Raw genomic sequence first — 72,089 nt, forward strand, 5'->3', positions numbered from 1 at the left:
AAACAGGAAACAATATATTAACAATTCAAATAATTAATTAATAAACTTGATTGTTTCCTGGATTAAAATGAAGGCATTAGAAGATACAAACAGGAAGATGGAATTGACTTAGTGCATTAAAATATTTCTTTGCTCAAAAAATAATTACAATTTATTTTAAATGTGGGTCAAGATAGGCCAAACTTACATCGCCCACACGTCAATTTTTAACATCTGGGGCCAAATAATACATTTGATAACTGGCCAATCTCTTGTGTGCTGTCTTAAAGATGGTGCCACCTCTGCAAAACCCAGGCCATGTTTGGCCTACATGCTGTATGCCAGTGCCGGATGAATGCCTGCTGTGCCAGCTTTATGCCAAATCTGGGCCAGAATTGTTTGCTACCTGGGTACCATCTAATATCAGACACAAGGATTCTTCAAAATATCTTCTTTTACATTCCACAGATGAAAGAACATCATACAAGTTTGTGATGAGAGGGGGATGATAAATGATGACAGAATTTTCATATTTGGGAGTACTGTGCCTTTAATTTAGTCATTTTGTTACTTTTGGTTAGCTACTCCCCAACACACATTCTAGCCACATACAGAGAGAGGGAGAGTGAGAGAGAGACACAGAGAGAGAGAGACAAACACAAAGACACAAAGAGCCACAGGCAGCGTAATCCTTATCCTTGAGGGCTGGAGACATTCAGCAGATTTTCCAGCTAACTACAATCAGGTTGGCACCCCTGGAGCTTTTAGGTAAAGCAGTGGTTTAATTGATCGCAACGAAACAGTCATTAGTTTGCATCCCGGAGAGACGCCCTGCAGTGTGTGCACTGGACAACAACACCACAGTCTATTCGGTGGAAGAAACTCAAACTAATTTATCCCGATTTAGCTCACTCATTACTGCTCCAAATGAAAAGAGGGAACATGGCTGTACCTTTGAAAAAGCAAACAGTTGCTGTGTGTGTGTGTGTGTGTGTGTGTGTGTGTGTGTGTGTGTGTGTGTGTGTGTGTGTGTGTGTGTGTGTGTGTGTGTCAAAATGTTTCTTTTGTCTTTCTGCTGAATGAAGGACATCTTTTGATGGCTGTGGTGGTGAGAATAAGCAGATGGTGGCAAGACAGATGATGAAATTAGTACTGGGGTATGTTTGTTGGCCTTGTTAAATGGGGGTGTTGGTTTCAGGTGTTTAAGTGGGCGGTGCTCAAGTAGGTGGTACTCAGGTGTTCGGGTGATACTCAGGTGTTCGGGTGGTACTCAGATGTTTTGGTGGGCAATGCTCGAGTATGCTGTACTTGGGTGTTTGCGTAGGTGGTTCTCGAGTAGGTGGTACTCAGGTGTTTGGGTGCTACTCAGGTGTTAAGTGGTACTCGGATGTTTTGGTGAGTGGTGATCAAGTAGAAGGGACTCGGGTGTTTGGGTGAGTGGTGCTCGAGCACTTGGTACTATGAGGAACCTGGGTGTTTGTGTGGATGGTGCTTGAGCAGGGTGGTACTCAGATGTTTTGATGGGTGGGGCTCGAGTATGAGATACTTAGGGGTTTGTGTGGATGGTGTTTAAGTGGGTGGTACTTATGTTCTTGGGTGGTACTCAGGTGTTCAGGCAGTACTCAGATGTTTTGGTGGGCAGTGCGTGAGTATGAGGTACTCGGGTGTTTGTGTAGATGGTTTTTGAGTGGGTGGTAGTCAGGTATGTAGGTGCTACTCATGTACTTAAGTGGTACTCAGATGTTTTGGTGGGCGGTGATCAAGTATGAAGTACTTGGGTGTTTGGGTGGGTAGTGCTTGAGTTAGTGGTACTCAGGTGTTTGGGTGGTACCCAGTTGTTTGGGTGGTTCTCAGATGTTTTGGTGGGTGGTGCTCGAGTAGGTGGTACTCGGCCATTTGGGTGGTACTCAGGTGTTTGGGTGGGCTGCTTCCCAGTAGGGGGTACTCGGGTGTTTGGGTGGGTAGTGCTCGAGCAGGAGGTACTTGGGTGTTTGGGTAGGTGGTGCTCAAGTACTTGGTACTCAGGTGTTTGGTGGGTGGTGCTCAAGTAAGAATTTCTTGGCTGTTTGGGTTGGCAGTGCTTGAGTAGGTGGTACTCAGGTGTTTGGGTAAGTGGTGCTTGAGTAGCAGGAACTCAGGTGTTTGAGTGAATGGTGTTTGAGTAGGTGGTACTCAGAGATTTGGGTGGTACTCAGATGTTTCGGTGGGTGATGCTCGAGTAGGAGGTACTCGTGGGTTTGGGTGGGTAATGCTTGAGTAGGTGGTACTGAGGTGTTTTGGTGGGTGGTGCTCGTGTAGGAGGTACTCAGGTGTTTTGGTGGGCGGTGCTCAAGGAGGAGGTACTTGGCTATTTAGTGGGTGGTACTTGAGTAGGTTGTACTCAGGTGTTTGGGAAGTACTCAGGTGTTTGGGTGGTGCTCAGATGTTTGGGTGGGGGGTGCTCAAATAGGGGGTAATCAGCAGTTTGGGGGGGGTGCTCGAGTAGGTAGATGTTTGAGTGGTTCTCAGGTCTTTGGCTGGTACTCAGGTGTTTGGGTGGTACTCAGATATCTTGAAGGGCGGTGCTCAAGTAGGAGGTATTCGGCTGTTTGTGTGGGTGTTGCTTGAATAGGTTGTACTCAGGCGTTTGGGTGGTCAACAGATGTTTGGGTGGGTGGTGCTCAAGTAGGAGGTACTCGGGGGTTTGGGTGTGTCATGCTTGAGTATGTGGTACTCAGGTGTTTGGGTAATACTCAGGTGTTTTGGTGGGGGGTGCTCGAGGAGGAGGTACTTGGCTATTTGAGTGGGTGGTACTTGAGTAGGTTGTACTCAGCTGTTTGGGTGTTACTCAGATGTTTGGGTGGGTGGTGCTCAAATAGGGGGTACTCAGCAGTTTGGGCGGGTGGTGCTTGAGTAGGTGGGACTCAGATATTTGAGTAGTACTGAGGTGTTTGGATGGTACTCAGGTGTTTGGGTGGTACTCAGATATCTTGGTGGGCGGTGCTCAAGTAGGAGGTACTCGTCTGTTTGGGTGGCTGGTGCTTGAATAGGTTGTACTTAGGCATTTGGGTGGTCCTTAAATGTTTGGGTTGGTGGTGCTCGAGTAGGAGGTATTTAGGGGTTTGAGTGGGTGGTGCTTGAGTTGGTGGCACTAGTACTCAGGTGTTTTGGTGAGCGGTGCTCGAGTTGGAGTTACTTGGCTCTTTGGGTGGGTGGTGCTTGAGTAGGTTGTACTCAGGTGTTTGGGTGGTACTCAGGTGTTTGGGTGGTACGCAAATGTTTGGGTGGGACATGCTCGAGTATGCGGTACTCGTCTGTTTGTGTGGGCTATGCTCCAGTAGGTGGTAGTCAGATGTTTGAGTGGTACTCAAATGTTTTGGTGGGCAGTGCTTGTGCAAAGTGTGCTAGTTGTTTGTCAGTTTTTTATGGCAATATCTTTCTTACTGACCTGCTATTAAGGTTGGTGTGATTTAAAACACCTCTCCAGGATTGTAATGTTTGGATGTTTAGTGTTGCCACAGTTGATAAACCTGTTTATAAATGATGAAGGACATATTTTTGGTAGCAGTTGATGGGACATTTATCTTTTAGGATTTTGTATTTATATTCAATCATGGACAACGATATAAAGTACACCTTGCCACTTTTAGTTACCTTAATTCTTTGTGGCACAGATTCAAAAAAGTACTCTGTACTCCTAAATGATTTCAGTTTCACATCTACATCTACATCTACATCTACATCTACGATGTGATACTTAGGTTCCAGCCCATCCCAAAGGTGCTCTATTAAACTGGGATCTGGTGACTGTGGAGGCCATTTATGTACAGTGAACTCACTGTCATATTCAAGAAACCAGCTTGATCTGAGTGATGAACTGTGTGTTATCCTGCTGGAAGTAGCATCAAATGAGTAAACTATGGTCATATAAAGATGGACATGTTCAGCAACAATACTTGAGTAGGCTGTGGTGTTAAATCCATGTTCAATTTTGTACTAAAGCAGCCAAAATGTGCCAAGAAAATCTCCCCCACATTATTACACCAACAGCAACGGCATGGTTTTTTAATACAAAGCAGGATGAATTCATGCTTTCATGCTGTTTATGCTAAATTCGGACTCTTCCGTGCAAATGTTGCAGCAGAAATTGAAACATGTGCATTCAAATAAAAGCATCTTTATAGCAAATGTACAAGCAATTCTATTAGCCGAACACTGTAGCCTTCTCTTCTGACCTCTGGCAATAAAATGGTATTCTCAACATATTTCACATCCACTCTAAGTGGGATTTGAACTGGCATGTCATTCATGGGTGGTGTAAATGAAAGAAATCATTTCATATGAGGTTGATTTAAAAAAAAAAATCTTGGCATGCAGCATTCAAGTTGACATTGAGCTTAAAATAAATAAACAAGCAATCATTTATCAGATGCTCAGAAAATCCTTCATGTGTTGATGTTCCCTCCCCAGACAATTGCAATTTGTTATACTGTGGTATTAATAAGTCAGCTGTGGAATGGCTGCAGATATCAAAATGCAGAATGCTAGACCCGGACACACACACACACACAAAAAAAATGAACAGAAATATGAATAACATACAAAACTGAGATCGAAATCCTGGTAATGATATTAATGATATTTTATTAATATCTCCATTCTAGAGTATCTTGCAGATCTTTTCTTAAGACATATTTTCGCTAAATCTCTTAACTCCAGTGATCTGGCACTCTTTACAATGCCCAGAACTAAATCGAACCTTAAAGTGTCTGTGAAATCATGATTTGCAATGTTTAATTTGCTAGCGATTCCTTTGGTGAACAATGTTTTTTTTTGTGATCTTCAATCAAAATCTGATCATTTGTCCTTCTCTATTGATGTCAGTTTGAAGGTTTCAGTCACAATATTCTTAACCACATCCCTCTTACTGTTAGTTTGCTATAAGGCACAGGTGTCAGGCCGCAGCTCTGCACAGTTTAGTTCCAACCCTAATTAAACACACCTAATCAAACTAATTGAGTCCTTCAGGCTTGTTTGAAACCTACAGGTAAGTGTGTTGGAGCAGGGTTGGAACTAAACTGTGCAGGGCTTCGGCCCTCCAGGAACTGAGTTTGACACCCCTGCTATACGGCACAGATGTGCAAAAAGAAAGCCCCGCCCCCTATTCAATATTCAGTTTTAGTTAGAAGTACATCAACAAACTGAAATAAAAGTCAAGCTACTTCCGGTTCTCGTTGACTTTACGAAGATGCATGTGTTTGTGGTAATTGTCCGAATCTGAAAAATAAGTTGCTATTGGCTATTAGAATTGCACCAACGTGGGTCTCATCTATCAAATCTGATCTTTAATTTGTATTTTATATTGATTTAAGTCAGGTGATTGGCTGGGCCATTCAGCAGCTTGATATTCTTTCTCTGAAAGCATTCGAGAGTTTCCTTGGCTGTGTTTTGGATCATTGTCTTGCTGAAATGTCCACCCTGGTTTCATCTTCATCATTCTGCTAATGTTATATAGATGTTGGACTGAAGCAGTTTTATTAATTGTCTTTGACGAAGGGCAGAAGGTTGCTGAAGAACGACTAAGAGATTTCAGCTGCTGTCTGGTCTTTCACTGCCTTTTTACACCTCCCTTTCTTCTTGTGTTCAATGCTTGTATATGTTATATTACATATAACTTCATTCATGAATTAATTATATTTGTTTTCTTTGCATAAATTGATTTCTTTGGATGTGACCAACATCCGTGGAAAATTTCATGCCAAGCACATCTTTAGAAATATGTTTTCTGAGAAAAATGGTGACACGTTCAATACTTATTTTCCCCGCTGTGAATATCTTGTGTTGACAGCGCTCAAAAATACACTCAAATGACTTATCTTGTGTAACACTTATTTCATAACAACAACCAAATGTCCCTAACAGTCTTTCCAGAAAAGAACTCAACTGACCCCTTGATTTGAGTGACCTGAAAAATCCCCCAATAATATGGTGAACATCCAGTACAAATCGAAGACAAAATCGCTTACTTAACAGTAATCTAGTGGCTATGCCAGGAGGAATACTAAATATGTATCGGTAAAAAGCTTTCAGGATTATTGACTAAGCTAAACACAGACAAACTGGCATCTGTACAGTATATAATCAACACAAAAACACTGCAGCTACAACTCTACAGTATGTGTCACACTGGACTAAAAACACATATAAAAACATTCAACGATTTACAAAGCACTCAGTTTAATTGTTCAACGAAAATCATCATAGAAGGTCAGAAAGGGATAAACTGTTTACCTTAAATGAACTGTCCAGAACAGCATCTGCCCTCCGAAGAGCAGTTATGAACTTTGCCTCTATGTCCTAATCTCACTAGAGCTAATCCACTTTAAAAATATGCATATTGTAAGGGTTTAATATTTGTTTAGAAGGCCTCGTTTAATCCATGAACTCTCATTTAGCTGGGCATAACATCATAAACATAAAAATTATAATTAGACAAAAAAACGCAGGGTTTCACACAATTTATGTTGTCCCAACACAAATCAATTAAGTTAACATATTTAAGTGGATTGAACATAAAAGAATTTAGTTGTCCCCCCAAAAAGATCTAGAATTGTGTTGTTTCAGCTCAATTTAAATAAGTAATTTGAATAAGTAGCTAAATCTTTCTTTTTTTCAGTGTATTAAGAAATATCGCATACAGTTGAAGTCAGAATTATTAGCCACCCTGTTTATTTTTCCCTCAATTTCTGAAAGAAGATTTGTTCGACACATTTCTAAACATTATAGTTTCCATAACTCAATTCTAATAACTGATTTATTTTATTTTTGCCATGCACAGTAAATTTTGCTGTGTTGAATAAACTCTTAAAGAGTTAAATTTAACACTGCACGTGAGTGTATTTGGTCCCACTCAGAATTGGTGTTAAATTAACACTTTTCATTGTGTTATATTTTCAGAGTAAAATTAACTCAATTTTGAGTTAAAATTTAACACTGGTCAACACTGAAAATTGTTAAGGTGTTTAACTCTGAACAGAAATTAACTCTGTCTGGTGTTCCTTAATTTAACACCAAACAGAAATCAACTCCGGTCAAATGTTAATACATCACTAGTAAAGAGTTGATTTACAACCCATATGGTGTTGCTTTAACTGTCATTATTTCACTCTGGTGCAATTTTTTAATGCTACTGAACATACTAAAAAAACATTAAACAACAAATAAAACAGAAAACGAAACTCAATATCAGTTAAAACTTTTATTAAAACATTCAGGCTTACAAAAATACAGTGCAAAAATTTCAACTCTGCATAAAATGGCAATATGGTACAACATGAAGTACAGAATCGGTTGTACCATATTTTCTTTGAAGATCAAATGGTTTGAAATAACACAGCTCATTTACATTGACAACTGTTAAAACTTTGTCTGGATGCAGTCTGACTGTAAAAGCATAGTAATGCTCATCAAAACATACAGTTTCCATTAGTGTGCCACATAATAGTACATTTTCATTTTTGACAGCTATAGTCATGATCTTACAAAACACTGGCATCTCATGTGCTACTTCTGTGCAGATAATAAAGTCAGGACGATACTCTGTGCCATGATGTTTGATCCACTTTACAGCATAGACTATTTCAGATATTACCACACCTAATTTTGAAGCAATCTCTGGGCCACCTCTAATTTCCCTGAGTTCCACCATCTTTCCTGGGCCAAGAGTCAGTCTGTACTGGCTAAAAGACTCCCAATACATTGCCATACAACTCTGGTGCTTTTTGGCTAGTGTTTTGGTGATGTTTTTGAAACTTTTTAATTGTGTTTTAAAGAATTTGTGCTTAGCTTCATAACGCATACACCATGTGTGCAAAATTGGACCAATTTTCCTTATACATTGTGGGTAATGTATCATGATGTGATGTTTTGGCAGAAGATTTTTTTGGGGGAATAACATTTTAAAAAGCCGATGATGTTCAATTATCAAATGTTTAAGATAAGTGGTCATGCCATCTGTTAAGACAGGTGAAAAGACAATGTTAACAATCTGCAGAAGTAAAAGCAAAAGATGCCAGTGTTTATCATCTTTATGTATTAAATCTCCAAATATTAAAGGCAAATTGCGCAATAAGCACCAAGATTGAATAGCATTTAAACCTAAATCATTGCTTCCATCAAGCAATTTGACTTTTGGAGGACGGTTTCTCTGCTGATTGTAACCATAGTCAAAAGCATGTACTCTACCATCAAGATCATTGGCACTGAGAAAATTATGCTGAATGTACTGCAGAACAAGTTTTACCTCTAGCTGGGCAACTCCTTCTAGAATGTCGTGCATTATATCAACAGCAAAATTGGTGGCTGTGTTGAAATATTTGAGGGAATTTAATAAGCATGCCCTTTTGACACCATACACGTGAGGTAGTGTAGAATCAGACTGTAAAGTTTCACAATGCAGAGCATGCATCTCAGCAGTTCTTAGTTCAACCTCAGGACTATCTTCAGAGAACACTGACTGAAACTGATGCTTCTCAAGCAGACAAAAACGACAACAATATCGTGCCCCAAATGATTCCAGAAAGCCAAACAAGCTGTGCAGACCTAGGTTATCCCCTGTGACTTGAACGATAGTACCCTTAATGCATCTTCCAGACACTGGATTCTTAACTCCCTCAATTTCAAGCACTTTCAGATCATTGACCAGAGGCTCAATTATGGAGTTAAAACCATAGCGCTTAACATCCTGTGCATGAAAGAGGGCACATAAATGAATATTAACCAGTGAGGAGTTAAAAACTGGTGGGAAATTTCTTAATGAAAAATAGATTGCACCCAATTTATGTATACCTTTCTTTGAGCCCAGTGGATTAGCGGTCTCAAAATCATCATAAAATAACTGAATTTGTAAGGCATCTTTTTCTGTAGAAAATAAAGGACTGCTTTTAAAATGTGCTGCATCACTTAAGTCCACATAAATTCCTTCCTTTGAAATGTGCCTGGGTTTAAACAAATCGGTAAGTTGTGGATTTTTTAAAATTGTCTTTAGTGTTTCTAAAATGGGAATATAAGAAAATTTATCAGTCACAACAACTTGATCAAATGTTCCTGTAGTTTTATTTCTTCTGCTGTCAAATCTTGTGCCGAGTACTATTTCACTAGGTTCAACAATCCCCCATTTCGCTGTAAACAGTCGCTGTCGCTTGACTTCCGAATTTAACAAAGTAAATGGATTTTCTAAATTTGTAAAAGATTCCTCTATTTTCCTTTTACTAACAGTGTCCTCAGAAGATATACAGAGCAAAGCTGCATCCTGGGCTTGACTATGAATCTCAAAAACCACTTCTTCCATAGATGAAACAAAACCATTTATTGCAGACTGACTTAAACCAGCAACTTTCAGTTGTGCAACAGCAGACGCACACATATCTAAAGTGTTCTTATTAGACTTTAACATTACAGATGTTGTGGCCACATCTTCAGCACTGTCACTCTGGTGGAACATTGCAGCACTATTTTCTTCCTGTCTCACAGATGCCACTAGGGTCACAACTCTGTTCACATTGTTCAGGATGTTTTATATTCAAATGTTTTCTAAAACCTGAGAAGGTACCAAACTCAGAACCGCATCCTGCCTCTACACATTTAAGTCGAAGGCTCTTTCCAGGAACCAAACCATGAACAAATCTGAAGTGCCTAACAAGCAATTTTGAACCATTTAATTCCGTCTCACAAACAAAACACTTCATGAGTGCACTGGAACTTTAGGCACCTAGTTAAGCAGCCTTGCCCTAACCTCAGCAACACGAGGACTTTCTTTCACTTTCCCAACATCTATGTTGTACACAGTGGTTTGAATGAAAGTGTACATGTTGTGCAGCATGGTGTTGTAAGAGGTGCCAAAAACATAATGTGCCTTAAACAGTTCATCAAAGGCACCAAGAGAAGAGGTGGACTTGCATGGAATGGCATGCTGATCAAGGATGATGAAGAACTGGTGAATTGAATCCTTCTGAGGACCTACAGCCAGGAGATAGGGCTGAGCGCTAGCAGAGATGTCTTGCAGATGCTCCTCGATGTTTGTTCCACTCTAAAAAAAAAAAAAAGCAAGCAAGTAAAAAAGAAACATCACTAACAAGTTAAATAATAACAAACTATGACAGAACAATCATTAAATAAAACCAGCAAACAAACCTTCTTGAAGACAACAAGATGATTTTCTGCTTGAGAAGCAGAAACTTTCCCTGGTCTCTTCCGGCCTTGAGCAGATGGTGGAATCAGATGCAACAGTAGTAGTACTGAAGCAAGGTCGCTGTCCCAAACTGTTTAAACAGGTAACAAACAATTGGTTAATAAAATAAATGTTAACTCGCAGCAAAACAATGTTGAAAACTAGAAGTTAACTACATAAAAAAGCCAAAAATATATACAAAGTGACTAAAGCTACATTAGCAATCTTAGTTTGAATCCAATTATTTGTAAATCTGATAAAACTTTGATCCAAACTACCAACATGTAAAAAAATTGATGAATATGATTTGCAATAATACACACACATATATATGAATGAATTCCAATTGAATATGAACAATTAAAAATTAAACTGACAGTGTGTAACTATGGCTAACTTCATTCATGCTTGGGTTCCTTTAAAAATTATAATAACCATGGTATGAAACATTACATAAACATTAATCAAAATTCTTACCAATATGAACATCTTCTTCAGTGTCATCACGAAGAGATTCTGCTGCTAGCAAAAGTTCCTGTAAATCGCTGTTTGCAGGAAGTCTTGCACTGCTGAATGACTTTTTTCTTGAACGCTGTTGTCCACTTCTCTAGCAGCTTGCCTGACACTCCTTCTCCAAACATCAGAACAAAGTCTTGCTCAATCTAATAAGCATAACATTTTAATTATTGTAATGCTTAGGGCAAATCTTTAAACTCATGTCACCACTGACTATTTGATTTTTATACAACAAACCATTTATCAAATATGATTATAAACACTTACCAAGCCTTTAATGTCCTTGAAACGAGGAAAAATTGTCAATAGATCACTGGACTGCATGGGATCAAGAACCATCTTACGACGATAGTCAAATGTCAGTTTCATTTTCTTCTTGATGGCATCCTCATCAGCAGAATGGTTCATGAATGCAATTGCTTCCTTGCATTCATCCTCACTAAGGACAATCTCTGGAGTAAACTTCGAATGCCTTGCTACAGTTGGTCCACCGGATCCCCGCTCAGCATACGACACTTGACCTAACAAACAACAAAACTAATTTTAACTGTTTGTTTATACAAAATAAAAAAATAATAATCCAAGCACAAAGAAAATTAGATTGCTACATTTCTGAAGTTCATTTTGTACCTTCAAATGATCCTCGTCGTTCTTTAGCCAGGTTTCTCTGAATAGTTTTGATTCTCCATGCCAAATATCCGGTGCCACTCTCACCATCATAGTAATGCTCCTAAAGAGATAAAAATGGGTAAAAAGGGGGACACAGGAGCAAAATATACCATCTGTAGTATAGGTGTGTAAAAAAAAAAAAAAAAACGTGACAACACAAATGTACAATTTTAAAAAGGTGCAAGACTTACAAAGCCATTTTTGGAATAGGGGTCACTGAGGTAAGGGAACAAAGCCACGATTCCTCTGGCATATTTTTCTTTGACCAGCCTTGGTGGGGACCCTCTGCAAAATAATGATTAATTATAAAAAAAATAAATAAATAAATAAATCCACAACTATATCAAGTAGCTATGTGTACACACAAATCAGTACTTTGCAGATTACCCATTTTTTTCGGTCATATCAGCTGCCAGGATATTAACCATTTTTCTCCTCGTTTCATCCTTCAAAGCCTTTGTTCTGTTATACTCATTTATTATACTCTCGCCTCCAGGTTTCTTGACAAGAACAGATTGCACCAGCTTTAAAATAAGAGGGGAAAAGGCAGGTTATAAACAAATTAAACAAACACACCTAACAAAAAGCAAAAAATGAATTTTTAAATTAAATGTAAATTATATATTTTTTCAATTTAAATCATTTTTATGCAGAAAAAAAGTCCACCTTTTTTGCTTCATCATCCAGCTTCATTCGCTTACTGTCAGGGCCTTCTTCAATAATGACTGTATCCTGAGAGTCAAGGGAGTCAATGGATGAAGACAGAGACTGATCTAAATGCATAGAAGATGATTGTGGAGAGGCCGGTTCCAAATCTGTTTGCATAAACAATATAAGGAGGGGGGGGGGGGGGGGGTGAGGAAGTCTCTATGACAAAAAATGTGAAACATTACAGTCAAATAATGTGATAAAATACAAACCTGCACCATGTTTTATGCTGAGAACGCCAACGGAGGGATCTTTGATTAACTCCTCAAAAACATCACCATCCACCTCAGTCCCGGATTCATCCACAACCTTCACGTTCTCAGGTACATTTGGAACCCCAAACTTCAAAAAGGCTAAACAATACATAAATAATATATTGCATAATAATAATAAAATGTGAAAGCTGATCAGTTATATACTGGTAACTCTGAATATCATCTGGAAACATAACACAGCAGCATATACATCAGTATTTAAATTGACCACATACCAAATAAGAAATCTGAATAACAAAAGTGTAATTGTTTCTTACCTGCAGACAAAAAGTCCTCCAGGTTCAGATGGGCTATTTTAACAAACTTTTGTGCATCCCCAAATTTCACCTTTACCAGCATGCTCTGTAAGAAAAATGAGAATATTTCATACAGGTGCCAATGGGGGGGGGGGGGGGGGGGGGGGGGGGCTTTAATCATACATAAATTTATAAATGACACAAAAATGGCACATAGGTTTATAAATTGTTGCAAGATTTTATAACCATTAACATATATTTATTATTTAAGAATTGGTCATCCCAGTTAGTAAAGTAATTACACAAGTACTTAAAGGTTTTACTCACGATGTGATCTGTAGAGCCTTATATGCACAGAAACTTGGGGGAAAAGAAAACACCAATATGTCAACAATCATTTTCCTGTTATGTCAAAGTATAACACACATTCACCATAGAAAAAAATTATTCTAATCCACTTAATTTTGAAATAATGTCTGTGCTGAATCGTTGTCATGATACTGAATTTTGGTACCAATTGGTACTGGAATTAAAAGCATCCATTTCCGCTAATATTTAAGTGTTTTTGAGCAGCCAAAATATTATTAAAATGTAATAAGTTGTTTCCAAACTCATCTACAACTAGCACAGACGTTGCCACATTACACAAACAAGTCATAACTTGGAATGCTGTAAGAGTAAATCATCATTTATTGTTTACCTGGTCTTTTGTCTATGATTATCAGCTTCAGGTCTTCAAACGTCAGTGGTTCGTTCACGTCACACAGACCCACATTAATTAAGCTGCCAAAAGGAGCCATGATTTTTAGTTTACCTCTCGAGTCTTCTGGTTTTTGAGTCGTTCGTTTATCATGTGGCAGCACGTGAAGAGAGATGAATCAAATCCGAAGACTCGATAAATGAACGAATCAAAACTTTTTCCGGCTCTAAATGCATGACTGGCTTCTGTCTTTCACGCGATGAACGAACGACTCAAAGCACATAGAAGACTCGAAAAGGAACGAATCTTCTGCTCCACCAGCACAATTGTGCAATTAAACGAATCACTCCGAAAGGACTCAACGTTTTCGAGTCATACAAAAGATTCATTCAAAATGAATGAATCGTTTATGAACGACCCATCACTACATGTCACCGCTGTTTACCGGGCACAAACACAGATGCACACCACTTGATCGTTTTAAAAGCCTCGAAGATGAGCTGGCGTGTCTATGGAATGACATTTAAGAGATCCGCTGATGATTCACAGTTTTAAAATGATCCGCTGTCTCTGTATCGGTGTTTGCACTCGGTAAACAGCGGTTAACGTTAAGTGCGGTGAACTGATGACCTTCACGGCCAAACGGCGGGGTTTAGGACCGCGCTCAACAGCGAATTTCAGTAACGTTAATTGCTACCGAAAAACAGTATTATGACAACACTAACAAGCTGTTAAAATGCAACCTCTTAACAGAGAAACGTTAATTAGGAAGTAACTTAATTTGAAATTGACTGAAAATATTTAACCAGCAGTGAGCTCGACAGCCATACAGAGACAGTTAATTTTACACTACATATGTTTATATCATATAACTTTCTCTGTAAGTTACCATCTTAATATGTTGAAACAACAAAATACTGACCTAACAGTTACCTGGAACATTGCAGAGTTGCTCTTGAAAGCAAAACTTCGAGGCTAAATGTAGCCTAACGTTAACGTCTTCTTCAGAGAGTTCACAGTACAAAACTAAATTAATATAAAAGTAAGATTAGAAATCGCAAAAACAATTTAAGTAAGATCATTGGCATCGTTTAAGCTTCATCTTTAACGTTAAGGTGACCACACTGTGATAAAATCGATCGAATTACATGGTCACAAAGTGACTCATAATCAATGTTTAAACAAACAAAACTCATCAAAGTACAACATATACCGTTGTATTAGCACATTTACTCATATAAATCGATAAAATGATGTTTTAAGACGTTAAACAAGAGAGCTTACCTATACGCACGAGGGAGCAGAAAATGGCGCCGACAAAACTCCAACACGTTATCTGCAGTGGGTAGATTGAGGGGCGGAGCTTAACAGAGCAAAGTTAACGACGTAGAATACAACTCTGATCATTTTCACCAACACAAGGGGGTGTCTTTCACCGTTTCTTGTAAAATTAACTCATTTTGAGTAAATGCAGATTAACACAGCTTAATTAACACAGCGGATTTTACTGTGTGGTGGCAGTAAATAATATTTTTCAAGACATTTCTATACAGCTTAAAAGGGACATTTAAAGGCTTAACAAGGTTAACTAGGCAGGTTAGGGTAATTAGGCAAATTATTGTACTGTATAACGATGTTTGTTCTGTAGACAATCCAAAATATACATATAAAGTTTAAAGGGGTTAATATTATTGACCTTAAAATTGTTTTAAAAAAATTGAAAGCTGCTTTTATTATAGCTGAAATAAAGCAAATAAGACTTTTTTTTCTGAAAGAATAAATATTATCAGACATACTGTGAAAATTTCCATGCTTTGTTCAACCTCATTTGAGAAATATCTTTAAAAAAAGACAACAACAAAAATCAAAGGGGGGCTAATAATTTTGACTTCAACTGTATATGGGTTATGAATGACCTTGGTAATGATGAGATATATGTACAACTGAATATGGAATATATAGGAAACCAATACATGAAGAGTCATCCGTCTGTCAATAAAGAAAATCCTATGTGGAATTCCTGATTATGGTAATGCTTTTGAGAAAAAATGGATTAGTTCCAACATAATACCAAATGGCAGACAGAAAGTGGAGGAGAAAACAGGAAAGGATTATTAAAGAAAATGTTTGAGGCTAAACAGATGAAAAAAAATGTATAGATTATCATAATGTAAACCTCTAATGATGACATTAAAAGTATCTATCACTGTCTGGTGGTCACTTTTGTTCTTTGGTTAGTTCATTTATAAAAAATAATAATAATAATAAATAAATAAATAAATCTCTATTTATAATGTATACATTTCATTCATTCATTCGTTTTCCTTTGGGGCAGTCCCTTTATTTAACAGGGGTCGCCAAAGTGGAGCACCCAGAGGAAACCTATGCAAACACAGGGATAAATTTTAAACTCCACACATAAATGCCAATTGACCCAGGCCAGGCTCGAACCAGCAGCCTTCTTGCTGTGAGGCGACATTGCTAACCACTGAGCCATCATGCGACCCATTTATACATTTAATATATGCTTTTAAAGCATTAATAATGTGCCATATTTGAATGAAACACTATGACGGGAGTCACAAAATCTACACTACAAATCACTTTTGTTGCTGGTTCAAGCTATTTTTTTTTTCGTATGTTTTTTGGGGGGATAACTTCATAGTTTTATGTTCGATCCACTTAAATTTGTAAAAATGATTAGGTTTAGTTCATTGATTTGTGTTTTTGACAACATGAAGGAATTGTGTGTAAAGCAGCTTTTTTACACTGTAGAAATATGTCTCAGCATGTGTATGAGGATGGCCCGAAAGAAAGAAAAACATTTGATAATGGAGTGAAAAAGGAATATGAAAATGTTGGTGATTTGTAAAATTACCCCTCCAGGGCAAGTCCAATTATATCCAAAGTCTGGAAAACTATCTGCCATACATTGCTTTTAGACAGAAAATCCAACATACTGTGAGATCACTTGTTGATCTTTCACAAATTAGTTTTTACTGTTTTACTTTATATCGTAAGTGTGAAAAAAAGAAATAATGTAAGAGTACTGCACTGTAAAGCTCAACAGTCTAATTAAATGAGTGTAGTTAACTCAAAATTGACTGAAAGTTAAATCTACTCATTTGAAAAGAGTTTTGAACTCAGTGATGAATGTAATGAGTTAATTAAATACCTCATTACTTCAACTTAAATGGAGTAAGTTCACAGTACTCATATAGATTAGTTTTTTTATTTTAAATGGTTTGTAGCAATCGGTTTCCTCAATAGGTTTGAGTTGCCTTAACTCATTTGGTTTTACAGTACTCAGTTGATTTGAGTTCTCTTCATTTATTGGGGTTTACTGTGCTTAAATTGCTTCGTTTACTCAAATGGATTAAGTTCACAGTACTCATTAATTTTTTTTTTAACTTAAATGGTTTGTTGCAGTCAATTTCCTAAAATGGTTTGAGTTACCTTAAGTTATTAGGTTTTACAGTGTGGGTTTGTTGTTGCCATTTAATGTACACCTAATGTTGCAGGCAACCCTACATGCCCTATAGATCCTCATAAAGAGGTTTGACTGCAGTTCAGAGCAGTCATGGCATTTTTGACTTCAGTAATTGTAATCATCTTTTGCCCAGATTATAAACACTAGTCTCATGTACTAGATTTACAGTAATCTGGGATTTTAGGATCATTGTTGTCTGCCTGAATTAACTGAAATCTGCTCATAGCTACAGTTTTACAAATATTTCTTTACACTCTCTCTAAAAAAAAAATTAAAACTGCTTTTATTCTAACCAAAATAAAACAAATAAGACTTTCTCCAGAAAAAAAAGTTTAAGTAAAAACTGTGATAATGTCCTTAATCCGTTAAGTATTGCTTAAATATTTTGAAAAGTATAAATATTGCACAGCAGGATATAATTGTGATAATAATTGTGGTGTGTTTTAAAATATTAAGATAAAAATATCATGTAAAGATAACAGATGTTTAAAATAATTTAAAAAATGTGCAGCTTTTAGAAAATATACAGTACAGTAAACATAAGTCAAGTGATTGTGGTTTAGCTTAAAATAGCTTGAAGAGAGATTCAAGTCTTAAACTACCGTATTCTGTTGCCTCAGTCTGTTATGACATATTTAGTAGAAACTACATTTGCATCAAAACTTACGTCTTTCACTCATTCACTTGTAACTTTATGTTGAAAAAAATTGCATGTTTTATACGAGGGAACACTAAACTTGTTTCTGGAGGTCCAGTGTCCTAGCTCCAACCCTACTCAAACCACCTGAACAAGCTTATCAAGGTCTTATAGGTGTACTTGAAACACCCAGGCAGGTGTGTTGAGACAAGTTGGAGCTAAACCCTGCAGGGCACCAGACCTCCAGAAACAAGATTGGTGACCCCCGTTTTATACAGTGTGACTGAATATGCGTAACTTTCTCCTTACTTTAACTGATCACTATACAAATCAGGAACTTTAATTTTAATCTAGTGTTTTCAAGGTTTGAAAAGTGATTACATTTTTGGATAAACTGTTTGGAACATTTTGAAAATGTAATTGTGTTGTATTCATAATCATGTTTCTTACTAAATAGGTCATCATTAACTATTCAAATAAAATAAGTATTTTTGCTTTAGGGTTAAATTTAAAGGCATGGAGAGTACTTCTTCATGAGTGAACGATATATGAAAGTAAAATAAATATGCATTTAAGAAGAAAGATGACACATTTAAGATCGGATTAAATGACATTCAATTAGGGTTGTACAATATTGGAAAAATCAAACATTGTGATATTTTTTTGCTGCGATTTATATTGCAATATGAATACAATTTCGGCATATGACTTGCATATCTCTATTTAGAATGAAATCCTTAACTTTGATTGGAATTATTGTGCAGAGGACTGAATCAAAGACAATGCAAGAATAAATAAGATAGAGCATAGATAAAATTGAAAAAAGCAGTCAGATATTCAGGTACAGTAATACAATGCAATACGATATGATATTGTCAGGAAATTCTGCCCCCGATAATGATAGATACCAATATCAGCGATATATCACAAGAAAAACTTTCACAGTATATCATAATATTTGTAAATGAAGAGAAAAAAAAGCATCAAAAAGTTATAAGACGTATTTAATTTATTAACAGCACATATTTCTTAGATTTGCACCAATAATATATGTTCGAGTGCCACCATGATTATAGGTATTTTGTCATGCCCCTGTTATTGAATAATTAAATGTAATGTAAAATGTAAACACTGTACATTCGTCATTGCTGATCAACAATAATAATCCCAAATCTACATTGCAGATGGTGCGATGGGATTCTTGTGAATGCACACATTGCAATATCGATGCTGAAACTATATATTTTGCAGCCCTATGTTCAATGTTGAGCTTGGGGATATTGTCATCAGAACATTTCCTGAAAATTATATACTATACTATACTATACTATACTATACTATACTATACTATGTTATACTATACTATACTATACTATAGTATGCTATGCTATGCTATGCTATGCTATGCTATACTATACTATACTATGCTATACTATACTATACTACACTACACTACACTACACTACACTATACTATGCTATACCTAATAGCATCTGATAGAATGTGCAGTAAGCATATATACTGTATGTAAATTTGTAATTTGCCACACTTACAACGGCTAGAAATGTTTGAAAATGAACTTGGACAGTACTTGAAAGTGCTTACATTTGACTTTGAGGTAAAAGAAAGTTGACAACATGCTCTCTCCTGTCAGCTCAGGTCAATGAGTGATTGGCAGTGGCTTGTTTGCCTCTCATCAAGTGAAAAAGTAATTTTCCAGCACTTTCACCCTCTCTGTTCCACTCTAGCTGAATGAACTGCTGAGAGCGTCAGATCTGTCAAGCAGCAGCTGAAGACACAGCTGACACACCTCGACACTTAACTAACCCAACCTGCTAAACCAATGTGCGTGCACACATACATGCACACACACGCACCGACACACAGAGTCATGGATATATAGACTAAATCCAACCTGCATTTCTTCTCTTTTAGTGGCTAATTATTGGGTAAATAATTTGTACAATTTAAATATAAACATTGATATAAATGGCCTTGGAGGTAACAGTATTTTTTTTTATTTACATGTGTAAATTTGATCTCTCCCATAACTGTACAAGTACTGTTTTACTTGCAGTAATTGTTTTAATTGTTTGCTTGTTATGTTTTTTTTTTTTTTTTTTTAAATTTAGGGCGTGTTTTTAATCTTTAGACAGGTTTAGTGGCTAATTTGTATAACTGTTTACAAACTCATTCATACATTTTAGTATGACTTGCTCATCTCCAAATGACAGTTGGGTTTAAGGGTGTGGTTTGCACTCTTCCTCTTAAAAATCATAATAATTTAAATTAAATCGTAATAATTGGTGCAAATTAGCAAATTTATCACCGATATGTTGTCATTATTTACTCAACCTGATCATTGGTGAGAGGTTTTAGCTTTATTTAAAATATATTATTTTGTGTTAAACAGAAGAAGTAACTTGTAATCACTTGAGGGTGAATAAATAGTGAGTACATGTTCATTTGTGGGTGAACTATCCCTTTAAGCATTCATTCATTTTCCTTTGCCTTAGTCCCTTTATCCATCAGGGGTCGCCACTATTCCAGCATACGTTTTACACAGCGAATGCCCTTCCAGCTGCAACCCAGTACAGGGAAACAACCATACACTCTCACATGCACACATACACTACGGAAAATTTAGTTTATTTAATTCATCTATACCACATGTCTTTGGACTGTGGGGCAAACCGGAGCACACAGAGGAAACCCACACCAACATGGGGAGAACATGCAAACTCCACACAGAAATGCCAACTGGCTGGGACTTGAATCAGTGACCTTTTTACTGTGAGCCACTGAGCCACCATGCTGTCCACATACCAAATAATTATTTTTCGCTTGCAATTTCTGAGGGATTTTTTTCCTATGCCATTTTTTTCCTGTGTACTTAATTTTGGAAATTGCCATTGAAAAATCCACTTGGCTGTTTTCCCCACATAGGGTCTTGATAAGATACAACACCGAAATGCCTGAAATACGCTGTGGTCTTGTGTAAAACCATTAGCCAAGACCCAGATCCTGACCAAAACCACGTTCATGTGGTCTTTACAGATCTAAGGACAGAGAACACCAGAACAAGACTGCTAATTCTTGGCAAACACAGAGCGCTGATAGTGAAGCCATTTTGATGATTGTAAGTATACATTAAAACCCCTCTTAAAGAAATAGTTCACCCTAGAAAAATACACATCCACTTGTTCCAAACTCCAAATGGATTATGTTGAACTAAAGAAGGTATACTAAAGAATCTTGCAAACTAGTAGCCATTGACTTCCGTTTTTGGTTTTCGAACTATGGATGTCGGTGGCGCAGTATGAAGTGCTACCTCGTTTCAGCAAGAATGTTGCTGGTTCGAGCCTCGGCTGGGTCAGCTGCCATTTCTGTGGAGTTTGCATGTTCTCATGTGCTCGTGCGGGTTTTCTACAGGTGCTCCGGTTTCCCCTACAGTGCAAAGACATGCGTGAATTGGGTAAGCTAAATTGTCCGTCGTATATGTGTGTGAAAGAGATTATATGGGTGTTTCCCAGTAATGGGTTGCAGCTAGTAGGACATCCGCTGTGTAAAACATATGCTGAATAAGTTGGCAGTTCAGTCCGATGTGGCGACCCCTGATCAATAAAGTGACTAAGCCAAAAAGAAAATGAATGAATGAACTGTGGATGTCAATGTCTACCTATTTCCAACATTTTTCCAAATATCTTCTTTTGGATTTAACAGCTAAAAAGAGAGCCATAAAGTTTAGAAACAGCCTAAAGATTAGTAAATAATTTGTAGATTTTTATATTGTTTGTGAACTATCCTTTTAAGAAGCAAATAAACTTATTAAAATATGCAAAATAAGTAGGAATAAACATGAGAATGCGCACAAACCAAGTTCATTTGAGTTATCTGGGCTAAAGTCGTATTAGTAAACTGTGTATCTTTATTGTGTAACAACATGCTCTTTATGGATTATCATAATGCCATGATCTGAACATATCGACAGAAAGTGACTCAAGGATTTAGACAGGACATTTAAGGGCACTTGAAGAGGATCATTCCAGGCTGTTTTTATTTTCTTATGGTAGTCTTTTTTTTTTTTTTTGTGTCCATGTCAATCCACTCATCTAGTCTGTTCAGTCTAACGCAATGTTAGCGGAGGTCACTAGAATTGTTTGGGTTATAAAATATCCCATTCGGACATAGTGATCCATAATTGTCCTCATGTTAGTAGCATCACTTCCTCCCATGAGGGCAGATTTAAGGTGAATGTACTTTGTGTGTTTTAGCTGAAGTGCACAGGAGTGTTGTGTTAGTGCATGAAGACATTTTGTGGGCACAGATCCACTAATAAATTGTAAGAAGAATTACACACAATTACATTTAACCACAGAGAACAGCAGAACATCACTGCTCAAGGCTAAGAAAGCCTTTTGAATTTCATTTTAAATACACTATAATGAAGTCTTAATATTTCTTTACAAAAGGAGTAGTTTTAATATATTTGATAGTTTTTATTATATTTATTATTTTTTTAAAAAACTGTAAGGGAAGCTTAAACACAATAATGTCAAATAAACGTATATAACGTTATTAATGTTATAACGTAATGTAATAGGGTTGGGCGATGTAGACCAATTTAGTATTGTACGATGCCTAATGTTAAACATGGCGATGTACGATGGAATCTTTGTCATAGGCGGTGGTGAATTGGTTTTTATGAATATAATATTAATTCTTAACAAAGTAATTAATTGTAGCCTACCGGTTCAACTACCTGACCCGCATGGTCCTTTTTTTAACGTTAGCCATAACCAAATCATAAATAAAGATACACACAAATTACCACCTGTCAATCACTTTTTCAGGCAGGACTTTGGCATGAATTGGCAGAGTGATCTGTGTCGTTATAATGGCATCGACAAACTTGGTTGGTCAAAAACAACACAGCCTCATTCTGAAAACGTAGTCCCGCGGATGTTCTGGAGACTGCAAATTATGTAGCTGGATGTACATATGGCTGCATTTCATTTTTTTAAGCAAACGGTACGGGCTGGTATGACGCCGTTCCTTTTGCCGCTTACCAGCTGACCGCTTACCTTTCATGTGGATGGCTTTTTCGCCACAACCAGTTTGTCCAGTTGGTTCGTCATGTACGGGGAAGAGCGGTTCCAGAAATCAGGTGAGAGAAAAACAGAATCCAGAAAATAAAATGAAAAAGTAAATGACAGGGTGAGAATGTGGTAAAATCCGAAAACGTGGTAAAAATCAGACAAGGGCTTTTCTTTTTCTGGATGGCTTTTGTAAACCGTCGGTTGGATTTAGGGAAGTGGGTGGGTGGGTCAATCGATAAAATTGGTTGGGTTTAGGGAAGGAGGAGGGTGGGTCAGTCGATTGGCTGGTCGACCAGTCAATCATTCAGTCATTCATCCGGTCGACAGCGGCCTCTGGTGGGTTTACGCAAGAACAGCGCATGCGCGAACGGCATTCGTGAAAGAAATTTGAGATGCGAAAAAGTGCGAAACAAAAACAAAAAAAAGCGCAAAAACAAAAACTGCAATAATACGTACCTCCCGGGACGTATTTTGTGGTCTCCAGAAACCCCCACGGGACTACGTTTTCAGAATAAGCCTGTGTTGGTAAAAAAGGTGCACAATTAACAGCAACAAACCAACAGTTTCTGAGGTTTTCGCTAAAATTACTAAGTACAAGCGTGAAAGCGAAAGATTGAAGCAGTGTACTGATAAGAGTACCGTAGAGTTGTTATATAGAGACCAGATTAATTAAATATCATGTTTAACAACTACAATGAGACACGATCCAGCGGTACATCCTTTAAACTGGCCAAGGTGCACTGATCTCTGGGGTTTTGTGCTCAAAGCACCCGTGACTGGTGGAGCTCAAACGCGTGCGTACGCTGCAGTGCATGACAGAGTGTGTGTGTTTGTGTGTGTGGTCATGTGATGTGCGTTTTCAGTGGTATAGGGCCCCATCATACACTCAGTCACGCAAGGAGCGACGCAAAAGTTAATTGCTAGTTTCAGCTCGATGCAAGTGTCATTTTGACGTTTTAAACCACACAGTGTAAATAGCAAATGCAATTTTTCAGTTTATTCATGACAATTTGCTTTTGTATAATGTTATTATTATTATTATTTAATTATTATTGTTGTTATTATTATTATTTTTTTATTATTATATGCATATTCATATTTGTTTTATTAAAAACAAGCTTAGATTTGTCCACCTGTCAGGTTTGGGACCATATGGAGCATAGGACGTGTATTTGGTTATTTGACCACACTTCGTTATTATTGTTAATTTATTTGTTTGTTTGATCTAGAATTGAATTCAGAAATAGTTTTGAAACAAATCTTTGCGCTTAACAAACAAAATTAATTATGTAGGCTAATGGTTGTATGTGCGTACAGCACGTTTCCTTATCCATGAATGAAAGTGAAAGTGAAAGGAAAGAAGGAGGCTCATTCTCGTTTTCTCGCTAGTGAAGCACTCAGTTTTTCCACTTATAAAGTCTGCCATATAAATAGCAAATGCGCTATGGCATGACACAACTGATTATTTAAGGGAATGGGAGATGAGAATTTGATTGGTTTATTCTCAAAACACACCTATAACTCATTACAAGAATAAGCTCAACCCTGTTAGACCATGCGCCGCAGTGCAAAGTGGATTTTTCTAAAAGTGGATTCTGACATGGACATAATGATTTTGCGTCCTCACTTTGAACTTTGCTCCTAGATCGTTAAAATAGAGCCCATAGTGGAGGAGAGGAGGACTGTTCCGAAATGCTAGGTGAAACGCAAGTGTGGACGTGAATCATTTTCGTTCTAAAATCCCATTTTAAAACTAAGGCGTTTTAGTGTAATTGAGGCCTGAGTGTGTATTTTACGTGAGCAGGTTGCTGATGTGATGGGGCGGTGCGGAGGATCGTGATGCCGGCTCAGCATCATGATGTCTATCAGCGATAATTACCTATAATATAATAAATATTTGTAATGTAATAATACATAAACATTGTATTTCAGTTAATTACTAATTAGCATTTTTATTTTATTTATTCATTCATTTTCTTTTCAGCTTAGTTCCTTTAATAAACAGGGATCGCCACAGCAGATTGAACTGCCAACTTTTCCAGCATATGCTTTATGTAGTGGATGCCCTTCCAGCTGCAACCTAGCAATGGGAAACACCCATACTCTCTTATTCACACATATACACAAGGGACAAATTAGCCTATCCAATTTACCTTTAACGGAGCACCCGAACGAACAAGGGGAGAACATGCAAACTCCACACAGAAATGCTAACTGGCCCAGCTGGGACTCGAATCAGCGTCCTTCTTGCTGTGAGATGACAGCGCTACTCACTGCACTACGATGATGCAAATAATCATTCAAAAAATAATTTTAGATCACTATATTCAGCACTTACATTCCTGATTTCTTTGATAATGCTGAAAGAAGTGATTCACGTGCACAATTATTTTATTTTTGTACTGTTTTACCTGGAATAGAGAATATTAGGAAGGACATGAATTTCAGCATCCATTTGCAGAACGAGCAGAATGTCTCCAGACCCAAATTCCTAGCTACTCCTTTTCTTTCATAGATTTGATACTTTCAATTCAGGGTCATTACCAGGAGATTTCGAGAAGGCCCACAGATGTTTCCAGTTAGCCTCTTTAATTCGACACAATATGAGATCACTTGAACTTTTCAAACACAGGCCCGTTCCTTGTCACCTACCTGAGGCTGTGATTACTGATAATAGCATCTGCTCTTTGCCAATCTCATCCCCTGCCTTTTATGCCCACAGCTCTGTCTGTAAGGATAGAAATATGGCACATTAAAAATCAGCAGATTAGTTTGGCGCGGTGCGATTAGCAGACCTCGTTTGGCTCTCGCTGCCATAAGTGATTGTCCTTCCCCAGATCATTAACCCAGGCACTGTTCGCCAGCATAATGAGCAACCGGAGGAGCACTAGAATAATACACAGCGCTTATGAAACCCTCGTATTGTGAGGGAAAACTGTGGCATAAATTTTCACAGGCGCACATGCGCACACCCACATACGCAGCTATTACGAAACACTAAGCACTGAGATTCAGTAAAGTATTAATTCCCATGAATCATTGCCATAAATATGCTCTAAAATAGATATGGAATGATAAGAAGAGCAACGATGTTATAAAACCAGATTTGCAGGAGAATTATAGTGACGCAAAGAGTCGGACAAATTGATGATATTTATGAATGTCTACTGTATGTGGACTTCTGGGAAAGTGAATGCTTGTAAATGCTTTTACATTTGTATTAATTTATTGCTTTATTTATTTTTTTTACTTTTGTGTTTTCTGAAAGCAGATTCAATTAAATTTTTTTGTATTCTGTGTTTATAGCATTCAGCAATTAAATGGTGGTTGCCTTTGTCTTTGCTTAGGCTTAATTAATAGATAGAACTTGTCAAATATGAATTTAATATCATTAAATATAAATATATATAAACAATTTCAACTTGGAAAAATACTGATTTTAAGATTGAAAAGTCATTTGTAAAATGCATTATATATATATATATATATATATATATATATATATATATATATATATATATATATATATATATATATATATATATATATATATAATCGTGTATATAAAAGAGAAAATCAAACACGGAGAGTCTCAAAACCCTTTTGAAAGAGGACATCAGAACAGGAGAAACCTTTGCTTATTCACCAAGTTCACTTTAGATCTAGTATTTGAATGATTCTCTAGCTTAATGTCTAGAGTGATGACAAAACTGGTGATTTTGCTGACATTTTAAGATTATAAGGCTAAACAGCATGAAATGCTATCAGTCTAAAGAGATATCTCTCAGTATTTTTCTGTTGCAATCGGGAAATCACATGGTATAAATTTAGCCATACAACATCCAAAAGAGAGAGATCAACTTAGAAGGTCATTTACCTGTTTAATAATGATTTGATCAACTGTAGTTTGAAATTACGCAGTTTTTTCTCTTAGGGCTTATTATGTGGTCTTGTTTTGCCCTCGTATGTGTGTGTGTGTGTGTGTGTGTGTCTATATATTAGTGGTGAGTCGTTATCAGCGTGACTTTTATCGCACGATTAAAAAATATTGGCTTTAATCTATTCTACTCAAAGTTGGGTTGGGAGCTGGGTCTATTCTACGCAAGCTTTGATGACTTCCCCCTTGGTATTTTAGCGTGGATATACCTGACCGGTGAGCCGTCTGACAAAAAAGTGCCCTTCTGAATCAAATCAGAAGGATGCCTGACTTTAACTTTAACTGCACAAACATTTCATTAATTTCCTGTGACAAACTGGGATGCCATGCCAACGCATGCCAAAATTGAAAGAAAAAAAACATTTGCATTTTGTGTGTGTTTGTGTGTGTGCGTCTGTGTGTTTGTGGGGTGCTTTACTAACCACGTGTGTGGATCTTGTGGGAAAATATGGCGAAAAGTCCTACATGAAGGTAATAGTTTGATGTGGTGTTTACTTTAATAATGCCACTATTATCTGCATACTCCACAAGTCTTAATTCCATTTCTGTTTAGTTCAGTTATGACTTTAGTCAGATTAAGGTAATAAATTTTTTTTTTAAATCGCAGTTTCGAGTTTATGTAGGCCTACAGTTCAAAATTCATGTTTAACTGAATAAACAGTTAGTAAACATAAGTACATCTCATTGAACTATTTATTTTCATCACCAATTATTATAGTAGAACAGTTTCTCTAGCAGTTTGAAACAGGAACATTTTGGAAACAGGAGATGGGCCCCTGGTTTAATGCGCCACCTGGCTTGAGAAACTCGTTCTCAAAGACTTATTATTTGGGTAGCACACATATTTTGAATGCCTTCGGCTGAATACAAATGAGCCATTTTAATCTAGAAAAATCTAGATTAATTCCGAGATTAATCTAGATAAAAAAATAATCTATGCCCACCTATAATACATATATATATATATATATATATATATATATATATATATATATATATATATATATATATATATATATATATATATATATACTTGCTAAATTCATTCAAGTAATTTTTTTTCTTCATTGATGTACACACAGCATGCCCTATTGACAGAAAAAAAATACAGAATTGTTGAGATTTTGATATAGTCCTTTTCAGTTTCCCTATTCAGACCCTTTGCTAGTAGTAACTAGTAGAAGCGCCTTTTTGATCTTATACAGCCATGAGTCTTTTTGTGAAAGATGCAAGTTTTTCACACCTGTATTTGTAAAAAGTTCTGACAGGTTGGATGGTAAACATTAGTGGGCAGCCATTTTTTGGTCTCTTAAGAGATGCTGAATTGGGTTTAAGTTAGGACTCTGGCTGGGCCATTAAATGAACTTAATAAACTTAAATGATTATAGAGAATGGGCGTCACAGTGGAGCAGTGGGTAGCATGATCGTCTCACAGCAAGAAGGTTGCTTGTTGGAGAACTGGGTCAGTTAGCATTTCTGTGTGGAGTTTGCATATTCTCCCTGTGTTCGGGTGGGTTTCCTCTGGGTGTTGACAGTTCATTCCATTGTGGCGACCCCTGACTAATAAAGGGACTAAGCCAAAACAAAAATGAATGAATGAATGATTTTAGAAAATGGCTGCAATTTAGTTGTTTTGGTTTTTATGTATGAATCATGTTCATATTTTATTATTTTTAAAGGTTATCTAAAATGTGTAAAAGACATTATAAAACTATTTGCAAAACATAATGCAAAAACATAAAAAATTACCAATGGAATGTGCTCTTTTATGCTTTAAAACAAAGGGGCATGACAAAAATCTAATAAAATATTTTAAACAAAAATAAGTTGAGGTTAGACATTTCTTGGTTGGCTGTTTGACTATTGTCTGTAGTTAAAAAAAAAGGCTCACTTCAGAAGGATGAAAAATTGTACGCCATTTTTTAACAAATTGCTAGGGGGTCTATTTATTTTGCTAGCAATTACGAAAAGCGCCATTCCGTTAGCATGTTGCCCACTCTTTGAGTTATGTGCAGTACATCTGAGGCGTTTGATGTCGCTCCTGAGACACATCAAAACCTAATGAGCAACTATACATGTGTTGATCTTTCTCAGAAATCCCTCATTGTTGCTGCGCTGCATGACCTTCAAGGCAACAAGTTACAGGCTGCATTCTGCCCTCTGTTCCTTGATGTCTCTTAAAAATCTTTTATAGCACCGTTAGCATCTGGATTTCCTTGATCCGAAAGATCTACCGAGACAATTACCTCAGATTGGTGTCCATTTTTTTCCCCGGACTAGTGAAAGTCGGCGGCTAGCATCCAGCTCTTAAACCTTTCTTAAGTCTAAAGGCCCTCTAGAGGGAGATCTAGCAGTTAGCTCATCACACCAGATGTTTAACCCACACTGGATGGGGATTAGCATTCAGCCTAGCACTTGAATTAATGATGTTACGAGTGGATCAGACACTGATTGTTTATATACTTCTCTCTGGGCTTTTCTATGTAAAGTCTCGAGAGGGACAGGAAATGCAGGAAATAGTAAGTGAGTTTAATCACAATTAAGCTGCAATGATGCAATTGCTATTTGGAAATGAGTCGGGTAAATGCTGATGATCCATCTGCGTCAAACACTTGATTGTTGTTTTATTCTAGTTTAAGTGCATGCTGAGTTGGAGCAACAGATTCGGTCATTTTTAGTGTCTCTGCGGGATTGAGATCTTTTGTCTGGTCACAGTGGTGTTTTTCAGCATCCGCGAGGAAGGATGTGAGCACACTGGGATTAAATCATCATGGCATTATAGGAAACTGTCCGTCTTTCTATTCAGCTCCATAGCAGAAAAGCTCAGACAAAGTTAACAGTTCTGGATGCTCATATCAAACGATTCTTTCTAAATGTTTAAAATTATATGATCCTAAAGTGATCGACCATGTTTACTTAAGTTTAACTTTGTTTAATTTGTTTAAGTATGATAGGCCTTGAAAGGCTTAATATTTAAATATGAGTATTTTTGGTGTAGAATGTGAACCATTTTTTCTTTTTGAACATTTTACTGGGCAGATGGATGGAAAGATGGACTGACAAACGAATGGATGGAAGGTCAGAAAGATAGATGGATGGATGGATGGATGGATGGATGGACTTATAAATTGATGGATGGGTAGAAGGTCAGAGGGATAGAAGGTTGGTTGGATGGATGTATGGATGGATGTATGGATGGATGGATGGACGAATTGAAGGAAGGTCGGATGGATGGATGGATGGATGGATGGATGGATGGATGGATGGATGGATGGATAATCGAATGGATGGATGGATGGAAGGCCAGATGAAAGTTCCAGTGGATGGATGGAAGGTCAAATGGATGGATGGATAGATGGATGGATGGTAGGAATGTAGGATGGATGGATGGATGGATGGATGGATGGATGGAAGGAAGGTCGGATGGATGGATGGATGGATGGATGGATGGATGGATGGATGGATGGATGGATGGATGGATGGATGGATGGATGGATGGACAATCGAATGGATGGATGGATGGATGGATGGATGGTCAGATGAAAGTTTCAGTAGATGGATGGAAGTTCAGATGGATGGATGGATGGATGGATGGATGGATGGATGGAAGGAAGGTTGGGTGGATGGATGGATGGATGGGTGGGTGGAAGGTGAGATGAAAGGATGGATGGATGGATGGATGGATGGATGGATGGATGGATGGATGGATGGATGGATGGATGGATGGATGGATGGATGGATGGATGGATGGATGGATGGATGGATAGATAGATAGATAGATAGATAGATAGATAGATAGATAGATAGATAGATAGATAGATAGATAGATAGATAGATAGATAGACAGACAGATAGATAGACAGATAGATAGATGGATGCACAGAGAGAGGGATGGATGGATGGATGGATGGATGGATGGATGGATGGATGAAAGGTTGAATGGATGGATGGATGGATGGATGGATGGATGGATGGATGGATGGATGGATGGATGAAAAGTTGAATGGATGGATGGATGGATGGATGGATGGATGAAAAGTTGAATGGATGGATGGATGGATGAAAGGTTGAATGGATGGATGGATGGATGGATGGATGGATGGATGGATGGATGGATGGATGAAAGGTTGAATGAATGGATGGATGGATGGATGGATGGATGGATGGATGGATGGATGGATGGATGGATGGAAGATCCAGCGGATCGATTGAAGTATGGACAGTTGAATTCATGCAGAGAAGGTGAGATGATTGAATGGATTCATGGATAGATGGATGAATGGATGAAAGGTCGGATGGATGGATGGATGGATGGATGGATGGATGGATGGATGGATGGATGGATGGATGGACAGAAGGGCGAAAGAACAGACGGCTGGACGGATGGATGGATGGATAGAAGGTTGGATGGATGGATAGATGGAAGGATTATACAGTAAAGAACGCCTATTATATATAATAATCCCGCCCAATCCCTACCCCTATCCCAATTCTCAATGGAAACCTGTTGCAAAAATGTAATATGAAAAGACCCTGTTAAAAATAATGTTTAACCGTTTGTAAAATGGGAACACATGGCATTTCCTCATAAAACACCTTAACATAGTACAGCGAGTTCATACCCATGTCATGATACAAATTCTCTCCTTGTAAACCACCAACACCAGCACACACACACACACACAAACCCACACACACACACACACACACACACACACACACACACACACACACACACACACACACACACACACACACACACACACACACACAAGTGAAAGGAAAGAAAGAGAGAGGGGAAGTGTCTCTCTGTGAGGCCTCATCTCTCAGCCTTTTGTTGTTTTTGTGCTGGTTCTGGGTCTGAGATGTTGAAGCTCTGCACTGGATTGTTCACACAGGACCCTTATTATTCTGCTACATTCACAGAGAGACTATTCACTGAGCAGAACAAAGACTGAACTGATGAGATGCTGTACAGTGTGTAAAATATATGCCTGAACTGGATGTAAATTAATGAAATACTAAGAAGTCAATGGTAAAACATTAATATATATTCAATAAAAGCATCCAGATCTCTCTTTTTTTTTGTCTTCCTCTCTCTCTCCAGCTGTTTGTCCTTTTGTTTAGCCATGTGACCCTCACAGCGCTTTCACTAAAAGAGCCAAATCACCAAATGAAGCCCACAAAACCTCTTCCACAGTGACCGCTCAGCCCTCATCTGACAAAAGCAATGTTTAAAATGACACTCACACAATGTGCTAATGGCCAATTTAGACAAATATACAGAAAGTAAATACAGAGCAAAGTAACAGTGGCATCTCAAATTGTGTACAAAGTGTGTTGTATTCTAGTGTATCCCGTTCAGACGGGCCATTTCACATCAAATGGAACTTTAATGTTTCTTTTAATCACAGGAAGCATTCGTTGTTTTCCAGTTGGGAGAATTAGCATGTTTAGTTGTCTGTGACTGTGAGTGCAAAGTGCCTTTGTTTGTTGTTTCTGTTGAACAAGTAGGCCTTGTCTAAATGGCCATGAGATATCTTAAAGATCCAGTGAAATTAAAATATGTGTATTTTTAGATGTTAGTGTCAGTATGTTAGTTTTAAGGATATCTATAAGCTAGTGTGTGTTCAAAACAGTGACAAAATTCAGATTTTAAGGATATAAACATCCAAAGCTTTTAGCTTGTTTCCTGGGTCAAGCGCTTCTGGTAAACTGTAAGCCATTGCAAAATCGGTGCGTTTAAGATCTGTTTTCTTTAAAAAACAGCAATCTCCACAGGCTGATGTGGGTCTCAAATTGTGGAAGAAGCACTGCATTAAATTACACATTTCCCTGCCGTGTCTTTTAAATATGAACATTTATTTTACGTCAGTACTCTATATTCAATGAAGCGTCTGCGCTAGCCAGCTAATCCTGTCAGGCACATGCGTGTAAATGGCTTTTTATCTCATTTTACGCTAGAGCAACTGAAGTTTATTTAACTAATTGTATTTAAAATACATTACAGGAAAAGGAACTGTATAAAAAAAAGTCACATTACCCGTTCACCGGAAGTATATCAGTATGTGAAGAAACACTAGCTCTGCATATACCCTATTGCACATCACCTCACACTTCAGTTCCTCATCAAATCTTGACCAATCAAAATATCTCTAGTATCTGACGTGTCCCACCCTTTTTATTTAATGTGCTTGAGCTCAACCTCTAACACTGGCAGAGCTGTGATAAAAACAAAATGCCATTGGCTGTTTTTTTAAAGGGGGAGGGGCTACTTTATGTCCCACCCTCTCTTCAGTTTCGGTTGAGATTTCTTCAAACATTGAATAAAAATGCACATTTTCTATCAATTCACAGATCACAAATCACAGATTCACAATCTTTTCAGAGATCGCAAAAATTAGTCGTGTTTTCTCAAGTTGTTAGAGTGGCTGACTGTTGTATTGGTAACTTAGTAACCAAGAGTAAACAAGGCAAGCACAGTGAAGAATGCTAATTAGTCACATGGGTGCAATGTTTGCTACGTCAGTGTTTAATTGGCAAATCATTCATTATTTGTATTAAGCAAAACCAACTCAAGCTAACATTAAAAACACAATGTAAATGAAGGTATTTTTATTCCAAATTTGACATTTCCATCATTTATTTTTCATGCAATACTTTAGTGCTCATTTACATAGGGTGATGGAAACCCTGCTACTGCACTCTCAGAAATGAAAATACAAAAGCTATAACTAAGGTGGTACCTGATTAAAAAGTTATTTTTTGTATTTTTTTATGTACATATGCACCTTTAAGATATAATATGGGCCACTTTAGTTTCTAATATATAAATTTAAGGTAATACAAATTCTTTAGTTACTGACATGTACTCTTTTAGTACAAAAATTTAACCTTTATTTCAGAGAATTTATTTTTTCTGTTTAACATGCTTCTTGTGACATTTTTGCTGTGGAATAAAGTCAGATTGTTATAGTACAAAACTGGACATACGTAACATGAAATTACCTAGTCCATTTGGCCAGCCTTATACTGTATCATTAATTGTATCAAATGTATCATGTAGTTGTATATTTAGCATGTACATTATACTAGAATACAAACATTTTTGTAGGTTTTGATTGAGGCTGATATTTACAATTTGGACCATAAAATGGTACTGAACTATTTAAAATGGAATATTGTTAGGTATTCATAGCTAAAATATTCATCATATTAATAATATTTACAAGTCTTTAATATAATGAAGATAAATGAGCAGATAATAATTTTTTATAATAGTTTTATTACAAAAATATTTAAATCCCATAATGCTACACTAAACTATTTACAATAAAATGCAGAAAAATTGCCATTTTGTTGACATTATTTAATCATTTGTTCGGAGAACCTAATGAAATCATATTCATGAAGAAAATGTGATCAAAATATTAATAGTACACATACATAAATCTGTAAAGTTGCTCATAAGTAAATGTAAGTTTAGCAGAACCAACCTTTACCGACAATACAAACATTCATAAGATTGGGTTGGAAGATAGATAATGAGATGAAAAGCTGAGAATTATTTTTCCTTTGATGCATTTCTTTAACAAAACAATCTACATGGATTTTTTTTACAGTACAACAGAAGGATTTTATAAATGTATGCTTTTTTAATAATTGAAAATCGGAATACATATATATGGTTTAATCAAGGCCGGGTGGCGAGGGTAGTTTCGGGGATGCCGCACTCTCTATTCTGCTGCCCTAGGCAGCCGCCTAGGTCGCCTCTATGGACGCGCCGGCCATGGATTTAATTTTTACATAAAAACATTACACTATTTAAAAAAACATAAACATTTCTTTTTTCTGAAATTTGGTTTTTAACAAAATGTATTAAAATCCTTAAAGAGATAATTCACCCAGAGTTGAAAATTATCTCATTATTTATTTACTCTTTACTTGTTCCATACCTTCTTGAATTACTATTAGAAAAGAAAGTCTGAAAAACCTGTAATCATTGACTTCCATAGTAGGAAAAATAGATACAATTGAAGTCAATGGTTACGGGTTTCCAGCTTTATTCTGAATATATCTTCTTTTTTTTTATGTTCAACAGCGTAAATAAACTTATTAAGGTTTGGAAACACTTGATTAAATACTGAGTGAATTTTCATCTTTGTGTGAAATATCCATTTAATCTTGAGGTCTGCATGGAATATTCTTATGAAATCACTTAAGTAAATTCAATTTGATCTGGGCACAAAAAAATTGTAAGTCTCTGAAATATTTGCCAATGTTTTCCAGTTTATTTCTCTACCATGAGACCATGTAATGTGTCTTTGCTAACTTAGTTTAAAAAATAGATTCATTGAATGTGTGTGCTTCTTTTGTGATTATACACAAAGAACAGGGCATGACCTTAGCAGTTTGGCTGTACTCAACTTTTAATCAAAAATACCCCGGAGGCACAGCATGATAATCATGCATGAGAAACGTGAAGCACATTACCTTATAATCAAACTCCAGCAATTAGTCATTTTACTTCTAGATTTATGTTACTCTCTAATTTAGAAGTTTTTTTTTTTTTTTTAAATCATCAGAGATGACCAAGAGAAGTAGAAAACCAAAGACTTTCCAAAGTCAAACGAAAAAGTTTGGATTGTGGGAGATTTTAATGAGTGTTTTGGCACCCGCTCTCCATGTCGACCTCTTCATCCGACCAGATGACACTTGCTTTGCATACAGATTATTTATTTGTGCCCGTAACCATGACACTGGAGCAAACATGTCTCTGTGTGGTGCGAGGGAGCACTGGCAGGCCAACTACATCCCGAACAGAGACACTACGTATGTATGTTTGGATGTGTGTCGAATACACAGAGTTTAGCTCTGCCACTTCCTCTGGGTTTGGCCTTTCAGCTTCATTCTCTCAACTGGCTCGTCCATCCATCTCCGCCCGTGTTTTTGTGTGTGTGTGTTCACTTGGACGCTTCGAGAGCTAAGACGAGGTTTAAGTCTGTGCACAGCCACAAATTTTAAAACCATGTTCAAACTCCTGGCTGAGGCATAATTTAATATAAAGCATTGCCAAAAACACAAAAACTGCAGCTCATGCAGTATTACAACAGAAGCAAATGTGCAAGCAGAAAGCAGTTTTATTTATGTGTTTGTGTTGATTATGAAGAAAAAATTATATATAAATATAAAAATAGAAATTTTGTTTATTTTCTTTTTTAAATATTTCCCAAATGATGTTGAACAGAGCAAGACATTTTTCACCATATGCTTGAAAATATTTTCTCCTAGAGAAAGTCTTATTTGTTTTTTTTTTCAGCTAGGATAAAAGCAGTTTAAAAAAAAAAAAATTTTCAAGTAAAAATGATTGGCCCCTTTAAGCTATATTTTTGTTTCGATTGTTTACAGAACAAACTAATATTTTAGATATAAACGCACGCCTCCCACCAGTGCCGATATACAGCCATATCGCACTGCTACTCATGTTATATTGCTCTTATATATATATATATATATATATATATATATATATATATATATATATATATATATATATATATATATATATATATTTATATATATATATATATATATATATATATATATATATATATATATATATATATATATATATATATATATATATATAGTTGAAGTCAGAATTATTAGCCCCCCTGACTTATTAGAGCCCCTGTTTATTTTTTCCCAAATTTCTGCTTAATAAAGTTAATATTGTTTCAGCACATTTCTAAGCATAATAGTTTTAGAAACCTATTTCTAATAACTAATTTATTTTATCTTTGTCATGATGACAGTAAATTATATTTTACTTGATATTTTTCAAGACACTTCTGTACAGTTTAAAGTGACATTTAAAGGCTTAACTAGGTTAATAAGGTTAACTAGGCAGGTTAGGGTTATTAGGCAAGTTATTGTATAATGATGGTTTGTTCTGTAGACTATTGAAAAAATAATTAGCTTTAAGGTTCTAATAATTTTGTCCCAAAATTGGTTTTTAAAAAATTTAAAACTGCTTTTATTCTAGCCGAAATAAAAAAAATAAGACTTTCTCCAGAAGAAAAAATTATTATCAGACATACTGTGAAAATTCCCTTGCTTTGTTAAACATCATTTGGGAAATATTAAAAAAAAGAAAAAAAAATCAAAAAAGGTCTAATAATTCTAACTGTGTGTATATATATATATATATATATATATATATATATATATATATATATATATATATATATATATATATATATATATATATATTAAAATTATTAGCCCCTCTAGGCTAACTTTTTTTTTCTCGATAGTCTACAGACCAAACCATCATTATACAATAACTTGAGCAATTATCCTAACCTGCCTAGTTAACCTAATTAACCTAGTTAAGCCATTTAAATGTCACTTTAAGCTGTATAGAAGAATCTTGAAAAATATCTAGTCAAATATTATTTACATCATGGCAAAGATAAAATAAATCAGTTATTAGAAAAGAGTTATTATATTATGTTTAGAAATGTGTTGAACAAATCTTCTCTCTCCTAAACAGAAATTGACTTTAACTGTATATGGGTCATCATTGTGTGGGGGCATCCACCAAGGATCTATGCCAACCAAAAACCAAACATATTAACACCAACATATACATTCATTAGCATACTAAATCTCTCCAAGTGTTGTCCTAGCAGAAATTATGATAATGTAGCATTTCTCCAGTCTGTTTTGCAGAATGCCTCCAAATCATAATTTTAAGCCAACTCTACAAAAAAAAAATAAATAAATAAATAAATGAATAAAATGGTTCACTCATTGAATACACATCCTTGACACCTATTATTTTAGCTTTTATCACTATTTATTTTTTGTAAAAAATAAAAATTGACACAACCGTTTGCAGAATTTGATTGCTTTGATTTGGAATGACCTAAAATATTATTTTTTTTATTAACAGACTGAACCACATTACACTTCACTTTATCTTGCGTATTTCTTTCCATAACATGTCAACAGGAAATGGGTTGGCTCACTCTGAGTGACTTTAACTTGCACCTCCATCCTGCCAGTTTGCAGTGCACGCACTATAGTTATGGACAATGTGGGAACGCTGAGGGAACCATGATGTTTCTTGTGTCTGAGAACACTTCCTGTGTCCAAGAATGGCATTCACACGATCACAGAGGAGTGTGTGCGTGAACTGACCAAAACACGGGTCACAAAAGAGCCACTTGCATATAAAACTACGAGATGTGATTCACGTCCGAGAGATTACGATTCACAATTTGAACAATGAAATAAGTGTGTGTAGTAGTGGTAGTACAGTATGTACATACATACATGCAGTATTCCTCAAAACATGATGTTCAAACACAAACACACACCCTTGTGGTCGTGTTTGTGTTTGTGAGTCGGCTCATACAGAGATCCATATGTCAGGATAGTAATTAGGGAAGATTTGGAACATTTAGATCTTTTAATGGTCTGGAGTGGAAGCGGAAGACGAAGAAAAAAAACAATGAGAAATGGATTATGAAGTGTGTGGTGGAAAAATGAAATAACGGGGGTTTGGATGTACATGATTGGGAGAAAGGTTGGAGGAAACCCCTGTGAGACTGGGGGAGAGGAGGCTGGAGGGAAAAAAAGGGGGAAAACTGGATGGAGGAGAAAAACAGTGATTGAGAACCACACATCCCAACCACACACTGACAGACTGTAATTTGGAACTCCCCAGAATAGCCGGTAAACGAGAGGGGAGGAGACACGCTATAACATAAACTCCTCATCAGCACGCAACACACACACACATTGGGTCATGAGGAAAAGCAGAGAAACCGACCCTGATAAGACAGGTCATTAGTAATGACATTCGGACTTGTGCTTTTAAAAATATCATTCTTTTGCAGCTTATGATGTAGACATGGAATAATGCTTATGTTTTGACATTGCTTTTCTAATCAGTTAGTGTGTAGGATGTATAATTTGATTTACTGCTGTTCGCATCAAATAAAATTGACAAAAGTAATTTCATATACACAGAAACCATTTTAAATGCAAGTGTTTACTTTAATGTTTTAAAAAAGAACTTGAAAATTTAAAAAACTAATTTAGCTTAAAAGATATGATTATGTATATGTGAATCAATATATTTATTCTAACATGTTTATAATTTAAATATATTCTAGAATAAATGTGTATACAAAAAAAAGTATGATATTTTAGTTATTAAAAGCCATCTTGCAGACAAATAGATTAAACCAACCCCAGGCTCTTTCTGAAAAACGTATCACTATATACATTCTGGAGAGCACCAAATACATCCCTGGAAGTGAATTTTTTTGCTGTTTTTGTTTTTACGAATCCACCAGAGACTGCCTTGTAGGCTTTTTCAGATCTTAAATTTCTCTCCCGAGTGCTATTCCAACGCAATCTATTCACGACTGCTGTTCTCATGTAAATCCATTAGAGGTCACTGTTGACTGACTGATCGACTGACTCATCCTCCCAACCGGTAGTGTTTTCTAAAGCACCATTCGACCAGCGCCCACCCATTTCCCTAAACCTAACAGACAGTGTTTTCAAAAGCAATCCAGAAAAAGAAAAGCCCTCGCGGCAGCCTGATTTTTACTACGTTTTTAGATTTTACCACATTCTTACCCTGTTATTTACTTGTTTATTTTATCCATATCACAATTCTGTCGACATACATGGCAAGCCACTGCACAAACTAGTAACAGCAGAAAAGCCATCCATACGGAGGTTAGCTGTCAGCTGGTGAACGCAAAAAGGAACGGCATTATGCCACTCTGTAGCGTTCATTTTAAATACGTATCTCTGGCTACATAATTCAGGATCTCCAGAAATATATATAGGGCTACTTTTTCAGAATGAGCCTATGTTGCATTAAACCTAGTGGTTTTAGGGATAGTGATAAAGTATTAGAATTCAAAAAAATGATTTATTCTGTTTTTGCACTGTGAACTTTAAATACATTCTTTTAATATGTCATTAAATGAGTCTTGCAATCTGGAAAGTATTTATTTCATTTAGATGAAAGCATTTCTTTTTCACACTATTATTGTTATATTACACACAGAAAACTTGTGCAGTTTCTGCATTTTTAAGTAGTTGGAGTGTTGTAAATACTCACGTGTGCCTCCCTCGCCATGGTAAGCTACAGCGCCATCGCGCATATGAGATAAATTATGTCAGTACATAATAACCGGTTATGATTATTACTGAACCGATATTGAATTGTCCGCATCTGCACCGAAGAAACAATTAATTTTGACACCCCTATGCACAGAACATATGTTATGATCATCAGCGATCTGCAGCCGCTAAACACACAGATTGCATAGAACAACACAATCTCACGGCAATTCGTAACTTTTTCATTTAGTGGCTAATTTGTATGAATTCGTACAATCTAATTCGTACAATTTAGTACGATTTGCTCATCCCCCAATGACGGTTGAGGTTAGGGGTGGGGTTAGGTGCCATGCCACCTTTTTAAAATCGTACCATTTCATACGACTGAACTCGTATGAATTCGTACGAATTAGCCACTAAACTGGCAAAACGTAAAATACTTACGTTTTCTCGTGAGATCAGGCTGCATAGAACTACAAATCTGCCATTATATGGACTACAAGATCCAGTCATGCACTTCACACACACACACACACAAACACCGGCTACTAATCCTGGCTGATTTCTAACACACTCAGGTGAAGCTGTTCAGAACTGATGAGATGGACTTTAGTGCACACACATACACCTCTTGGCTGAGTCTTGTTATGCTGTACTGTGAGCATTGCGGTGTGTTTTCTTGCCTTGTCTTCCGTGTTTAAACCTAGCTTTGTTTTGTTTGTTTTACGTTATCTGCTGCCTGCCTTTTGAATATCAGCCTGTATATGACTACGACTCTGGACTCTTGTGTACATCTGTTTTCCCCTGTGTTGACCATTGCTTGCCTGGCCATTCTCAATAAACCTGCATGTAGATCCGCACCTCCCTTATCAGCATCCCACTTCACATTACAATATGAGACATTTTAATTTAAGTATAACTGATCAGTAAAGTATAACTGATAGTACGATGGCTGAAAGAAATCAAATCACTGCACTGCACTTCTACGAACAAACTAACAATCAAAATACTGTATAAATTACAAATGCAATGGCAGATCTACATAACAGCCAGTCGGAAAACACAATAGCAATTCCAAAAATATAATGTGAACCAAAGGAACGAAATTTACATAAACAGAAAAAACACAGCAATGGCAACATTTATGACACAAAAAGTGAAGCTAATCACTCTGTCGTGATCTGGAGAACTCATAAATAAAATTGGAAATGATTATTTGTCTTGTTTCATTATTTACAGATCTTGTCCACCTACCTTTTCCATTTTGTTAGATTTTTTGAGTGTTAATGCACTTATTTTGGGGCTTAACTTGTTTTTATTTAATATGATTTTTATTGTTTTTTTAATACTGGTCATCCTTCATTGAGCAGAACACAGTTCAAAAGAAAAGACATGTTTGTTAGACTTAATTATTGTTTATCCTTCGCACACACTGTTTTCCTTCCTAGAAGCAAAAGGAATGTTTTATTTCCCTTTTTGGGCTGGATTTGCATTTTACTTAACTTTGGTTTGGTTAAACGTCTTTGTTGTCAGTAGCACAGCTTGGGTTGTTTTGTATGACATGATCTTTTCCAGGAAAAAAAATTCCTCCAAGAGTACGGATCTGATGTTCTACCTGGAATTCTGCTGTCAAGAATTTTTAAAACACGTCTCTGGGTCTCAGATGTGCTCAGGAATGTGGTCTGGGACATTTTTACCTGTCAGTAAACTCTCATTCAGCCTTACTTTTGTAGCACCTATTCAGATCATAATCATCATTGCCATTAAATACTGACAGCTTTTACTGGAGCACAACAAAAACAACAATGACTAAAAATAAAATAAAACATGTTCTTCTGACATCTAGTCTCAAGATTAAATAACAAGCCTTAGAGATTTATGTTTATTCATTATTTGTGGTATTGTTTGGCTCTTTAAATGTATAGTTTACCCAAAACTGAAAGTTCTACTATTATTTACTCACTCTTGACTTGTAAATAAGATATAATAAAGAATGTTGAAAACCTCCCAGCAGGCACAGGACATCAGCATGGCATCAGATTGACGTTGTACTCCAACTTTGTGGGACATTACATAATGTTTGGGGAAAAAAAATTGGGTTGACAAAAGAACCCAACGTCAGGTTGGGGACGTCAATGTTAGTGTCAACATAATATCAACATCTAATGATGTTACAGCTTGATGCTGTTTGGATGTTACTAATATATCGTCTATCACCTGACAAATAAGTGTCAGTATTTGACATCAACAGGATTTTTAAGATGTTGGCTTGAAAATGGATTTTGGTCACTTTCCAGCACAACCTAATATCGTCCAAATATCAACGTCATTTTATGTTATTATTAGATGTCAAAATAACATTGTCCTTAGATGTTAGTGACCTACATAAATCTAACCCAATGGCATCTTATGACATTGTGTCTCTGCTGGACGGTAATCATTGACTTCCATAGAAGGAAAAACAAATACTATGGAAGTCAATGGGTGTTGGTTTCCAACATTCTTCAAAATATCTTCTTTTCTGTCAAGGGTGAGTAAATTATGATCACATTCCAGTTTGGGCTGAACTAACCCTTAAGTTTCTCAAGCATTAGAGTTTTTTATTGGACATTTATATCATCATCTGTTTTTCATTTCAGAAGGTGATGGACCATATACAAAAGTAGTTTCTCAATCGGTGTTCTTGTGAAACCCCATGTCATTTTTGAAAAACTGTTCCAACTGAAAGCTCACATCCAGAATCCCAGTCTGCTTCTCAAATTATATATAAAATAATACTACATTAATTGTGCCCCAAAAAAGTATTAAAGAGGACCTACTATGGTCCTCTTTACAAGATGTAAAATAAGTCTCTGATGTCCCTGGAGTGTGTATGTGAAGCTCAAAATAACACTCAAATAACGTTTTATAACTCTTTGAGTCTGCCCCTTTTAGGCTTTGATCCTAATTGTGCCCGTTTGGTGACTGTCACTTTAAATTCAAATGACTTTTTAAAATGTGTCAGCATAATGGAAGATTAAAAAACAAGACTAACATCATATGCTAGTGCAGAGATCATTACTAATGGGCGGGGCTTTCCCTCTCTGAAGACATTAACAAAGGGAGAATGTCAATCAAAGTGTTTCTGCAGACTATTTTTATGAGGTGTGATTATAAAAAAATAAACATTGATTACATTTTTAACATTAGAAGCTGGTTATATTCACAGTTTGTTGCCACACAAGTGTGTTTAAAACCCTTATAAAAGTGATTTTTGCTTAATACAGTCCACTTCAGGAGTTTTTGGGTGAGAATTGTAAACCTTGTTGTTGTAAACCTTGTCATTTTCATTTTGCGCGTGTTCAGAAATAGTTTTAATTCACAGTAGAACTTCCAAAGTCTGAACTTTGAATGCATTTTCTTGTGGGATTGTTGCAGTACTGAAACTAGCACAGGGACAGCTAAGAAATAACAATGCATTTCATTATTTTAGAAGCAGATCTTCATCATAAATGAAACTAATAGAGTTGTTTGTGCCAGACTATGTAAAAACTTATTATATGAATGTAAATTATATGAAAAGTAATGTGTTTTTTAAATAACCAAGCATGGGAGCAGGTTATATATACAGTTGAAGTCAGAATTATTAGCCCCCTGTTTATTTTTATTTTTGTTTAACGGAGAGAAGATTTTCTCAACACATTTTTAAACATAATAGTTTTAATAACTCATTTCTAATTACTGATTTATTTTGTTTTCGCCATGATGACAGTAAATAATATTTTACTGAATATTTTTCAAGACACTTCTATACACTTCTATACAGCTAGAGTCACATAATACAGCTTAGAGTCACGTTTAAAAGATTAACTTGGTTAAATAGGTTAACTAGGCAGGTTAGGGTAATTAGGCAAGTTATTGTATAACGATGGTTTGTTCTGTAGACTATCAAAAAATATATAGCTAAAAGGGGCTAATAATCCTGACCTCAAAATGTTTTTTGTTTTTTAAACTGCTTTTATTCTAGCCGAAATAAAACAAATAAGACTTTCCAAGAAGAAAAAATATTATCTGACATACTGTGAAAATTTCCTTGCTCTGTTAAACATCACTTGGATAATATTTAAAAAATAAAAAATAAATAAAAGTGGAGCTAATAATTCTGACCTCACTTGTACACCCCCTAAACAAAATCAAGACTTTTTAAACGAGCATAATACAAGGGTGTCCAAACTCATTCCTGGAGAGATGGTGTCCTGCATAGTTCAGTTCCAACTCCAGTTAAACACCTGAACCAGCTAATCAAGCTCTTTCTAGTTACTAGAAACTTTCAGGCAGGTGTGTTGAAGAAAGTTGGAGCTAAACTATGCAGGACACCTGACCTCTGGGACCGAGTTTGGACACCCCTGGCATAATAGAACTCCTTTGAGAGACTTTAAATGTGGCATAAATATTGATCAGAAACAGAAATCTACTGCAATAGCATACCAAATGTTTTTTGAGACACTTTGGTTTATAAAAGTAGGTCATGTCACAAAATTCATCCCAAATTAATTATTTGACCATAATAATAAGTTCACTATACTCAAAACTCAGTCCAGTAAAGTACCTTTTAAATTAGGCTGTAAAATATGTGAAAAACACTTTATCGCAATTATAGTATACTCAAAAAAATGACTAAATTTACTTAAATTTGCAAAAACTAATAAGGTAACTTAATTGATTTGTGTTGGGACAAGCATGTGGAATCTAGCGTTTGGATATATTACACTGTATATGGAATTTTGTATTGCATAGAAACCTGTTGCATAGGTTTTGTTATTCACATATAACCAATCTGGTGTGATATTTCTAGCTTATACCCACCTCCCCAGCAGGAGCTGTTCTGCTATTGGCTAGAGAGAAATTAAATATTAATCTCAGCAGTAGAGACAAGAGTAAAGTAACAACATCGAATAAAAATCAGATATCTGCCAAAGTTTTCAGTCATTAATAATGTGTCCAAGTCTAAATGTTTGCACCTTGATGCCTAAATTAGATTCAGTTAGATCAGAAAATACCCATTACCCGCTGTTTTTTTTTAAAGCATAATCATCATATGAAACATATATATTTATTTTTAAAAGTGTATAAAAATAGTATTTCTCTAGGGAAATGTTATATAATAAGAATTATTAGATCCATATCAACCTACACATTCCAAACAGTATTTTCTCAGTATCGCTTAGCCATTGGTGGAATAGAAGACTCATGGATGTACACCTGACAAATCAGCAGCAACTGTGTGATGCTTGTCAATAAACCCCCCAAAAAATAATGTTTCCAGCACCTTGTTGTATCTATGCTATGAATAATCAGAGCATTTGTGAAGGCGTTCCTAATAAAGTGGCCAGTGAGCATTAAAAACAGGTGCATTAAATTACCCACATATAACAATCTCTGCACCTCACTTCTATAAATTACCCTCCAATTTCACCACCATTTACTTATTGCAACACTTGTCCCGACCCTTTCGTGTTTGTTTTCATGCTTGATTTATGATATTTGACCTGAGCTAAAACAGTCTTTGAAGTGACATGTTGTATTATGCCTTGCATGCGTGGAATACAATGAATTCACTGTTAAAAAGAACCTCCTCAACAGCTCGGGTGCGAATTTATACTTTGCACCAGTCTGGCAATAATTTCTCACCTAAATTCGCTCCTTTTGGACTGAAACTTGTTCCATCTGGTTGCGTTTCAGTTTCTAAGCAATCTTAATCGCTTTGTACTCGCACTGCCACTTCTTGTACGCAGACTTCTGTTGAATGATGTAGATTAAAAATGGTGTGGTGCAAAATTCCATGGTTATACTGTAAAAATATCAATGTTATAATATACCACTATAAAGTAGCAGTTTTCTGTATTTTGTGATTTATGTTTTTATTTTTTCATATTTCCCCATTTTGATTCATAAATACACAAATACAATTTGTAAATTCAAAACATGATTCAAACATACACAAATCCCATTCATAAGTTCAAAACACAAGCTATTAATACACAAATCTAATTTGTAAATTCAAAATGCAATTAAAAAATACACAAATCCAATTCGTAAATTGAAAACCAGATTCAAAAATACGCACATCCAATTCGTAAATTAAAAACCTGATTCAAAAATACGCACATCCAATTCATAAATTGAAAACCTGATTCAAAAATACACAAATCCAATTCGTAAATTGAAAACACAATTCAAAAATACACAAATCCAATTCGTAAATTGAAAACCTGATTCAAAAATACACAAATCCAATTCGTAAATTGAAAACACAATTCAAAAATACGCACATCCAATTCGTAAATTAAAAACACAATTCAAAAATACACAAATCCAATTCGTAAATTGAAAACCTGTTTCAAAAATACGCACATCCAATTCGGAAATTGAAAACACAATTCAAAAATACACAAATCCAATTCGTAAATTGAAAACCTGATTCAAAAATACGCACATCCAATTCGTAAATTGAAAACACTACTCAAAAATACGCACATCCAATTCGTAAATTAAAAACACAATTCAAAAATACACAAATCCAATTCGTAAATTGAAAACCTGTTTCAAAAATACGCACATCCAATTCGGAAATTGAAAACACAATTCAAAAATACACAAATCCAATTCGTAAATTGAAAACCTGATTCAAAAATACGCACATCCAATTCGTAAATTGAAAACACAATTCAAAAATACGCACATCCAGTTCGTAAATTGAAAACCTGATTCAAAAATACACAAATCCAATTCGTAAATTGAAAACCTGTTTCAAAAATACGCACATCCAATTCGTACATTGAAAACACAATTCAAAAATACGCACATACAATTCGTAAATTGAAAACACAATTCAAAAATACGCACATCCAATTCGTAAATTGAAAACCTGATTCAAAAATAGCAAATCCAATTCGTAAATTGAAAACCCGATTCAAAAATAGCAAATCCAATTCGTAAATTGAAAACCCGATTCAAAAATACGCACATCCAATTCGTAAATTGAAAACCCGATTCAAAAATACACAAATCCAATTCGTAAATTGAAAACCCGATTCAAAAATACGCACATCCAATTCGTAAATTGAAAACCCGATTCAAAAATACACAAATCCAATTCGTAAATTGAAAACATGATTCAAAAATACACAAATCCAGTTCGTGAATTGAAAACTCAATTCATAAACACACAAATCTATCCGTAAGTTCAAAACACAATTTATAAATACACAAACCCAATTCGTAAATTGAAAACACAATTCAAAATGACACAAAACCAATTTGTGAAGGGAAAACACGATTCGTACAGTAAATACACAAATCCAAATATTTCGGCAAAAATATTTGTGAATTTTACTTGTGAATTCACAAATTGCGTGTTGTATTTATGAATTGCATTTTGAATTTACAAATTAGACTTTGTACAAGTTAATTGTGCTGTGAATCTATTAATTTTATATTGTAAATGTATTATTTTTGAGACTGATCTGGCTGCATATTAATAATTCATAAAGTATTAATTTGCTAAATAAATTTGTGTATTTATGAATCGTGTTTTCAATTTACGAATTGGGTTTGTGTATTTTTGAATCGTGCTTGAAATTTAAGAATAAATTTTGTGCATTTTTTAATAGCACTTTGTATTTACAAATTGGATTAGAGTATTTATGAATTGTGTTTTGACTTTACAAACTGGGTTTTCTAAATGTGAATTGTGTTGTGGATGAATTATTTTATTTTGTAAATGCATTATTTTTTAGACTGATCTGGCTTCATAAATAAAACTCACTTTGTTCAACTGTAGAGGTGAACTTTCAACATGAAAAGTCGACAGGGCAGAAATCAAGGCCCTATAATTCAATTCACAACCACAAATTTACAGAAAACACTTGCACATCACAAAATTTGGATTAATGTTGATTAACATAATTTTTTACAGTGTAGGTATTGATGATTTATGGATTAATTTAGTTATATTTTTACATAATTGTTATGTTTGTTTCTGATCATCACCAAAAGATAGTCACTGAATGTTTTGTCAAGGATCTCCTATGAAAATGGATTGCAGAAAACCAGCTAATGTGCCAGTCTTGAACAGTGGGAACCGGGTGTGTAGCAAAACACACTTTGTATTAAGTTACCGAAAAAAAACGATTTCCATATCCAGATGGTGCTCAGGTCGAGGCAGCTAACGTCGACTGACACTTTGGAAATGCTTGAAGATTGCAGTCAGGATTGATTCGCATGACCTCTCCGCCTGTGCGAAAGGAAAACAGATGCTCCGTTTGAGCTCGAATCTTGTTCAGACCTATACGTGCATGTAAAACCACCACTGGACTCTCTGGTTCCTCTGTAATGTTTGAATCGCGTTCAACAAAACCGCTGACACCCACTGTGATCTCTGCTGTTTCCACTGCTGAGGCTGAGCACGCAAACAGACACTCATTTTTTCTTTAATAGAGATCTATACTCTTCTAAAAATCCATAGCAAATTCCAGAGAGCCAGAGGGTGACCGATGTGAAAATAATAACTAAGAAACGTATAGCTGCAACTCATCCGAGACGAGAGTTATTTGTGAGGGGATTCCTGAAAACCAGGCAGTCTAATTGCATTCGTTTTTTTTTTTCCTCTCTGTGTTCGCAAAATGTATGACAACTGTGGTCGACTGTCTGTGGATGACTTGACTTTCCGCACGAAATGGAAGGTCTCATAAACTTCCTCCAGCTCTGGATGTGAAAACGGGAATAAAAGAGAACGTTGTTTACCTTTTGCTTATTGTTCGAAATTGACTGGCTTATAATTTCCTGATTTGATTTGGAAAATGCAGAAAAACACAATATTAAGTTAACTGCAGCCCAGTCTGATTTTGAAATCTTCGAGATGCTTTTGTAGTTTTATGAATAGATTGAATTAGGTTTATTTGTCATGTTTTCCATTTCGATTTTAGTTATATGAAAATATTGTTGTATTGCTAAAAAAAAGTGCTGGGTTGTTCAAGCTGAATTTGTAAAAAAAAAAAAAAAAAACTAATGGACAAACAAAACCATTTTGTTAAAAGTTTAAAATTTAATTGTATCCTTTTAGATAGTTGTTGGGTTTGTCCATATTTTAGTTATTTTGTTTTCATTTTTTTTTTTTTTTTTTTTGTTGGTTTCTCAAAAATTATCTACATTAAACATGTTTACTTAACCTAAATCAAAAGTTCACCCAAAAAAGCTTCTGCCAATTTGTTGCTTTAACTTGAGTTAATCTCAGACCTCCTCACTAGAAAAAATAAAGATTGCTGTGTTTCTAACCCTAATAACAGCGACAAAAATAAAGGCAACACCAATAATAACATTAATGTCAATTTTCATCTCACATTTACCTAGTTCGCTGTACAAAAATAAATGCTTAGTGCATGTGGACATTTATATTTAACTTTTTCATATATATATATATATATATATATATATATATATATATATATATATATATATATATATATATATATATATATATATATAGTTTTTTCCTAACAAAATTTTAATGAAAATTTAAATGCCAAAAAAATCTAATAATAAATCGAACTTACAAAAGCTAATCACATGCTCAAATGATCAAATAATAAATTAAAATGCATTCTCAAATGAGAAATCAAATGTATTTGATATTTAATTTTCATGAATAATGCTGCGGTCACACTAGAGTTTGTGCATGCGAAATTTTGTTGTACGCTGCTGCAAAAAGGGGCGGGATTAAACAAGATGATTAGACATTAAAAAAGCCAGCGATTGGTACATTTAGAGTTTACCAAGCTTAAACTTTCTAGGTCTAGTAGGAGCTAGTTTTTGCATCCTCCTGATTAACCACACACAGCTGGAAGCTCATGATGGACTGATTACTAGGACTATAAAGACGCCTCATTCACACAGACACTTTGTTGAGTCTTATTATTCCATGTAAAGCATTACAAAGCAGTTTGTCCTGCCATGTTTTGATCCTTTTCATTGTTTGTTTTACTGACAAATATTGTTAGGTCAGTGCAACTGATGTTTTCAGAAGTTGAGTATACAAGAAAAAGCGAAAAGTAGGATAATGTTTGTTTTTTTGTTTGTTTGTTTGTTTGTTTGTTTTGTTTTGTACTGGCTTATTTTTATACAGTGTGACCTTTCACTGCCTTTCTGCACCTTTGTTTCTTATTTTGTTCAGTACTTTTTCCCTGTGTCATTTCAGTTTATTATACAAAACTTTATTTGTAAATTAATTAGATTTTGTTTTCTTTTCATATTTGTATTTCTTTAGTTGTTATCAACATCTGGTGACAATTTCAGGTCAACAGCACTTTTAGAAATTTATTTTCTGAGGATAATGGTGACGTTGAATACTTATTTCACCCACTGTATAAACAATTTATTTTAGGGTTTTCATATATATATATATATATATATATATATATATATATATATATATATATATATATATATATATATATTATTTTATTTTTTTTTTTTTAAGTTTATTTTATTTTTTTTTTAGCAGTAATGAAGCACCAAAATATATTTTTAACTATTAGGATAGAGCACTTTATTATGTTTGTCTGTAGATTTCAATTACAATACATATGTTTAAATATTTAAAATAAGTCATACATCTCCAGATCTGTAGCAGTTTTAAAAAATACAATACTATTGTATTTTGCAAACAATAAAAACAAAAAAAGAAAGATTTTGTAGTACACTCTTTGCATATAAACATTTAGAAATAGGATATCATATATAAAACATTTACATGTAATGTTGTAACAAAAAAAGTATATTTTAAAAAGAATATTCACAAACCATCATATACCACTATATATAAAATTATTATATTGTACTGTTCATCATATTAAAATACAACACATCCAATCATTTTAAGGATGAATTTAATAAAATTGGAAAATTTACAAGACCTGATCTTTTAATAAATATGATTCACTTTACTCTGTCTGCTGTCTGCCTAAATGCAAAGCAAATGTTCATAACCTTTAATATAGTTTCTTATTTTTATAAACAATCCACAAACCAACGATATAAACAAACGTTGTGTTTATTTCACTGTTTCTCTGAAGATTAGAAGTGACAGATTTGGTGAAATGAAGCATTATGGATGGATGTCCGCTGGCGAATGCCATTGGCCTTGTCAACAGTCGGGCCATGACGAAAATGGGTCAAGCAGAAAAAAATGGGGGTCATCTGTTTGGATTATGAACTAGTACTTGATTATCTAGCCCTCGGGTTGCTCTCATGAGGAGCCAGTCCCTGAACGGAGACAATATGAACTGAATCGATTTCATGCACAGATTAACACATGTTTCTGTCCAAAAACAGCTGTGATGCTTTATATTTGATCATTTACAAAAAAAAAATAAATAAATAAATCCATTTTTAACCATCCTGAATTATTGCTTGAAAAAAATTGATTGTACAATAAGGTAGTAGTTAAAGGAATTGTTCACCCAAATATGAAAATGAACTCACCATTTACTCTTTTACGTGTGGTTTTAAAACCATTATGAGGTTCTTTCTTCTGTTGAACACAAAATCAGATATTTCGAAAAATGCTGCAAACCAGTAACCATTGACTTCCATAGAGGGAAAAATAAAAATAATATGGAAGTAAATGGTTACAGATGGTGCTGGTTTGAGTCCTGGCTGGGTCAGTTGGCATTTCTGTGTGGAGTTTGCATGTTCTCCCGTGTTGTTTCCTCTGAGTGTTCCGGTTTCCCCCACAGTCCAACCACATGTGCCATAAGTGAATTGGATTGGCCATAACCAGGGGGGTTCGAAAGACCCACCCCTCACTGACAAAGGTCCAGAATTTATCCAATACATAAGCTCATTTGGGCTCTTTGACTGCTATGCCGTTATAAATTGTGAAAATATCCATCAAAGAATGGATATTGGCTTTAAGACCAAGCAAAATCCTCTTTTGGCTGCTTCAGACTGAGGAAAGGTAAATGAGCTGGCCAATTTGTGTTTTCCTAGTAACAATAGGCTAGTTTTTAATTTAAAACTTGAACAGAATCCTTTTTTTTCTAATGATATGTGATGTAATAAATTTGTATTTGTATATTCTCATATTTTTTCTTCTAAATCTTTAGGAAATGTTTTTGGTACATCAAGATGTGTGGTTGATGATCATCTGACAAGCTAATCCAGCAAAACAATAGTATTTAAAAAGTATTTAAACCTCATAGCTAAATAGAAAATAAGGCAAATAACAGCAAAAAAATAAAAAAAATAAAATAAAAAAATCCATATAAAAAAAAAAAGAAAAAAGAACTGCCCTTTCATCAGGCTGGCTACAGGCCTAGTAGTGTATGTGTGTATGTGTTTGTGAATGTGAGAGTGTATATGTGTTTCCCAGTACTGGGTTGCGGCTAGAAGGGCATCTGGTGTGTATAACATATGCAGGAATTGTTTGCCGTTCATTCCGTTGTGTCAGCCCCTAATAAATAAGGGACTGAAAGAAAATTAATGAATGAATTGTTACAGATTTGTCGAATTCTTCAATATATCTTTTTTTTTGTGTTCAACAGAAAAAAAGAAACTCATAAAAGTTAAAGGCTGAGTAAATAATGACAATAAAAATTTTGCGGTGAACTATCCCTTTAACATTAGCTCATTCAATAAAATAAACTTACAATAAGCAGTGTTCATTGATAGTTTTTCATTTTATTATTACAAATACAATTGTTCATTATTAGTTTATGTCAGCTTTCTTTCTTAATTTTTTTAAAGTTTTACCTTACAATATATAAATTACATACATATTGCAATATATGCAGCGGATGCTCTTCAAGCTGCAACCCATCACTGGGAAACACCCATACACTCTCATTCACACACATATAAGACAATTTGGTTCACCCAATTCACCTATACCACATGTTTTTGGACTAGTGGAGGAAACCAGAGCACCCAGAGGAAACCCACAGGAAGAACATTCAAACTCCACACAGAAATGCCAACTGACCCTGCCGAGGCTTGAACCAGCAACCTTTTTGCTATGAAGCAATCGTGCTACTCACTATGCCACCCTGACACCATGTGTGTCATATAAAATGTAATGTTTAATTGAGTGAATTTTTTCAACACATTTTAAACATAATACTTTTAACAACTCATTTTTTTTCAGACATTGTCTTTACCATGATGTTAGTTTATAATATGTTGTTATTTTGCTAATGCAGTATTCAATTTAAAAGCCTAAATGGCTTAATTATAGGCAAGTCATTGGACAACAGAGGTTTGTTGTGCAGCCAATTGTATAAAATCATATAAATAATAATAATAATAATAATAATAATAATAATAATAACTTAAGGATGCTAATAATTTAGAACATAGTAGTTTTCAAATAAAAAAGATATACTACAGTTGAAGTCAGAATTATTGACTTCAAGTAAAGACACCCCCCCCCCTTTTTATTTTTAGTATTTTTAAAAACATTTGTTTGTTTTAATAACTAAAGCAATTTAAAGGATAATTAGTTTAACAACTTAGTGTATTAGGAAAGTCATTGTATAACAGTTTTTTTTTTCTTTTTGTCGACAACTGAAAAAAATATTGCTTAAGGAAGTAATAATATTGACCTTAATTTTTTTATTATTATTAATAACTGCTTATTGTCTTGCTGAAATAAAATATGACTAAAATAAAACATATAATACGAATAAAATAAAACAAATACAACCTTCTCCAGAAGAAAAAATATTATATGAAATACCCTGAAAAATCTCTTGCTCTGTTAAACATCATTTGGGATATATTTGGAAAAGAAACCAAAACAAAAACAAAAAAATCACAGGAGGTCTAATAATTTTGACGTCAACTGTATACAGTCTAATGTATTTTTAAACCATGTTTAGCACTCAAAGTGCAATATTTTCTCCTTTTTTGCAAATCACTTCCTGACTTATTAATCTCCAGCTTCTCTTCTGACCTCTGTGGGCTTTAAGATTTCTCTGGACAACCTGAACAGGCCAAACTATAAAATCATCATGACTGCTGTGGGTCTGAATGTGCACAGCAGCCGGGGTTTGATATGATTGGTTTTGAAGTGTTTTCCAGCATGTGTTCTGGGCCTAAAGGCCTCCGCGTCTCCGATCTGTCAAGTCCAGCTCCGCACTTCCATCTGATGCCATTGTGCTCGGCCTAAGACAAAGACTGACGGAGATACAATGTGTTTTGCTGCATCTCAGGATGTTTTGTACTTTGCTGAGTGACAGTGCGATTACAGTGTTTCATCACTTTGCCATTCTCTGCTTTGTCAATATTTTGACAGAGGTTTGTGTGCTCTTTTCTTCTTGTTAGCTATAAGGTTTCAGCTCCCCAGCTCAGAAAAACCACATTATCACTTTCCCTATTGTTATTCTTTTTTTGCTGTGTATAAAAGAAAGGTTAGAAGCAGGACCTACTGTACACTGCTGAAACTCACTGTTGTGGTTGTGTTAGTTGCCAAAACATATTTTACATCTTCATTTATTTCTAAAGAGTCTTGCATAAAGTCTTACGCTTAACTGAATTTATTTGATTTGATTTGATCATGAATACTGTAATATATATATATATATATATATATATATATATATATATATATATATATATATTTTTTTTTTTTTTTTTCAATTTAAAATAACAGTTTTTTTTATTTTAATATATTATGAAATGTATTTTATTTGCGTGATACAAAGCATATTTTGAGCATTGCTAAGATCTTCAGTTTCACATGACCTTCAGATATAAATATGCTAATAAACATTATAATAAGGAACAATTCTTATTGTCATAGATTATGCTAATTTTACCAAAATAAATAAGCCCATATTCAATTATTTAAATTGTTAAACAGAAATAATGCTTTGACGACCGCATCCATACATCTCTGCAATGACCCAAATTTATTAATAAAGTCATCTGGAATGGCAAAGAGTTCTTTGGTTTCATCTTCAATGCCTCCTCCTTCATCTTACCCCAGCATTGCTCAATAATGTTTATGTCTGGTGATTGGGCTGGCCAATCTTGGAGCACCTTGACCGTCTTTGCTTTCAGGAGTTTTGGCTGAAGTATGATGCTGCGTCAACCAGACGTGGAAGAAGCGTCAAGCGCGAGTGATGCAAATGTTAAGTTATTGCAAACATCCTGTGGTGCGATTCGCAGGAATTTAGTGGCGTGAGTGGAACGTTTCGTGAGATTGACGCACTTAAGGTGTGTATTGCGCCTTTTGCGCTAAAGGTGTACACACTTAAGGTGCGTATTGCGCCTTTTGCGCTAATGGCTCAAGTTGGTAAATCTGAACGGAAATTTGCGCCTCGTAAACCAATAAGAAGCTTTCGCTTGTAAGGGAGTATGACTTAGCGCCAGTTGTTGGTGTCCCCGGGGGGAATCCTCCTGCCAATACTGGACAAAACTGGACTCAAACTGGGCTCGGCTCAGTTGAAAGCACAGCTAAAATCATCCAGGTATAGATTCTGAGAAGTTGGGTGCACCTCAGAATGGATTTAGTGGACTCAGACACGATTCCAAACGAATCAACACTGTTTTTCAGTCTTCCTAAACCACATTTACGCAGCTATTGTCTGAATAAAATCCATGTAAGCCATTTAGCAACGAAGCTAGTCACTGGGCCAACAGAAACCCTGCCCATGTCGTGAATCACCATCTGTTATGAAGTGAATTTGACATGCGAATGAAGCAGATTTGATGGGCGAATGAGACGAGTAAATTCAAAATGTTCACGTGTCTATTCACGCTTGAATATCGCGATATAACCACGCGTACTGCATCTGGTGTGAACACAGCTTGAGAGGAAGTGCTTTCCCCATACTGAATGTAACCCCAAACCATGATTTTTCATTCACCAAACTTGACTGATATCTATGAGAATCTTGGGTCCATGTGGGTTCCAATAGGGCTTCTGCAGTATTTGTGAGTATTAGGATGCAGTTCAGCAGATGATTCATCTGAAAAATTTGCCTTCTTTTGCAAATGATCAACAATAAGTCATTATATTTTTGCTCTTACAACTGTACACAATAGTGGCCTCAGTTTTTGATGTTTAGTGTATTTGTTCTTTGACTTTTTTCTTGTGTAAGTTCACAGATCACCAAACTTTGGAACCCAAAAATTAATTATTAAATTAATTAATTATTAAAAATAAATGTTCTTTATATTTTCACCTGAATGTCAAAAGTGTAACCACACCTTAGTATAACATCCAGAAGGTGTGCAAACATTTTTTCTCATAGCTGTGAGCAGACAGTGTGACTTATAACCTTGCAAACTTCCTTTAGCGAAATATTTGGCTAGTGTGCTTTTTGCTATCTTTGAATTAAACGCTACTTGCGATGACATTGGGTTATTTAATACAGTGGGCGCTCAGACATTTTCAAGTGTAGCTTAAGTGTCCAAATGCTATTTGAGGCCACATACGGCAACCACGCAAAACTTTCTCCAGCTCTGAATGATTGAGCGTTCAAATTACATATGAATGATGAATTATGTAACGTACTTCATTCTTCTCTCTTTCTCTCTCTCTTTTTGGTTTCCTCACTTTCACCTCTGACTTATGTTTGCACAAGGATTTTCATTCCCCAAACTATTATTCTTAGTCTGTAATTCTTTTTTTAAAATAACCGCACACTACGGATGAAGAGATGAACTGTTCTCAGTACTTTTGATTCAGTGGATTAAACCTGTTGACATGTTGATACTGGTAGGAAATATGTCCCAAAGACCCCCCCTACTGAACATTCTGCTGAAAGGGATTATGGTGTTTTACACGGTATTGTCATTTAATGCTGCAACTTGTCATTTAATAACAATCTAAATCCCTTCGCAAGTCATGTTAAGTTCAGTGGTTTAATTCCTCAAGAACCTTAAAGCACCTTAGTTCCTGTTGCTCATCTCTCTTTGTAAGTCAATAGACGTCTAAATCATTTTGATTGTTTAACTTTCACCTGTAGGGGCGGCACGGTTGCTCATTGGTTAGCACTGTCACCTCACAGCAAGAAGGTAGATGGTTCGAGTCCCTGCTTGGCATTTCTGTGTGGAGTGGGTTTCCTCTGGAGTTTCTTCCAGAGTCCAAAGACATGCATTATCTAAAAGTTAATGGATGAACTAAATTGGTTGTAGTGTATAAGTGTGTGTGTGAATGTGAGAGTGTATGGGTGTTTCCTAAAACTAAATTGCGGCTGGATGGGCATCCGCTGCATAAAACATATGCTGGAATAGTTGGTGGTTCATCCTGCTGTAGAAAACCCTGACAAACAAGGGACTAGGTCGAAGGGAAACGAATGACTGAATGAATGAATAAACTTTCCCTTGTGTTATTACATAACTTTGACTTTTTTGTAGTTCTAATATGGCACAGATACAAAAATAAGTATGTGTGGGCAAAATGTTGGCAACTTCTTTCAGATATTACCTTTTATGCGTTGAGTAATGTAGCTGTTTGTGAATGCAAAAGCTCGGCAAAGATTGAAGTGCACGATTAATGGAGAATGCTATGGAACAAAATCACTGCCAGAAGTATTGAATAAAAAACTTATCGAATAGCACAAACTGAAAAAAAATAATATATTGAATTGACAACTGCTTGCATTTTAATGACTTGGGTTGCCAGGGTTTGTGATTTTAGGTTCTGAAATTTAACACAGCTGTTTATTTAAGCTGTGAATATTTCAACTAAAATATTTCAAACACGTTTTCATACCTAAAAATTCAATAATTCTTGTTAAATTTCCAGATTTCACTTACAAAATATTCAATACGGGTAAAAAATACGAAGCATTATGTTCAAAGGGTAATTTTCAGTTTATTTTATTCAATTAAAAAATTCAGTGGATAAAATTTGGCTCTTAAAATTTGACATTACATCCGAGAACTGCAGGAAAAGCAATAGATTGCAGATTGACAATCTCCAGCTGCTTTTCCACTAGCAGGTTGGCCAATTTAAGATGTTTAAACCAGTAAATAAGTGAGGGAAAAAGCTAATAACAGCACAACAGTAGCATTTAATATTGTCAATGTCAAATTTTAACAGCCGAATTTGATCCACTGAATTTATGGAAGCAATTTTTTTACGAAAATAAAGTGAAATGAAAATTGTCTTTTGAATATTATACATGAAATCTGGAAACTGAACAAGAATTATTACATTTTTAAGTATGAAAACGTGTCTGAAATATTTTAGTTGAAATATTTACAGCTTAAATAAACAGCTATGTTAAATTTCAGGACGTAAAATTACAAATTCTGGCAACCCAAGTCATTAAAAAATACAAGTAGATGTTAATTCAATGTTTATTTATTTATTTATTTTTTTGTGCTATTCGATAAGCTTTTTATTTCAATAATTTTGGCATTGATTTTGTTCCATAGATTGTCTTCGAAAAGGAAGAAATGAAAGTGTCTGAAAGCAGTCGTTAATAATTCCAGTTAATAATTCCAGCAAAAATCATCATAGGTTTGTAATAAATTTGCATAATACAAGTCTATAGTTTTCATTGGCGGCCCATGAACATTGTCTACTTCCATGGTTGTGTAGTTGTAACTTCAATTTGCTTTGTGTTCACCAAAGTATGAGGACTCACTTGATTAAAATGGTAAGACTGCCTAGGGTCAAAGGTAACTTTAAATAACGTGATTTTCCCAAATGCACCCCAAAAAATGTCAGCAAATCTCCTCATGCTTTGAACATTCGTGTAAAGGTCATTATCGAGTAACATGCTTAAACAAGAATACACATTTGTAACCTCCCACACAGAAATCAATCATATGAACATGGGATACTTATTTCTTTGTATTGCTGCATGTTTATACATAGTGTTTCTTTCTGAAAAATTTCTTTCTGAATGTCTTCTTTATTAGGTGAATTGTGTTGCAGCCAACAATAAATCCCTGATTTATTAGGCTGTGGATTTAATTTATAATCAAGTTTCCTAGATGTTCCAATCCACTGATCACATTTGAAAGCAGAACTCTGAAACATATTGTATTGATCAGGCTGTCAGTATTATAAAGAAATACTAGATAGGTAGCCCAAAGCAATAAATGAAAATAATCAAGCAGAAATGGAGAATTTTCCCTATTGCTTGGTTCACAGAAAATGTGAAGAAAACATATGGAGCTGGTCACTCTCTCTGAATTACTCACAGGATGTTTTTCACGAAATGCAGAAGTTTTTTTTCTTTCCAATTGGCGTGCATTATTAAATTCCATAACACTCTCGCTAGTCCTTACTCCCTATCTAATACCCCAGATTGTCACGTGGGCATGAATGAAATGTTCATTAGTCAAAGTAAAACTGCCGAACTGCAGTTAAAGTCACCCAAATTACAGGAAATTTGGGTGAAGTTTTCAGGTGAAGTTTTTTTTCCCTCTCCGCTGTCGCCACTGCCTCGCATGGTTCAGGATTGGTAGAGCTACGCATCGATGAATTGGCTCTTCAGTGTTTGAACTCTCAGTAATGAATAAATCACACTGAACTGAGCTAAACTGAATTGAACTGAACTTAAACACTACACCTGAACTACACTGTTCCAGTTACTGAACCACACTGTTCCAGTTACTATGACCATTTATGTGAAGCTGCTTTGACACAATCTACATTGTAAAAGCACTACACAAATAAAGCTAAAGCTGAATTGAATTGAGTTGAAACTTTTACATGAAAGCACTTCACATAAACACCTCAATTATATTATTGTTTGTTAAGGCAAATAACTAGATTAGAGATGTCCATGTAAACATAGTACAGTAGTGTCTTCGAAGTAAGTGAAAGATCCAGAAGGGCATCCTGCTGATTTGATTCAGAAGGGCACTTTTTTTGTCAGACGGCTCACCGGTCAGGTATACATCCATGCTTAAATATCAAGGTGAAAGTCATCATAGCTTGCGTAGAATAGACCCAGCTCCCAACCCCAACTTTGAGATTAACGGCGATATTTATTTAATCGTGGGATCTTGCGTTAAAGCAGCACGTTAACGCTGATAACGGCCCACAACTAGTTGGAACCCTGCACTTTTTACAGTATAGGCATATTTTATAGATGTTTTTGACATTCATAATGACTCTGGCTAACTAAGTAAACTAAGTAAAGCTGACAGACCTGGTAGGAAAACTACAGAATTTGTTGCTGTTGTCACAGTAGTTGTAGGTGTTGTCACCTGTTTACACACAGGTCTTTGTCTTTTGTTGTGTAGACGCAAATATGAAAGAAATGTAGCTACATTATAAAACCATTAGATTTGGGATGGAAGTAAACCTAATGTTGGAGACCTTCAAAAATAAATTTAGCAACTTTGAAAACATCATAATAGGAGCACTTTTTACATTTCAGCAGATTTGAGCAGATGATAGGGCAGAGGAGATTGACCTGATGTTGCCCTCGATGTTCTGATAGCACTTGATGGCTGTGGTTTTGCGGCTGAGTGCCTCGCACTCCTCTCTGCCCTGTCTGTGTGCCCCGCTATGAGGTCAGTGCTATGGAAATGCCTGTAAAACTGCACTGGCCCGAGTCATAGTGAATCTGGAAAAACATCAACCGCTGCCCCTAAACAAAGTGTTGGCAATCAATCGCTTCCTGGGTTTCCACTCAACCCTGTCCAGCCCATAAAGTGCATTTAGCCAGGTCATCTTTTTTTTTTTTTTTTTTTTCGAGGATTCTCTGTAATATCAATAAAGTTTGATGTGGTTTGAAAATGGTATGTGGTTAATGGCTTGTGGAAATGGAGAGAGCATCATCTCAGTTCCATGACGAGCTGGCAAAACTCCCCCCTGTGTTATTTTTGCCTTTATAATAGGCAGCATTTTTTGAAGGGTTCATAATTCGAGAAACATCTGCCAGAACTACTCTGCACTGTAAATGAGTGACACGGTGTGACAGGACAGACACGTAGATGAAGTGTAACCAGACATGAACCAGATATGAATCGATGGTAAATGAAGATAATGGAAAAGATCTAAAAACATGGTCTAAAATGTTGTTTTATGCAGTTAACATATTTTTGATACCCTTTGCAACTAAAGTTTGTGCACTAAAGATGTATTGAAAATGCTTTGACAATCTAATGCTTAATGTTGAAACTGTTCACCTTAATAAGTCATTTTGTATTGAATATAATGTATCCGTGGTCTTGTAAAATAATGGCTCAAAGCTGGAAGCTACTTGTTCAGATATTTTAAGAGTTTATTTATTAGAGTATACACTCAAATTACTTTTGCTAATTCCTCAAACTACTTAAAATGAGCTGAAACAACCCAATTCTTGAGTTATTTTGTGATAACTTGTTTTATGTTTGATCCACTTAGATTTATAAAAACTTATAAGTTCATGAGCAGTACAATCACCTCCCAGCAAGAAGGCTGCTGGTTCGAGCCCAGGCTGGGTCAGTTGGCATTTATGTGTGGAGTTTGCATGTTCTCCCCATGTTCGTGTGATCATTTGGTATCATAGGTGGCGTATAAGAAAGGCAAATGCCTCTGGATTACGCTTATTCATTCATTTATTCATTCATTTTCTTTTCAGTTTAATCCCCTTATTAATCATAAGGGCTGCCACAGTGGAATGTACCACCAACTTTTTCAGCATGTTTTACACAGCGGATGCTCTTCCAGTTGCAACCCATCACTAGGAAACATCCATACAAATTCATTCACACACATAGACTACAGACAATTTAGCTTATAATTCAGCTATACCACATGTTTTTGGACTTGTATTGTGTTTGACTCCCATGAGCTTGGAGGACTGCGTCCATAAATCTCTGCAATGACTCAAATAACGTATTAATAAAGTCATCTGGAATGGCAAACAAAGTGTTTTTCAGGAGCTCATCAAGATTCTTTGGATTCATCTTCAATGCCCCCTCCTTCATCTTACCCCAATCATGCTCAATAATGTTCATGTCTGGTGACTGGGCTGGTTAAGCATCTTGGCCTTCTATGCTATTAGGATCTTTGATGTAGAGGCTGAAGTATAAGAAGGAGTGCTATCCTGCTGAAGTTTGTAATGTAATGGGCAGCACAAATGTCTTGATACCTCAGGCTGTTGATGTTGCCATCCACTCTGCAGATTTCTCGTATGCCCCTATATTGAATGTAACCCCAAACCACGATTTTTCCTTCACCAAACTTGGCTAAATTCTGTCATAATCTTGGGTCCATGTGGGTTTAGGTCTTCTGCAGTTATTGTGATGATCGGGATGCAGTTCAACAGATGATTCATCTTTTCCATATGATCAACTTGAAGTCAAGTTATTATTTGTTACTCTTACAACTGAGATCTACGACAAGACTTTTGTCAGGTAGTGTAGTATGATTATGAGATCATGAAAATTAATATAATATTTTTTTGTTTACCTAATAAATAAATTAAATAACTTATTATTTTTTATTAATTGTTTTTTTTTTTCAATAAAAATAAAATCTTCAAATATAATGTTTTATTTAGATGATTGTTGCAGAATTAGCATATATAATCATAAAATCTATCAAGTCAGTTTTATTTTTAGCAATTTAATTCCTTAATTAATTTTATTATTTACAGACAAAACATAATAGCATCACATCACTGACCCATGTACTAGAATAGAAAATTGCACCTTTTTTACTAGCAATAAAACATATTAATGACTTAGAACATAATTCACCACAATCTGAACTTAAACCTTCAGGATACAAACTAAAAAAGGATTTTTCTGAATTAAAACCAACAATCTTCCCCTCCATTTGTGATTTAATATGGTCGTTGGCTAATCAGTATAGAAACGGCGGAGCTGGAATAAATTATAAAGAGGGAAAATGCAGATTGGAAATAGACAGAGCCAAAAAAACAGACAGAAAAATGAAAGAGACATGGTGTAGAGAGATGGATATGGAGAGAGAGAAAGAGAGAGGTTTGACCGAGCTGACACTCTGGAGACGCTGAGCTTGGAAACTCTGCAAGACTGTGGTCTCGTCTGAGAGGACAAACTCACACACGTATTCCTGTGTTCGCTGAAATCAGATGAGGACATACTTGGCCACAGTGTGTGTGTGTGTGTGTGTGTGTGTGTGTGTGTGTGTGTGTGTGTGTGTGTGTGTGTGTGTGTGTGTGTGTGTGGCTGTGTGTGTGTTTGTGTGTGTCCGCATCTATTGTGTCCACATTTATTTGCACATCAGATATTACATTTGCACTGTTTATGCCATTTGAAGCCAGAACATGTTTGTTTGAATCTCCTTTAAGTTTAAATGTTTTTTCAATATTTCATCTGAGATCATTTTCATCCATGCTGTTATGCTTGAAATAGGCAATGTTTATGCAACATGATTCCAATGCTACCCGGGCCCTGATATATTCAGTTTGTTGTTCTTTATTTAGGGCTAAAATACAATATAACCAGTTGTGGACAATAATAAAGTATTCTATATTATATCATTGCTGTATTTAATCTGTACACTTTACTCTATTACCTTTCCTGATGAAGTGGGGTAAAAGTTATTTTGAAGGAAATCATTCAATCATTCTCAGAGACAAGATAGTGGTGATTGATTTGTGATCGAACCATTTAAACCAACTGAACTAAACAATTAAGTTATGAAATATGCTGCGGTCATAATCAAGTTTAAGCATGCAAAATTATGTTGTACGGCGCTGCAAAAAGGGACAGGATAAAACAAGATGGATGTATGGATGGAAGGATGGATGGATGGATGGATGGATGGATGGATGAATGGATGGATTGATTGATTGATTGATTGATTGATCTGTGGACCACAGCGATGGATGGATGGATGGATGGATGGATGGATGGATGGACAGACGGACTGACGAACGGATGGATGGATGGATGGATGGATCAGAGTAATGTATGGATGAATGAATGGATTTATCGACCAGAGTGATGGATGGATGGATGGATGGATGGATGGATGGATGGACCAGGGCAATATGTGGATCGATAAATGGATGGATGAATGGATGAATGGATTGATTGTTGGACAGATGGAACAGAACAATATATGGATGAATGGAAGTATTTAAGGATCAGAGCGATGGATGGATGGATGGAAGGATGGGCGGATGGCCCAGAGCAATGGATGGATGGATGGATGGATGGACCAGGGCAATGGATGGATGGATGGATGGATGAATGGACAGAGGGACCAGAACCATGTATGGATGAATGAATGTATTTACACACCAGAGTGATGGATGAATGGATGGATGGATGGATGGATGGATGGATGGATGGACCAGGGCAATGTATGGATGGATAGATGAATGGATGGATGGATGGATGGATGGATGGATGGATGGATGGATGGATGGATGGATGGATGGATGGATGGATAGATGGATGGATGGATGGACGGATGGACGGACCAGAACAATGTACGGATGAATGAATGTATTTATGGCTCACAGGGATGGTGGATGGATGGATGGATGGATGGATGGATGGATGGATGGACGGATGGATGGACGGATGGATAGATGGATGGATGGATGGACCAGAGCGATTAATGGATGCATGGATGGACCAGATTGATTGATTGATTGATTGATTGATTGATTGATTGATTGATTTTCCCAATGTTTCAGTGTGGACAGGACATTTAGGAAAGTGCTTGATATGAACTGAGAGTGCTCTGAAATGGAAAAGCGGTTTTTATATATATGTGTGGATTAATGTACACATAAACTTACTTTCACATCAAATCACTGCTGTTTTAGACTCGTCTTACTGCACACACAGAAAAAGTGTCTGAATGTTGATCTATATATGTGTGTTTGAGTATGTGTGACAGCTGAGAGTGTTTAGTGGCAGTAATTAAAACTAAGTGTTGTAAGGTGTAAGAGTGAGACCCCGAACCCCCACTGAGGCCCTGGAGTCTATTGAGCTCGACTACAGCTGACCCTTAGGGTGTCCCGAAGGCCTGATCAGGAATCAGATGTCTCACCCTCATTCCTGACTGCAGTTATCATGTCACAAGGCCAAACTCGCTCTGGTCCTGCTCCGAGGCAGAATTTCTCCCTGTAGGTGGGCGTCTTTCAGCATGGTCCGATGCCTTGTTTTGTTTTGCTCGTTTCAGGAGAGAGTGATATACTGAGGGAACAAGGAACATTCACACAGACTTTGCAGTACTGCAGTTAAAAAAAACACAAAAGTAAATCATAAGTAATCACAAGTCATAAGCAAATCTCAGTACATAACATCTCATTCATATTCATGTGTATTGTCTAGGCTTCTGTCTGTATCAGATTTTCTTTGTTGCAATTATTTTCAGAAGCCTTTATCATGATGTACGATATTATCAAGATATTGACCTAAGCTGTAAGACTTAAATTTACTTTAACCAAAAAAAAAAAGCTTAGTGTATTGATGTATTTTATACAATCCCCGGCCACTTTTTTAGGTACATCTCAGGCATCCCAAGTTGAGAATAGTCATTCCCTGGTGAGACTGAGATGATTTGCGGGAGGTTGTGGGAGTAACGCGCCGTGATGTTTTTGATGACAGGGGGGGTTTGGGGCTTGGTTTGACAGGGTGTGTGGGGATGCGTTGGGAAGGAGTGAGAAGGGTGCACGACGTACTTGAGGACCGGGAGAGACACATGCGATTTCCGGGAGATTATCACACGTTTGTGGGCATCCGGGTGTCTCTATGCATATGGAACTTCAGGGAGACTTTGGATGTCTGCCATACTTAATCTATTCTTTTATGTTGTTGATGCCAAATTCTGACTCTATCATCCGAATGTGGCAGCAGAAATCGAGACTCTTCAGACCAGGCAACATTTTTTCTAATCTTCTATTGTCCAATTTTGGTGAGCCTGTGTGAATTGTAGCCTCAGTTTCCTTTTCTTAGCTGACGGGAGTGGCACCCGGTGTGTTCCTCTGCTGCTGTAGCCCATCCACCTCAAGGTTGGACGTGTTGTGTGTTCAGAGAAGCTCTTCTGCATACCTTGGTAGTAACGAGTGGTTATTTGATTTGAGTTACTGTTGCCTTCCTATCAACTTGAACCAGTCTGGCCATTCTCCTCTGACTTCTGACAGTTTCTGAAATACTCAGACCAGTCCACCACATTCAAAGTCACTTAAATCACCTTGCTTCCCCATTCTGATGCTCGGTTTGAACTGCAGCAGATCGTCTTGACCATGCCTAAATGCATTGAGTTGCTGCCATGTGATTGGCTGATTGGAAATTTGCATTATCAAGAGGCTGGACAGGTGTACCTCATAAAGTGGCCGTTGAGTCCATATGCTCAGAAGAAACAAATGTTGTTGTTTTTTAAAGGTTGATAAAGTACAGTAGGTAACACTTTTAATGATACAGTTTCATTGGTAAATGATAGTTTATGCATGGAAATCTGAAATATATTGCTATATTATAGATACGTATTAATTTCAAACACAAAAATACCAAATTTTTAAAAATTAAATTGAGTTATTAACAACATTTAATTAAATGATTATGACCTATCATTTTATTCTAGTCATTACCTAAGGAATTAACATAATCTAAGATTAATAAATGCTTATTTTAGTTGACTTCAGTTAAATTCATTCATTCATTTTCTTTTCGGCTCAGTCCCTTTATAAATCAGGGGTCGCCACAGTGGACTGAACCACCAGCTTATCCAGCATATGTTTAACACAGCCCTTTCAGCCGCAATCCATCACTGGGAATCACCCACAGACACTCCTTAACACACATACTCTACGGCTAAATTAGCTTATTCAATTCACCTATATGGCATGTCTTTGGATTGTGGCACCCTGAGGAAACCCACGCAAACACGAGGAGAACATGCAAACTCCACACAGTAATGCCAATTGACCTAGCCGGGGCTAGAACCAGTGACCTTCTTGCTGTGAGGCGATCGTACGACCCACTGTATCACCGTGACGCCCCTTTAGATAAATTATTGGATGTTAATGAATTAAGCCTTGCTGTACAAAGTTAACGAACAAAAGTCTTAATAAATAATCACAGAAATTCAATGTTCTAGGCCTGATTAACATGTAAAAATGTTTGTTTAATTGCCTCCTAAGTCTTCAAGAATTTGATGACAACTGACTACTGCCAATCCAATCTGAATAGTATTAACAGACACACTAAATTTTAATTAATAAAGAATTATTCACAGTATTTGTGTAATCATTCACAATAATTGCCCAAGATATCAATATTTTTTATGTTCATTATCACGATATTTATTTTATTATTGAATATCGGTATATGTGAAGTCATGTTATGATTGTAAAGCTTATGAACATCCCTTTCAAGTAAAGCAATACCCATTCAATCATTTTCCTTCGGCTTAGTCCCTTAACTCATCAATGGTTGCCACAGCAGAATGAACCGCCAACTTATCCAGCATATGTTTTACACAGTGGATGCCCTTCCAGCTGCAACCCAGTACTGGGAAACACCCATTCACTCATTAACACACATACACTTCGACCAATTTAGTTCATCCAATTCACCTATAGCACATGTCTTTGGACTATGGGTTAAACCGGAGCACCCAGAGGAAACCCAGGCTAACACAGGGAGAACATTCAAACTCCACACAAAAGTGCCAACTGACCCAGCTGGGACTCAAACTAGAGACCTTCTTGCTGTGAGGCGACTATGAGCCTTCATGTCAATAATGTCAAAAATAATGTGTTCCTTTAACGTAAGACATGTTAACCTATGTTGGTCTACCAACAGTTACATATGCTTCATTTAAGGTTTAACAATTTCTTATTGAGTGCCACATTTTCAGAAAGCTGTGGGATGCATGAGATGCTACAAAACAGTACAATTGTAAAATATGTCAATTTAGAGAGAATTTACATAAAAACAATGGATAAGTCACAGTGGAATGTATAGTTGTGTTCTGTGTGCGCAGTCCCAAGGTGCAGAAAATGCTGCTTCATTCTTTTTTCCTTGCTAATATTTTTTCAGCTTCAGCTTTGTTTCAAGAGCAAAAACCACAAAACTAATTCGATGATACAGAAAAGAGGGCAAGTTCTTTATGTCTGTTTCCTCCTTTTCAGACTGTTCTCGGCTCCAGTAATCTCACGCGTCTTCATTTGAGTTTCAGAAAAGAGCTCAAAGTGTGCTCAGGTTTGCCAAAAAATGGAAATCTCAAACTTTTTTTCATTCAAATTCAACCTAGACCAAATTATCTGGTTGATTGCTTAATGTAATTCAACAAGGTTACCTTTTTATTGATTTATCTTAGAAGAAACATCTGTCAACATTGTAAAACTAATAAATTGATAAGCCTCTTATAAAAAAAACTTTCCTTTGTTTTATGTTGTTTTGTTGCAGTTTGATTTAGCATTTTTGAGGTATTTTATGAGAAATTTAATCTTAAACTAATTTCAAAAGAAGCACATGTTCATGATTGACCAGCTGGCCCACATTAACTAATTATAATCCTCCAATCAAAGAATCTTAAGTCTATATATATATATATATATATATATATATATATATATATATATATATATATATATATATATATATATAGATAGATAGATAGATAGATAGATAGATAGATAGATAGATAGATAGATAGATAGATAGATATATATCCTCATTTCCTTACTACTACTATATTCGTCTGGTAGAAACCCTGCTCTCCCCTTCCACCTTTATCTAGAAAGGGTGGCATGTTGGCCCAGTGAATAGCACTGTTGCCTCACAGCAAGAATACCAATGGCGTCAGGTCCTTGCTGGGTCATCTGGTATTTCTGTGCAACGTTTGCATGTTCTCCCTGAATGCTCTGACACTAAATGCTAAAAATGAAATGTAAAAGTGTAAGTTCACATACCCTGTCGTACAGGTGCCGTTCGCTGTCAGAATGCAGTTGTTTTGCTTATTGATGATTACCCAGGCCTTGTACAGTTCTGTCTTCTTTACTTGTCTTTGGCTAGACAGAACCTTGGTTTAGAGCACTACATAGTATTGAATCTGGTAATCATGGAGCATTATTTCTTGCACATGACTTGTAGGCCTTACACTTCTCTCTTGTAAAAACACTTGGAGTTCCAATGTGATAGTTGCATATTTCGAGCTGGATGCTTGGCCATTTCGTCTTCTAATGCAATATCCATTGGGTGCTATCACAAATGAACCTGTCAGATGAACGCCGCTCACTTTAACGTTAATTTTGCCGAATCACTGCGTGACAAGCTGTTATAATATGCTGAAAGCAGTATGTAAATAATATATATAATATGTGATCAATATAACTTATCTCTGATACAAAAACAAACTCTGTACCGCATCGGATGTCATTCCCTAGCTGTAAAGCTAGTGCTACTGTTTTTTTTTTTTTTTTGCAGCCTCACTGCGCGCTCATCCTGAGTGTTTACAAACCGGTCATTTGTCTATAGACAGACGATTCCCTGGGGGGAGGGGAGTTTTAAGAGTTTTCATGGGTTTCTGCAGATATTTTTGTGATTCAAACGTTAAAAAATGAAGCTAAAGAGACAGTTGTTGTTTAATTTTATTGGTAATTCCTAATTTGAAATTTAATGATTAGCATGGCAAACAATTTTGGAGAATTTGATGTTCCCCCATTCAAACAGAATGCATACTGCCTGAGAGGCATTTCAAAGATGATACAATGAGTAAAATGTATTAAAATGTTGTTCCTTAAAGGGAGTTTGACTATTCCCAAATAACAACTGCTGAAACGAATAACACAGGCTCATGCAGATACATCCAATCAACTTGATTGTTCCATTCAAATCCATATGATAAACCCTTTGAGCTTTATTCTGTGAGAACAACCACCTAGACTTTTTTTCTTGTTTGTTTGATCCAGTTATTATCTATGGTGTGAACAGCATGACTTGTTCAAGCGTGGTTGTTCTCTGCTGTTCAGGTATGGATCAAGGTAGCTGGATTTTCTGTAACTGAAGACTGTAATTGTGGCATGTATTGAGTGCAGGTAGTGAATAGATGTGCGTGCAGGGGGAGGCCTGTGTGTTTGTGTGCGGTTGGCTGTCTGCTGACTGACTCTGTGGGCAGTGCTTTAAATGCAGAGGTCCGCTGAGCTTTCTGCAAAAGAAACACGGGGCAGGAAAGCCAAAATGGTGGAGCCGTGGGGAAGTTCCCTCCGACGCAGCAGTATTTGAGTGTGCGCTTGCATATGTGTAGGCCTGGAGTATTTTGAGGAGTTCACTACTTCTGTGAACGGCAAACAAATTGGCTCCGCTTAGGGTGGACAAAGTCAATGTGGATATTCATGTCAACAACATGAACACATCTCAAATTTATCATATTCTGACTTATCATAACATGATAGAAAAAGACCCAAAATTTGTACTTTCTTTTTTGCTAGTATTTTTATTATTTTTTAAGCAACCCATGCTCATTCTGAAAATGTACCACTACATACACTTCTGTAGAGCGCTGAAGAATCTTACTAAGAATCTGAGAATCCTTGTAGCAAACTTATGTTTGTGTTTTTTCAAGAAAACAACCATTAATTTGTGTTTTGTGTTTTATTTTCTTTTGTTTTTATTCATTTATTCTTCACTTAATTATTTTATTTAATCATGTGATCATCATTCATTTATATAATTATCATTTTATAATTTTATTGATCATTAGTTAATGATTTGATTATTATTATTGATTATTTGTCATTTCATTATGTATTTTATTTTTTTATTTTCATAATAACATTTATTTATTATCATTATTGCTTCATTATTATTTCCATTTTTCCATTTTGTTATAATCTTATGACTGTGTGGATTCAAGCGACACTTGTTTTCATGAGTAAGAGATAAAAGAATGTCTTCGTTTCAAGGTCTGCATTGTTTCTGGACAGTGTTGTGAAGCAGTAATTTTCCATTGCTGTTGCTTGTGGTAAAATAACACTTGTTGGATTTAACCTGGTCAGACGAAGTCTGTGCATTGAATCATACGTAACTAGGATTATTCAATAAACTCTGCTCTGTCTTTATCATCATTACTTCATCTCCTGCTTCTGCTCCTCTCTGGCTTTCTCAGTCAACTCCTATAATATAAGGAGACTGTTAATTCAGTTGAAAATGGTTAACAGGTTTGGGTATTAGAAAGCATCAGGTTTAGAAACTATGCTGACTTGAGGTCCAAATACCTGGAGACATTTCCTGACAAGATCTGGTGTGCGGGGCTGGATCATATTTATCTGACGTGGAGATGTGGTCTAACAGTGGCAAATATGCGCTTTTTGCAGTTTTTGTTTTCGCAATTCCATCAGAGGCCGCTGTGTGCGATTTTTGAGATCTCAAATTTCTCTTGCAAGTGCCATTAGCGCCTGCTGTTCTCGTATAAATCCACCAGAGGCTCCTATCGACTGACTGATTGACAGATTGACTGACCCACCCTCCTCCTTTCCTAAACCCAACTAATAGTGTTTTCAAAAGCACAGATTAACTCGCCCACCCATTTTCCTAAACCCAACAGACAGTTTTAAAAAAATATACAAAAACAGGAAAGCCCTTGCTTGATTTTTACCACGATTTTACCATATCCTCATACTGTTGTATTTTACTTGTTTACTTTATTTTTTGGCTTTTATTTTGGTCTTACCTGCTTTCTGGAACCGTTCTTTGCCCGTCAACTGCCGACGTATGCTGCGGGCTACTGGACAAACTTGTAACAGCAGGAAAGCCGTTCATACGGACGTATGCAGTCAGCTGGTAAGAATGAAAAGGAATGGCGTCATACCGCCTATAGCATTCGTTTTTATAGATGAATTGCAGACATACATACTTCTGGCTACATCATTCGTGATCTCCAGAAATGTATATAGGGCTACATTTTTAGAATGAGCCTGTTATCTGTTTAAGTGCTCGGTTTGACTGTGCATTTAGGAAATGATACAGTCAGTTTTCTAATTAGCATTATGAACAAAAGAGCCGTGATGCTGCACATTTCCATAAGGCTTTTTTTTTTTTTATGGGATGTTGCTGGTTTGGTTAAGGAGTTCTCCCACCATCGCTCAACCAAAGGTACGATATGTATGTGTGTGAATTTATGAGTTCATGCCACCCACACACACAATGCAGCGGAATAGAATTTCCCTCCGACTGGGAAGCTGAGAGTGTTGGAGGGAACAGAGAGACACAATCTGGGAAGATCTAGTTTCAGGCAAACTGTGCTCATGCCAGCATGGCCAACTATGTGTTGTTTTGCAGGGCTCATTGAATACCACCAACTTTTGATTGATGTGAACCTGCACATGATGAAACACTGCACCTTAAACGTACAAAAAGATGTGCTTTTATATCATAAAGGCTGTACTATATCTAAAAGAGTCCAAAAAATAAAAATAAACAAGTAAATAACAGGGTGAGAATGTGGTAAAATCTGAAAATGTGGTAAAAATTTGTCAGTGGCTTTTCTTTTTCTAGATTGCTTTTAAAAACTGTCTGTTGGTTTTAGGTTAGTGG

At 36.0% G+C, this 72,089-nt stretch overlaps 1 protein-coding gene across 3 annotated transcripts; it reads right to left on the bottom strand.

Moving 5' to 3' along the window:
• Positions 1-7,201: 7,201 nt before the first annotated feature.
• On the bottom strand, positions 7,202-14,616 carry LOC101885158 (uncharacterized). 3 transcript variants are annotated; one of them, XM_087295398.1, is made up of 13 exons: positions 14,575-14,616; positions 14,224-14,316; positions 12,918-12,950; positions 12,612-12,696; positions 12,292-12,432; positions 12,038-12,186; positions 11,759-11,895; positions 11,563-11,656; positions 11,333-11,432; positions 10,970-11,223; positions 10,664-10,848; positions 10,150-10,277; positions 7,202-10,045 (listed from the first exon to the last, which is right to left on the bottom strand). In XM_087295398.1, the coding sequence occupies exons 4-11, from the start codon at positions 12,691-12,693 to the stop codon at positions 10,690-10,692; spliced, it is 1,116 nt and encodes a 371-aa protein (XP_087151524.1). In that variant the 5' UTR covers positions 12,694-12,696; positions 12,918-12,950; positions 14,224-14,316; positions 14,575-14,616; the 3' UTR covers positions 7,202-10,045; positions 10,150-10,277; positions 10,664-10,689. The 3 variants fall into 3 exon arrangements, with proteins under 3 accessions (XP_087151524.1, XP_087151525.1, XP_087151523.1); XM_087295399.1 differs by having other exon boundaries at positions 10,664-10,814; positions 14,213-14,316; XM_087295397.1 differs by having other exon boundaries at positions 14,213-14,316.
• Between the last annotated feature and the right edge of the window lie 57,473 nt (positions 14,617-72,089).

The sequence above is a fragment of the Danio rerio genome, chromosome 19, assembly GCF_052040795.2.
Source record: "Danio rerio strain M-AB ecotype USA chromosome 19, GRCz13ab, whole genome shotgun sequence".
Classification (NCBI taxonomy): domain Eukaryota; kingdom Metazoa; phylum Chordata; class Actinopteri; order Cypriniformes; family Danionidae; genus Danio; species Danio rerio.

Bases quoted from the DNA above. Each gene is read 5' to 3' on its own strand.
- LOC101885158 (XM_087295398.1), bottom strand. From the start codon at position 12,693: ATGCTGGTAAAGGTGAAATTTGGGGATGCACAAAAGTTTGTTAAAATA. The intron at 12,433-12,611 runs GTAAGAAACAAT...TGTATTGTTTAG, and splicing joins GGAGGACTTTTTGTCTGCAG to CCTTTTTGAAGTTTGGGGTT. The intron at 11,657-11,758 runs GTAATCTGCAAA...ATTATTTTGCAG, and splicing joins GATATGACCGAAAAAAATGG to AGGGTCCCCACCAAGGCTGG.